This window comes from Eptesicus fuscus, chromosome 3 (assembly GCF_027574615.1).
Source record: "Eptesicus fuscus isolate TK198812 chromosome 3, DD_ASM_mEF_20220401, whole genome shotgun sequence".
Taxonomy (NCBI): domain Eukaryota; kingdom Metazoa; phylum Chordata; class Mammalia; order Chiroptera; family Vespertilionidae; genus Eptesicus; species Eptesicus fuscus.
This window is the reverse complement of record NC_072475.1, coordinates 111225-180796: the sequence shown is the minus strand read 5'-3', so window position 1 is coordinate 180796 and position 69572 is coordinate 111225. Positions and strand designations below refer to the sequence as shown.

Below are 69572 nucleotides of genomic sequence, written 5' to 3'. Positions count from 1 at the left end.
ACTTAAACCATACCTATTTTAGCTCTCGTAAAGCTTTTTTAAAAGGCTTAAGAGTCAGTGGTGGGAGTTGCTTTGTTTTTAATTTAGTGAACATACAATGATACTCTGACCTGGTGTGTGGAGACGGACGTGCTGGCGGCTGCAGGTGAAGAGCGTATGCACTTTGAGGTCGTTCCTCAAACAGTGACCACGTGACCAGGGACCAGGGTGCCTGGTTGTCCCCTGTGACCACACCGTCCGTCTGTGCAGTCGAGTTACTGGCCCCTGGGAGATCGGAGTTGACTGGTGAAGAAATGGGAATGAATGGCTGTGTTGCTTTAAATATCAGGTGCCTTAACTTGCTGTTAAACTCAACCCCCTCCATCAGGTGCAGCATCCTGCTGCTAAAATGATCGTGATGGCCTCGCACATGCAAGAGCAAGAGGTTGGAGACGGCACGAACTTGGTGCTGGTGTTTGCCGGCGCCCTGCTGGAGCTGGCCGAGGAGCTCCTGAGGATCGGCCTTTCGGTCTCCGAGGCAAGCGTTCGTTTTAGTGTCCTAGTTCGTGTGTGTGTGCTCACGCATGCACACCCCCACTGCTTCAAAGAGCCATCCTCAGTCCCAGCGAGCGTGAGCCTTCCCTCTGCCAGTGCTGTGGACCTGTTCTGCAGGCCCCACCTCGTCCTCACCAGAGCCTGTCTGTGAGGCTGATACAACGCCCCCATTCCATTTCAGGAGAAGGGAGTGAGGCCTCAGGCACATCTTGCTCGAGACCTTGTAGCTAATCCGTAGCAGTTAGGATTCAGATGTGGCCTCTCGCCCACAGCTGTCCTAACTCAGGCGTCCTCAAACTACGGCCCGTGGGCCACATGCGGGTGTTTTTGCCGTTTTGTTTTTTTACTTCAAAATAAGATATGTGCAGTGTGCATAGGAATTTGTTCATAGTTTTTTTTAAACTATAGTCCGGCCCTCCAACGGTCTGAGGGACAGTGAACTGGCCCATGTTTAAAAAGTTTGAGGACCCCTGTCCTAACTCGTAGGCTCTGCCATGAATGTCGTTCTGGACGTGTGCTTTGTTATTTTATATTGAAAGTGTACATGTTAATTGGGTCGCCATAATAATAATTTTTTGCATTTCACATGTAAGGTCATAGAAGGTTATGAAATAGCCTGCAGGAAAGCCCACGAGATCCTTCCTAGTTTGGTTTGTTGTTCTGCAAAAAATCTCCGAGATGTTGATGAAGTGGCGTCTCTGCTCCACACGTCCATCATGAGTAAGCAGTATGGAAACGAAGCCTTTCTGGCCAAGCTCATTGCCCAGGCCTGTGGTGAGTACAGATCCGGATCACCTGTCTGACGGGACGGAGGTGCTTCCCCTGCTGTCCCACGTGCAGCTCCTGATGCGTCCTCTCTCAACAGTGTCTATCTTTCCCGAGTCGGGCCATTTCAACGTTGATAACATCAGAGTTTGTAAGATTCTGGTAAGTTTAGAAAATGCGTTTGACATTACCTAGATACTTGTTTTGGGGTCGGGGAGGATATTGTGTTAATCGACACCTAAGCCTTGCCTTTGGTTTTGGCACTTAACAATTTATTTATCTTAATCCTCACCCGAGGATATTTTCCCATTGATTTTTAGAGAGAGTGGAAGGGAGAGGGAAAGACAGAGAGAAACATTGATGTGAGAGAAACTCGTCAATTGGTTGCCTCCTGCACACACCCTGACCAGGGCCTAGGCTGGGGAGGAGCCTACAACCAAGGTACATGCCCTTTACTGGAATCGAACCCAGGACCCCAAGCTTAGGCAGTTTTGAGTGGGGTGGAAGTTGTCCTTTGCTCTGCAATAATAACTTTAATGTTAGCATTGAAACAAGCATGTGTTTTTTATAAAAATGTCTGCTTGCTATATTAAAACCAGAATTAGTGGTTTTGCGCGTTGCCATATGACTGTTGATGTAGCAGCAGTTTTGCCTACACAAGCACACGTGCCCGCTATGTGTGTGAATGTGCACATGCTGTTTTCTGACTCCCTCCATGCACTCCCCTCCCTATTAAGTGGTGAGCTTGGGAGATTTGAAACGATGCTTGTTCTCTATTCTGCCCCAGGACTGGGGGTGGGGGTGGACGATGGGTGGGTGGGTGGGTGAGTGACGGATGGATGGTGGATGATGGGTGGGTGGGAGGGAAGGTAAGGTGGGTGGGTGGAGGATGGATGGATGGATGAGAACAGTTTTCTGTCTTTGGCTCCTCACACTGTACTGAAGACCTCTCCCCTCCCCCATATCAGTGGCTCCTTCCCACCCATCCCCAGGAGTCAGCCTGCTCTCTGTGTCACTAGTCGAAGAGGGTATTTTTGGTAACCGCAGAATCAGCACAGCCCAGATGCTGCAGGTGAGCTCATTGATGGCTTTGGTGTCACTCCTCAGGGCTCAGGCGTCTGTTCCTCTTCGGTCCTGCATGGCATGGTTTTCAAGAAGGAAGTGGAAGGGGACGTGACCTCTGTCAAAGACGCGAAGATAGCCGTGTACTCGTGTCCTTTCGACGGCATGATAACCGAGACCAAGGTACCAGCACCGGGAGAGCTGGGGCTGCCCTCAGGCGCCTCAGGATTCTGTGTTCTGGGCGGTTTGCTCTTAACCAGTGATGATTGTGTGATCATCGGAAACCACAGATCATGTCTGGTGTTTAAAGCCGGGTTTATATTTGAAAATCTAATTCCAACGCCGAGTATTAAGCTGAGTCTTCACGCAGTGGTGTGGTTTCTGTTGTGATAGAGATGGCCCCTGACCTCAGTAGAAGTCACACACTCAGCAGCAGGGTGCCCACCAGCGAGTCCCGGTGCTGTGTGCTGTTCGTTCGTGCTTTAAGGTGACAGTGGGCTTCTGTGGCTCCTAAAAAACATGCTGATGTCATTCAAAGTGGACAGGTTTGTTTTTCTTAACCACGTGTGTGTCGGGTTTGAAGGTTCTGGTCACTGCTGACTCCATCCTAGATTGTGGAAATCCGAGATGTTGATAAGCTCAGAAGTGTGGCAGGTTTGGGTGGGCGTGGCCATCGGTCCACTCTTTATAAACATCTGCTTGGTGCCCTGAAGCCTGGCGTCGCTGTGCACGGGCAGGTGACGGTGGGTGTGGCAGAAGAACCGTTGTTACCTCGGTAACTAGTTGGTCCAAGTCCGATGCCAGGACCCCTGCCCGACAACACACCTGGCGTGAGGGGTTTCCGGCCTTTCTGCCAAGGAGCCCGTCAGAGCAGACGTCCGTTTGGAACGGGAGTCGGGAACAGGCTGGTGTCTGTTGTAAAGATCCCGTATTCTGCTTCATAATACGTTCACCTGTATTTTCATGTGCTTCCCAGTCTTGCTTTCTTCAGTAGACTGCTCTCGTGACTTTGGACATCCAAGCAGTGAAATGGTTTTAAGAGAGTTCCTGCTTGTGTTGCTAGGGAACAGTGCTGATCAAGACTGCTGAGGAGCTGATGAACTTCAGTAAGGGGGAAGAAAACCTGATGGACGCCCAGGTCAGAGCCATCGCTGACACCGGGGCCAATGTCATCGTCACGGGCGGCAAGGTGGCAGACATGGCTCTCCATTACGCAAACAAGTACAACGTCATGCTGGTGAGGTGAGGCCCTTCCTCTGTCCACCTCTGTTAACGGGCTTTGGGTGGTGAGACACAAACACGTTCAGCACCCCGACAGCTGTCCAGAAAGGGAAGCGTGAGGCGTTGGGTCCAAGAGCAAAAGAACTACCTTAATCTTGGGCGTCGTTTGACGAGAGGGAGGGGAGGCGTTCCGGCAGAGGCCTGGTACAGTCACCAGAGGGGGGCCAGGGCATGAGGCGCTGGACAGGCCCTCTCCCTTCCCCCGTTCTCGCACGTGATCTAATGAGCAGGTAAACCCCTGCTCTCTTCCCTGTAAATGTGGCTGCCGCAGGAAAGCAGGCGTTTTCTACGTACCCTCGTGCTTTACAGCTGACCCCTCAACGTTGATGGGGACTTGAAGCTCCCCGTTCTAGAATAATGCGTGACCCCCCACACACACACACACCTGGGCCCACCATGCAGTCCAAACCTTTTCTGAGCTTGAACCTTCGGGTCAGAAATGTGTGGCATGGGGACCAGTGTACAGTTTCCTGCTTAATCTCTGCATTTTTTTCTAGCTGCTGGAATCAAGGCTCCTATTAAGGCCTTTGTTTTTGGGTTTTGTTTTTAAGGCTGAACTCAAAGTGGGACCTCCGGCGGCTGTGTAAGACCGTCGGTGCTACGGCTCTGCCTAGGCTGGTATGCATTTTGGACACATTAACCAACGGCCGAGCCTATTGGTTACTGTTGTTACAACGGTCGCTTTCTTACAGACGCCTCCTGTGGCTGAAGAAATGGGGCGTTGTGACAGTGTTTCCCTCTCAGAAGTGGGGGACACCCAGGTGGTGGTCTTCAAGCATGGTAGGTGGAGAGGGCGCAGGTGTCTGCAGCATGGGTGTTCGTGCCCTGGACTCGTCCCCACACGTCTGCCCTTGGTCCACAGAAAAGGAGGACGGGGCCATCTCCACCATCGTGCTCCGAGGCTCCACAGACAACCTGATGGACGACGTGGAGAGGGCGGTGGACGACGCTGTGAACACTTTCAAAGTTCTCACCAGGGTCAGTAACGCGGTGTCGGGAGGTGGCGCTCACTGCAGGGCTCGGGCGCAGACTCCTGAGCGTTGGGAGACCTTCCCGTGGGCGGCTGGTGGGAAGAGAGCCTGTTCTACCTGAGATCCGGGAGCTGTTCCTGAAGGGATGGGCGTGGTGGGTTCCATCGCAGGCCCAGCTCTCGGTGCTCGGTCTGCAAAGGTGCACCTGCTCCCATTCGTGCTTTCTCCCTCGTCACGTGCCCGACGCCCAGAGCTCTGCATCTGGGTAACAGCTGTGCTTAGAGTGAGACGCAGGTCCTGACCAGCGAGTCGTGGTGGAGCACAGGAACCCGAGCACAGAAAACAAAACTCCTGCTCACTGACTGTTTTCCTACGTGTCACAGGATAAACGTCTCGTGCCTGGAGGTGGAGCAACAGAAATCGAGTTAGCCAAGCAGATCACGTCCTACGGAGAGGTACCGCTCTCGGGGGCAGTGGCTTTCCTCCTGTGACGTGAACAAGTCCATTGACGAGCTTGTTTCTGCTGCAGACGTGTCCTGGGCTGGAACAGTACGCCATCAAGAAGTTCGCAGAGGCGTTTGAAGCTATTCCCCGGGCACTGTCAGAGAACTCAGGGGTTAAAGCCAACGAAGTCATCTCCAAACTCTATGCAGTACATCAGGAAGGAAATAAAAATGTTGGATTAGATATTGAGGTATTTGGAAAAAACACTGAATTTTATTTTGAGAATGCAAAACCTAAAAGTACAAATTCTGTGTAAAAAGAAAAGGAATGAGAATTTAGTGTTCCTGTTTTATTAATAACCTTTTGTAGGGTGTGTAGGGTAGCACTTTTATCCTTTAAACATTTCCACATACAAGAATCTAAAATGAGAACTGCTTCGTCGACAGGCTGAGGTCCCTGCCGTGAAGGACATGCTGGAGGCTGGCGTCCTGGACACGTACCTGGGGAAGTACTGGGCCATCAAACTGGCGACCAACGCCGCCGTCACTGTGCTCAGAGTGGACCAGGTGAGGGGAGGGAGGGTTTGATCTTTAGGAAAACTAGTATTCATGGAGCTCAATAGTGTGTTTTCATGGAACTAGGCCGAGCACAGTTCTCCTTCTGCTCAAAGGAGTGGCCTCATCTTCGCCTGACGGGTGTAGGAAGGCCAGGACCAGCATCTTTGTTCTTTATTTTTTCCCCTCAAATGTGTTTTTATTGATTTTAGAGAGAGGAAGGGAGAGAGCAATAGAAACATCAATGATGAGAGAAAATCTATCGGTTGCCTCCTGAACCTACTGGGGATTGAGCCCTCAATCCGAGCATGTGCCCCGCCCGGGAATCGAACTGTGACCTCCTGATTCATAGATCAAGACTCAACCACTGAGCCTTGCTGGCCGGGCCGGTATCTTTATTCTTAAACTGGAACGGGTCAGACCAATTGGATTGCTAGTCCTAGTTTTCAGGCCCTTTGTAAAGAGCATGGAGAGGAAGTTGAGGGCAGAGGGCAGACCCTGCAGGTCACCAGCTTGTAGGGAATCCATGAGGCGGTAGGAACTGGTGCTTCACTTTTCTGCTGTGACATTACGTGTAGAGGGAGGACCAGCAGATTGTAAAGGTGTTAACAATCATAGTATTTCTCCGCTTTTAAAAAAAAATGGTAACGACTACTGGGTTCAGAGACAAACCCGAATTCATAATTTTTCAAGGCGTTTGCTAGTAAACTTAATGAAATTCATTTTTCTACAAAATTCTAGAAGTGATTCTAAGCAGTGAAATATCTGTAAGTACTTAATAGAACCTTGTAATTTGTGGGAGCACAGCATAAGTCCATTAAGTGACAGTTATGCCAAGTTAATCATGGGAGAAGCAAGTGAGGTGGAAACTAGCAACCTGAACACAGGGACCAGTTGGTGATGTTGACAGAAATACAGATTGCAGCTCGGGACAAGAAAGCCCCTTTCCCCTCACAAGAGGACCAGAAACGCAGCTGGGTCTTTGTGTAGTAGATTTATCAGTTGGGTGTTTTTATATTGATGTATTGGGTAGTTTTCATTGAAAATATGTATTTTCTAGTTTTAAAGTAAATATAGCAGAAGCCTAAGGAAATGCTTATTCTCAAAGTTAGCATGTGGCTAAGAATTAAAACTATCCAAAGTAGAAGGGACAGGCGATGGGAGCGGATATTCTAACAGAGGAAGTTCCTCATCTCCAGACCCTTGGTGACTGTCAGTTATGCCAGCGAGACAGCAGCTGCAGCCGCTGAGTGCCTCGGGCACAAAGGTGCTTCTGGGTCTTGGGTTTAAATGGGAGCCTGGCCTTCGTTAGTTCATTGTTGTCTGCCTGGTCTGCACTTGGGAAAACAGGTACCCATTCACCAGTTTGTGTTGCTGCCGTGAATTTGTACCTAATTTTGCGCAGCATATATTCTGGGACGGCACTTGGAAATCCAGTTTTAAGTGTTGGATAATGTAGGAGGGATGGGTTGATCTTTGTCAAATAACAGTCCACAAATCAGTATCACCTAAAACTTGTTAAAAATTCAAATTTTGGGGCCCACCCCTAGCTCACTGAATCAGAAACTCTGGAAGGAGGCCCAGCAATGTGTTTTAAAGAAGCCGTGCAGGTGTTTATGAGGCCCAGAGAGTTTGAGAACTGGTCTAGGTACTTTTAAAAAAATCAAGCTACACTTAGATTCTGAAATTATAATGAATGCCTTTAGTTCAGTCTGAACTTAACTTCAGTTTTTAAAGGGGTATTCCAAGAATTTAAGATTCATAGTTCTTACGGAAGCTTCTGAAAAGAGGTGTGGAACCCATCAGGGGTGAGGGTGGTATTGTGCTTTAAACAGAAGCCAAACCCAGAAACATAATTATTTGGGAAGTAATAACTGTTTCTAGTTTTGAGATTCAGAAATTATGAATTAGAGAGTTCTATTCTGAGGAAACCCAACTAATTTAATTTTAGACTCCCAAATTAATTTCAGCCCTAAACTATCACCTCTCTTCTCCCTTTTTTCCAAACAAATCCTCCTATGTAACAAAAGGGTAATATGCAAATCGACAGAACGGCGACCGGTCACTAGGATGCACACTGACCACCAGGGGGCAGACGCTCAATGCAGGAGCTGCCCCCCCGGTGGTCAGTGCACTCCCACAGGGGGAGCACAGTGTCCCACCTCTGCGCTAAGGATGTCCGACTGCAGCTTAGGCCCGCTCCCTGTCGGACATCCCCTGAGGGCTCCCCGACTGAGAAAGGGCGCAGGCTGGGCAGAGGGACCCCCCACTCTGCACGAATGTTGTGCCCGGGGCCTCTAGTCCTTTAATGATGCTAGATGGCAGTACCTGGGGAATGCTGGGCTGCACATTGTAGACGAGGCAGAGGCTTCTGGTGTGTGCTTTCCAGTCACCAGGGAACTGGGCAGGTGAACTTCTGTTTACCACACCCCTCCACCGCTGGAATGGTTCTCAGGTGCACGACTAGCAGTTTCAGTGTTGAACTTAGTGTATGTGTTTACGTATCAACCACTTCAGATTCTCATGGCAAAACTGGCAGGTGGACCTAAAGTTCCTAAACCTCAAGGAAATTGTGATAAAGATAGTGGCAAGACAACACTCGTGTATAAATAGCAACGGGTGCGTGTTGTTTCACGCCGGTGGTGCATGCCAGTCTCTCGCTGCTCCATGGGTGTTGACCTGCAGGTCTTGGAGGGACTGAATGCCTTTCCTAACAGATGTGGGTTTTGTTGCGGTTAATGTTGAGGAAAGCAGGGACCTCCCTGCTGAGCGCTGACAAAGGTGTGCTGTGGGGGTGAATTTCATGTGCACTGGAAACCCATGGCTTATCGCTAGATGATTGCGTACTCTTCAGCCAGGCCAATAGAAACGTGGTCTTGTTTCTTTCTCCTAAAGGTTAGAGAGTTCCTAAGTATATTCTTGTTGTTTTGTGTTGCAGATCATCATGGCCAAACCAGCCGGTGGGCCCAAGCCTCCCACTGGGAAGAAAGACTGGGATGATGACCAGAATGACTGAGGGGGTAATTTTGCTGTGGGTAGTTGTAGTGAATAGGAATTGCCTGGCGCTTTTCCTAAGTTAAAGTGTTGTGTTTGTGTCCTTGGCTGGACAATGCAGTAAAGGCGTTGTTACTACCAAAGCCTCATTTCTGTTGAACACCGTCTCCCTGGACCTAAGACTTGGCTCGACCTGGTTCATGAAACTGGCTGTGGGAGTGATCAGGGCCTGTTTCCAGTGTGTGCCTGGCCTGCTGCCCGGTGGTGCACGCGTTGTATTGAACATGGCCGTGCTCCCGTGCTCAGACATGGTCTGCGCTGCTCTCACGGGCTTGGCCTTGTGAAGAGGTGTGACAGACCAGGTGGCCCAAGACTGAAATACTCACTGGTCTTTACTGGAAGCCTGTTGCCTCCTGGACTAGATTTTTCAGTGTTTTCATCATAACTCTGGAAACCCTAAGACTCACAGTAACTTGTTTCATTAGCAACAAAGGGTTGAAATCCTTATATTCTAGCCACAAAGTGCAGAGATGCTGTGCTACAGCTGAGCATGCCCCTCCTGACCCGCACAAATTAACGAAGTTTGCTTTCATAAGATCAGTAAAAGTTAACTGATGTTTATGAGACGTGTCACGTATGTGTTGGAAAACTTTCAAATTTTATATTGTTTTTGGTGGCTCACGGGGTCCCAGCTAAGCTCTATAGTCCAGGGTTCCTGTCACCAAAGAAATTCCTAGAGAAACTCCCAGGACTGTTGACAGGCTTGGTAAAGGGAATGGACCGGGCAGACGGTTTGCAGGCTCCCTCAGGATGCTGGCGTTGAGGGGACCTGGTGCCTTGGGCCAGTTAATTGCAGTTAGCCTGCATGCAGCCGTGCCCACCGTGGCATCAGTGTTAAAGACACGCTTCTGCCTGTCACACACCACTGCCAATATCAAATACCTATGTTCAGAAAGTTAACACACAAGAGTGAAGTTCCTTAGCCAGTCAGATGTTACCTGGTGGGGTCAGTCAACACCATTTACAATCTTTTTTGTAAGTAAGAAAACAAGTGTTGGGGTAAGTCAGTTTATTGATGTGCTGTAACCACCAGACACATTAACCAGAGGACTTGATTCCGAATCCGTCCAGAACCTGGAAGCAGGAAGGAACACCATGACGACAGATGACAGGACAAAACCGTGGTCAATCTGCAGGTGTTCCTTCGATATTTCAGCACGAGATTTCTCCTGGTGTGGACGTAATTTACCGTGAACATGATTTAGTCAGTCGTCACTTGTTTATTATTACAGCTGCTATAAAAACTTAAATTCTCTCATAAAACAGGAGGTACGCTTGTGAGCTCAGAACTTTAGCTGTAGGCACAGCTTGCACGTGGCTGTCGCTGATGTGAAACCACTGCCCTTTGGTTGATTCCATTTCAAAATCTGCCAAGGAGATGGAAGAATCAGTGTAAATGGAACGATTCCAGTTCACTTTCTGGTATGCCACGTTACCAGAACTGAACAGGCTCACCTTGGGGGACGTTCCCGCGGAGAACAAGGTCAGACAGGCGACTGTTTGCCGTTCTCGCCTTGGCGTAGGCAGTGTAATGCCCGGACCTCATGGTACCGCTGTGCTCCACGACTCCATACAGAGAGTACAGCACCCTGGTGCTTTCTTCAGCAACATTCTGTAGAACCGAACAGGACTCAAATGTTAGTTCTTATCCCATTTACACAGGAAATGTGGGCAAGATGGTGTACCCTACACAGAGGTCACCCATGAGGTTTAATTTGACTTTCTCTGCCCACTGAGCCAAGCCCACTCTTCCTACAAAGTAGCCACGGCCCTTTCCCAGAGGCATCGCTTCCTGCCCGAGTTCCTTCAGGAGAGTTGGGATCAAATAATCCCAAAGGCCTCAACCACTCTCACCCTTGGTCCTGCTAAAAGCTACCTGTCACTTCAAAACATCCAACCCCCACCCTGGCTTCACTGAGGGGCTGGCTCTGCCTCTGGAGCCTCAGTCCCTGTCCAGAGCAGAGGTGGCCCCTCAGACCTGCCCGTTACAGGCTGGATGGACGTGGACAAGTGTCTCCAGCTGGGGCCACCGTCAACTCCTCGACCAGCACCTGCCCTCCAGTGGTGCTGTGTGTACACCCTGCTCTAATCAGTACCTCTGTTCACTTAATGCTGCTTCACCCCAAATCCAGCTACCCTCCTTGGGGACTGTTCAGACCCTCAATACTGTCCCTGCTGCTCTAGTTTATCCTCGTCTCTCGGAGCTGTTCAAGGTTCTGACTGGAAGTCTGATCTCGTTGCACAGCTCTTCCAGCCTCGCTTAACCCGGACCCTCCAGTCCCATTTTCTCCTGCCTCCTTTGGTCTCGTTCCCAAATAAAACCTGTCTTCAAAGTGTAACAACAGCAGCATTGGGACGACCTGAGAGCTTAGAAATGCAGGTGCTCAGACCCCGTGTGGCTAGTGATTCCCTGGTGGTTCCGATGCCCATGAGCCTTAGAGAACTGAGACCATGAGCACCACAACCTTCCACACCCAGTTCACAAACCCACCCACACAGCTGCTGTTGCTAGGAAACCATTGTACATGTGGGCGGTAAGTTCATGAATTCCTCCCTCATCAGGTCCTCGGTGTGACTGCACAACCCTGTCACTTGTCCTTGGATGTCCTTCACAGAAACTGGCCTCACCTCCCACGGCAGGAAACAGGCACAGCCTCACCTACACTGCACAGGGCCTGTTCTCTTTTGTATCTTCAACTTCTACATTTTCCTCTTGACCTCCAAACCTACCTAAGTCTCCCAGACTTAAAAAAAAAGAAAAAAAAATGTTCAAGGATCTGCCATTTTTCCTTTTCAACCAAGCCTCTTGACGGACCTGCCTGCTTTATCCCCAGTATCTCCTGTCTCAATCCTTGGAAGTTACCAGCACGTGAAAAATTGGCCATGATCTTGCTACTGTTTAGTCCGTACTACTTTCCAGTCTTGTTCTCTGATACTCTGATGTCAAGGACATGTGGCCTCCCCTTGAAACCTGAACAAAGGGCACTGGCATTTTAGGCAAAAGCTGGATTCCTAATGCCCTGTACTCAAAACTACAGCAAAAGTGGCAGTGGCCTACGAACACACTAATTGCAATTCACTGCCAGCTCAGAAACCCCCTGCGGGCACAGTTTAGATGGGGAAGAGGAATTCCTGTCATTCAAGTTACGTGGATAAAGTAAGACTGGATGTACTTAGACTGGCGTGTTCAAACTGGACACAGACCTCCTACCTGGAGATCGACAGCCAAGGCTCTGGTCACCTCCCAGCTTGAAGCTCCACCTAGCACTGATGGCCCAATCCTTCCCAAACAAGAGCCCTTCATCAACTTTCTCCTCTCGCCCTTCGTGGGTTTCCCACATCAATGTATGGCATTCCCTCTGCCCACACACCCAGTCCTTCAGCCAGGCCCGGGGATCTACGCTCCGCCCCTTCCTGGGTCACCCTCGGCATTTATGGAAAGGCCTCTGTCTTATCTTGCAGGCCAATGGACCACAAATCTGGTTAATTTTTCTCCTGTGCTAGTTTAAGCCCAGCATCCACAGATAGAACTCAACAGCCTTCCAACTAGTTCCCCTGCCTCTAGTTGTTTCCTCCTCAAAGCCCAGCCTCCAGGCTTCAGCCAGAACCCACATAATTCACAGATCTTCAGTGGCCCGCTTCTGTGGCTCCACACTGCTCGCCTAATAAAGCCAGGTTCCTAGCTCAGCTCCCCACACTCCCCAGACCTCGCCCTGTGAGCTCCAGAACTGCTTGCACCCCCCATGCCACCTCACATGGCCACTCCACTCACCGCACCAGTCCCATGCCAGTGCTGGCTGAGACACGTCCACTCAACAGAACCTCCCTGGAACCACTCTGCTCCGTGTGCACCAATCTTACCACTGAGCCTCATTGAAAGACTGACTGCCCGTTAATGTCTGCTCACTGTTAGTTTTGTGCCCTCAGTTCCCCAGACAACATCTGCCACAATAATGGGAGTTGAAAAAATGTTGAGCTGTAATAAAGCTGACGTTCAAAACAATTCATCACAGATCTTGAAAGTCTGAAGGCACAGAAGCCAAAGGTCCATCCGCTCCGAAATGCTCAACTTCACACGTGGTGAGCTGCTGCTCTATTTGTGGAAGTAAGATGATTTCCCTTTAAAGGATTTTCACAAAAAGAACACTTTACCTACCTTACATTTAGCAGTACAAAAAGGAGCCAAATCTAAGATCTCCGGAAATTTTATGTGCTTGTTAATTTTACGTAGGTTAAAACCAGCCTGAAAAAGAGGAACGGGTTTAGGTTCTTGTCCTGCACAGCTGTGCATGCTACGGACACGGCAGCCCCGCCGCCCGACTTCAGTCTCTCACTGACTCGGAGCTGATGGGTGTGGCTCCGTGCACCCCACCCACACGAAGGAGAGCTGCTCCTGTGAGGAAACGTTTCTGCTTCGGCAACGAGGAGAGCCACATTAGACCTGAGGTTCTGATGCTGAAAAGTGAGCAGAATGCTCTTCTGAGAGGCACTCGGCCTCCACGGGGGCCAGCTCTAAGGGGAGCACGTAACTAAGGTTGGAGCAATGCTAACATCACTAAGAAGAGCAATGTGAACTCTAGTAAACAGAAGAACTATGCCTAAACCCTCCTCCTCCTCGACTTGCACCTTAATCAAAACTTTTGTCTTACAAACACATATATATTTACTTTCATATTTCTTTGACGTTAGAATTAAGAAGTAACAAAACCAAAGAAAAAGTATTACGTTTAGACATAAAGCAGGTGTTACATGTTTAAAATTCATTTCAGGCAACAAACGGGTACCTGCTGAAATCGCTTCAAATGAAGGGTGAGAACAGGAGGAGCGAGAGAAATTAACATCTGCTTTTTGGCATTGGTGTAAACATGTTTCTTTTCACCTAAAAAAGGAAAAAAATACAGCAGTGTGAACATTTTAGAACTCCAAGGCATTCAGTCTGTGATGAAAAAGCCAGAATTGTACACTTTCTGGAAAGGACCAGGTAAATATTTTAGGCTTTATGGACTAAGGACCTATTCAAGGATTTTATATATCAGATGAAAACTTCCACAAATTTTTACTGATGGAATTCAAAATGTAATAAAGTACGATAGAGTCTACTGAAGAAAATAATGCAATTACTTTTGGGGAGAGAACATTTAATTAACTGGGGTTCAAAGTTAAGTGTCTTCTACCATGAAATAACTTTCAAATATTTATGTATGAAAAGCATTTCCCCAGAGACCATACAAAAACAGGCGCAGGCCACAATGGACCTGTGGACTCGTTTGTCAACACCTGCTCTAAACAGAATGGTGGAATCAACAGTTTATTCTGTGTTGACATGTAAATACATGAAAAACTAGACTTGAAAATTAGTTTCAACGATTCTATCTAGCAAGCGTCCTTAAGCATCCACAGTCCCTGTCCCACTCCCCCAAGCCCCTCCTCATCCCTCTGAGGGAGACTAAGAAAGCCTTGCTCCCAGGACCTCGTGCTGGGCATGTCCCTTTAGTACCTGAGGAATATGAAAGTGTGGCTTCCTGGGAGCAAGGAGGTGAGGGCCATCCCAATACTGGTGGGAAACTGAGGAAGCAAGGCAGCCGCCACGACCCGGCAGGGTCCTGCTGTGACCATGCCCGGGGGACGGTGTACCCACAGGGCACGTGTCCCAGGGCACACTGTTGGGAAGCCCTACAATCCAGGTGGGGTTATCCGACCTCCCATTCGAATATTTAGACGGAGGGGAGTTTTCTGGTCCACCCAAGTCCTGACACCATTACTGCAGCAGTGCCCTTCCGACGGCAGAGCATGCCCCACACCGAGTGCTTTCTGTGAGGGGCCAGTACCTTTCAGGTTTGCCTTTGGTGCCCCACACTGTCTCCGGGTGCACACGTCACACAGCAGCTTGTTGGCATCTCGGAGCTTCTCGTTCTGGGTGAACTGGTACAAGCAGTGCTGGATGGAGCACTCGTCAGCACTGAATGCGTCCCTGTTCGCAAGGGTACAGAAAGCAGTTTCTGGGTCTTGGCCCACACACTCGTACAGCGTGGTCCCGGGAGCAGGGCTGCCGTTCAGAATCTCCAGATGGATGTCATCAGGGTGAAGAGCAGCATCCAAGTGCAGGTTCCGGAAACCCCTAGAAATGTCCACTTCCCCACCCCCCCCCACATCCAGGCAGGCACCGTTCAAACTCCCGGGACAGTCAGTGGGAGATGATGACAAAACCTCCAGGTCATTATCCACGCTGACACTTTTCACATCTGCGTCCTCTGTGAATTTTTGATTGTCGGTTACATTTTCTATCATTTTCTCTTGGCCATTCAAGTCGTTCGGATTAACACAATATTCTTTACTTATGACTTCCTCTTGGGAGATACGGTCGGACTTAATATCCGCTTCTCCCTGAACGGACATTCCAGCCTCACACTCTTTATCTTCAAGATGGTCGAAGGCACAGACATCATCGTTCAAATGAAGAACTTTTCCTTGAATTTTTTGTTGCCTTCGCTGGTTCTATGTAAAAAGCATAAAACATTTTTTTTTAAATTGAGAGAAGGAACGTACATGTACCACATCAGGTTCTCTTGCTTATTCATCAAAAACAAAGTTGATAAGAATTTATTCCCAAAACTGATCCTAAGAGTTCCTTTACTATCAGGGATCAAATAAGTTGGTTTTTTAAAAAATATATTTTATTGATTTTTTTTACAGAGAGGAAGGGAGAGGGAGAGAGAGTTACAAGCATCGATGAAAGAGAAACATCGATCAGCTGCCTCCTGCACACACCCCTACTGGGGATGTGCCCACAACCAAGGTACATGCCCTTGACTGGAATCGAACCCGGGACCCTTTAGTCCGCAGGCCGAGGCTCCATCCACTGAGCCAAACCAGTCAGGGCGAGTTTTGAAGAAAATGTCTTTGATTGAAAGTAGGAATAAACTATCAATCAGCAAACAACCGTCACACTAGGGCAGTGGTTGGCAAACTGTGGCTCACGAGCCACATGCGACTCTTTGGCCCCTTGAGTGGGGCTCTTCCACAAAATACCCATGGCCTGGGCGAGTCTATTTTGAGGAATTGGCATTAGAAGAAGTTTAAGTTTAAAACTTAAATCAGAATCTCCAGATGTTTGTCGTTGTACTGTTGATATCTGGCTCTGTTGACTAATGAGTTTGCTGACCACTGCACTAGGGCAAATAAAAATGTGCAGGATGTTGTTCTAAGAGGAGTGCTCTGGACAGAGGAGTAAACTGTTATACCCTGTAGTGACTTTACACAAAGCATGTCAAACTCACGGCCCAGCCAATGTAACGATATGTAAGAAGCGTTTTAATAAAAATTTCGTAACTTAATTTTTACAATGTCCTATTATACATAATTATTAATAACGAACTACAACGTTCGATAATGACTGATGACTATAATCGTGTTGCATTCATTTCCCTTACGCACAGACACACCATTTCTCTCCACCAATACTAGCAGCGAATATTTTAGCAGCTGATGGCCACATCATTGGTCTTGGACTGACTTGTTTGGTGTGTGCAACAGGAAATATTTCGCTTTCGGAGAACAAGAAAAATAGGTTTATTTGCGTTACATTTATTGGGCAGTTATTCAGTGTCTCGTAAGTTAATGTTCAATTAAAATATTAATTTTTATTAAAATGTTCTATTATTTTATGGTAACGATAACTTATTTCAGCCCTTTGTATTCAGCATGTCTCTAGTGAAATAAACCTACATTTCTATGACAACTGAAGCTTTTGTTATTTTGCAGCCACATAAACTTAAACCTTGTTTGGCCCGTGTGAGCCTTTGAGTTTGACATGCTTGCTTTAATGTTGCTTTTTTTTTTTTTAAATATATTTTATTGATTTTTTACAGAGAGGAAAGGAGAGGGACAGAGAGCTAGAAACATCGATGAGAGAGAAACATCGACCAGTTGCCTCTTGCACACCCCCTACCGGGGATGTGCCCGCAACCAATGTACATGCCCTTGACCGGAATCGAACCTGGGACCTTTCAGTCCGCAGACCGACGCTCTATCTACTGAGCCAAACCGGCTTCGGCTGACATGCTTGCTTTACACACACAACTCAGGCCGGTTTCCCTGAGGAGACAGGGATACTGTGGACAGAGACAGAGGGAAACATTTAGGAAACAAATGTTCCCAAGTCAGGGAAGAAGCAAGGAAGCCTTGTGTACATGGGACTGTCCATTTGCAGCCCATTTCCATGCTGAGGGGCAAAGTCATTTCATCAAGAGTCCTGCCTGAAGATGGGTCACCATCTGGCTGTAACTAAGAGGACAGGCCGTGAGGCTAACGTGAACAGAGGGGCGGAAGGGAGCACAGGACACAAACGGTCTCCCAGGTGCTTCAGTAAAAACAGAACCACCTGAAAGAAGGATGCGACACACATGATGTACTGTAGAACTGTACCCCTGAGACCTATATAATTTCAATAACCAAAGTCACCTCAATAAGTTCAATTAGAAAAAAATAAAAATGGGGAAAGAACATAAGTGAATACTTTAAATGAAACACAAATGACTCTTTAACATAAAAATGTGCTGAACTTCACTTATATTAAAATAAGTGGAAAAAAATAGCCCTGGCTGGTTTGGCTCAGAGGATAGAGCTTCGGCCTGCAGCCTGAAGGGTCCCGGGTTCGACTCCAGTCAAGGGCACATGCCCAGGTTTTGGGCTTGATCCCAGTGGGGGGTGGGGGAAGTGGGAGGCAGTGGATCAGTGATTCTCATCATTGATGTTTCAGTCTCTCTCCCTCTCCCTTCCTCTCTAAAATCAATAAAGATATATATATATATATATATATATTTAAAGTGGAAAATAAGCTGCACTAGGTTACTATATGCCACCATCAGACGGGCAGAAATCTAGATGTCTGAGAACACAGTGCCGTGAGGACCAGGAGAAAAAGCAAGTCTCAGATGTTGCTGGTGGGAATATAATTGTTACAGCCTGCCTGGCTGGTGTGGCTTGGGCTGAGCATCGACCTATGAACCAGGAGGTCAGCGTTTAATTCTCGGTCAGGGCACATGCCCGGGTTGCGGGCTCGATCCCCAGTGTGGGGCGTGGAGGAGGCAGCTGATCAATAATTCTCTCTCATCATTGATGTTTCTCTCTCTCCTTCTCCCTTCCTCTTTCTTAAATCAATAAAAATATTTAAAAAACAAAAACAAATGTTTGAGTCCTAAAATGGAAAGATCACGAATCTAATAAAGTTGCCCTGGCCGGTTTGGCTTGGTGGATAGAGCGTCAGCCTGCGGACTGAAGGGTCCCAGGTTCGGTGCCGGTCAAGGGCATGTACCTTGGTTGCGGGCACAAGGATGTTTGAGGCAGCTGATGGATGTTTCTCTCTCATAGATGTTTCTAGCTGTCTATCCCTCTCCCTTCCTCTCTGTAAAAAAATCAATAAAATATATATATTTTTAAAAAAGAATCTAATAAAGTAGAAACAAACAAAAAACAAAGTCCATAACCGTGTGCATAATTTCTAAAAGGAGATAAAAACATACTTGTATTTGATCATATTTTCCAAAAGAAACTCCAGAGAACACATGAGCTTATGAAGTGGTTATGAGTATCATGAAAGGACAGGGTCAAGAGGACTTGTACACATGAATGTACTTTTAAAGTTTGGATGTCAATGAATAAATAACTCAAAAATGTTAAAAATGAACTAAAACTTTTTTTAAGTTGTCCCTTTTGGTGGCATATACTGGAAGAGATTTCCAGCAGAGAACACTCAGGGAACTCCTCGGACTCCCGAGTGAAAGAGCTGCTATAAGACGAGGCCTATCCACCACGTCACACTCACACGCAGTCGCGCAAACGGGAAACTAGAGGAGTGTGGCCTTCTCCCTAATGACTCACCTTGGCCTGCTTTTTGGCTTGCTTCTTTGCTTTTTTCTGCAAGTGCTTGCTTATTCCCGTCGGAATATCATTTCTCTCTTTCATGTAAGTGTCGTTATCTTTTTCTTCCTCACTGTCTTTATCTTCATTCTCCATTGTCTTTTTCAGATTTTTATCATTTATACTTTTCTTACCACTCTTAAAATATGGAAAAAATGGGCCAAAAATAAAATTTTTCATTTGATGAAGAGACTTCATGCTACATAAATATTTTTCTACTCCTACTTTACAGTAATTGATTTCCCACAATGTTTGAAAATATACCCAGGACAAAATTGTTCATCTCAAATACTAAACAGCACTCTTCACACCTGACAAAACAAGCAAACCCACAGGAAGAAAAGTAAGTGCACGTGGAGGGGCAACGGCAGGCACGCAGCACACGGCGTTCGGCACGGGCCGCAGCCCGATGGAGCCTGTCCACCTCCAAGTGCACTTCCTGTCCCGTCATCTCCTCGTCCCAATGTAGGTGTTTCTTTTTATTCATTTTTCTCTTTGTGTGGAAATGACAGTTTTGGGGAAAGAAAATAAATTTGTAAGACTTTAATCACTAAGTAACAGTGATTAAAAGGAACCCTGATTCATATTTAGTTGAATAATGATTTATCCAAAATTCATAACGTTTTCTTTTTTCCTACTACTAGAAACCAAATTCATATGGCTTAAAACTGAGATAGTCTCTACTAACACCTGAGAACTTAGGACTGTAAGGGGTTTTAATATGAAGAAAATACATCTTTACATATAAACTAATCAATTTAACTATAAAGAATTCCAACCACAGTCTCCTCTTTTTTTGTAAAAAAAGTATTTACCCTATTCTTCATTCAACTATTTAAGAAAAATTCTCTTGCATGTGGAAATATGTCTGCTCCTCATTCCTTTGGGAGCAGAAATACCTCCATAACATGCTACATGAAAGGAGTTCTCAGGGCTGCCAACCTTACAGGACAGGTTGAGCAGTAGTATATTTCTCCTACATAAAAGACCAAAAAAAAAAGAAAGAAAGAAAAATTCTCCACAGGCTAGTGATGTACACACGGAGAAGGTGACAAGGCTCCCCCATAAAATCCACACAGGAAAACGATCTACTTAAATAAGATGAACTCAGCAGTCTTACCTGATCATCTAAAACTGGTAGAGACAAGTCAAGGAAAGACTCATGAACCAAGGAGACCTTAACCAACCAAAAAAGAAAACGTAAAAGGAAGGAAAAGGTTCACTGTAAACATCATATAGTAGGATGGGTGGCGGGGCCTAATCTTTGAAAAGCACAGCACTGAGAACTGTGGGTTCGGGAAGCAGAACACATGAATAACTTCCGAGATCAAGAGGCCGGTGCCAGCGGCGAACGGCGCCTGGCGGCCCGAGGACGGCTGTGGCGCAGCCTCTTTGAAAGCACAGCTGGCAGGCGGGGTCTTGGCAGTGAGTCCCCAGCACGACCGCCACTCACCGTTCTGCACTCGTCACACATGATTGTGCTCGTGAGCTCCCCACCGAAGATGCGGTCCACAAAACTCGGCACTGATTTTCTCTTCTCATAATCTGCACGGGGGAAATGTGTCATTACACTTACAAAATCAACTGAAGAAGCTACAACTTCTTAACCTCTCTAGCCCTAAAATTTTACTTCTTAATTTCCTATCTCAGACTTGTCTTTCTCTAGTCACAAAATAGCCATGATTTTATTTATGCTATAATCAACAGCACATACTGCACTTTTGAGCACAACAAACTTCACACTGTCACATCTCGGGAGAAAGAAAAAGTTCTCATCCAGGACCTAGTTAGTGAAAAACAACTGTGCAGGGCAGGGGGACGTTCTGTTTATCTGTCTCCACAGAGAAGCGAGCAGACAAGCGAGCTGGACGACACTCGCTCCCTTCCACACTCGGCAGCAGGCTGGGCGACAATGCGCGTGACCTGCTTTGTGGCGGCTCACTGAGCTCCACTTACAACCAGAGCAAAACAAACAAAGAAGAACCTTCAGGAAAATGTGCCAGACAAAATCCTCCTTTTATCTTCCTATGCTCCAGAAATAATCTTGATAAGTTTAGTGTAAAGGGACATAATCTTACTACCTGGCCACCCCTTTTTCTAAATAGATGAAATGTACATACTTTGTTCAAAGAGCAGATGTCAATTTATACAGACACACACGTTGTGACGGATAGTGACAGCAGGAGAGTCCTTCTGTCACCAGCCAGGCCCTTAGGGGCACCACAGAGGCAAAGAGTTGCTATCTGTTGATTCTAAATTGTGGTTTGCAATACAGTAGCCACTGGTCCTGTGAGCATTTAAATCAAATTAATTCAAATTAAGTGAAAATGAAGATGTGGCTCCTCAGTTGCACCAACCCCATTTCCAGGGCTCAGCGCCCAGCGGGGGCGACTGTGGCGCCTGGAGGCAGGAGTCCCGGCCTCACAGAGCCCCAAGACAGGCCGATGCCAGGCCGCTAACGGCCACACAACAGTCAGAGCGAGGCTGGCTGGCTCCACGGTAACAATCCAGCTCCTGCCCACTCACACAGACAAGTGTACTTCACTGATCACTGCTAACTAGAAGTTTAATCTTCTCAAAATCAAATTGTGATGTCATCTTAGCTCTATCTTTGTAAATGTCACTATAACATTGCATAAAAAGAATACGTCAGAAGTTTAATTTTTGTAAAATATCCATCTTTGAAGTACTGAACAATTTTAAAGGTCAATGGTGATAAAGAGAAAGTATGTTAATAACTGGATGCAAAGTACATGTGCAGGCATCTGCACCTAAGGGACAGAGGAACTCAACTACAGTGGTTTAGTTCAAAAAGTCAAACATTACCTTTAACTTTATTTTTTAGTTCTTCATCCAATTTTTCAGTAGAATTACCAAATGCTTTAAGAATTCCTTTACTCACTCTCTAAAAGTAATAAAATGAATATATGCATACTATTAAATTTAAAATTTTATAATTATTTTCCTTAGAAAATATGTGATCAAGTCAAGAAAGTGATCAAGAATTAGCTCTCCAAACTTACTGAATAAAAATTAATATTTCTAAAATCACATTTTCAAAATTAATTCAAGGAGCTAAAAAGAATTATACTTACAAGGAGCTAAAAAGAATTATACTTATAAAACCACTAACCCATGGAAAAGGCACTGTCTTATTTCAAAATTTTAACCTACTCAAACCAAAGCTTTCCGAACAGGCCCATCTCCTTTGCAGAGACCACTGAGCTTCGTCCTAGAGGCAGGACGGTTTGAGGAGAGCCACAGAGACAGACTCCAGCCGGAAAGCCCGCCCATCACTAGGGACCTTGAGGCTTCCTACAGTCCAGCTCCAGAATCTAGGAGCGAGGGGATGGTAGAATGGCTGTGAAGACTAAGCTATTCATATAAAATACTAAGCACAGTGCTTGTCATAAAATAAGAGCAAGATAAATATTAGTTGATATCACTACATTATTACTAATTATATTCACATCCCCAAGTACATTACTTTCCATCCTGGCAAGTAACAAAAACTTTAAAATGAGACAAATGTCCCGACTCATACAAAGTGAGATAATATATAGTAAATCTTCACGTCGTCAGTAGGTTCTGTGACTTTAAGCAAAACGACATATAACAAAACCAATGTTACCACCCACTAATTGACATCAAGAGTTAAGCCCTAAGGCTCATCAACGTGATAGCAACACAACAAGGACAACAACACGACATTACTCATTACTCGAGGCCACTGTGCTTCCCAGACTCGGAAGGCTGTGCAGAGTCCCACTCAGAATCAGAGTGAGGCGCTGCGTGGGAACGAGCTCGTGGGTGCGGCCCGGACCACAGAACCCCGAAGGACACAATGCTGGAACGTCACGCAACACAGAGCATCGTGAGGAGGAGCCTCATCTCTAGTGCTCGTCATCACTCTAGTGACAGCCAGACTGAAAAGGCTGGCGCAGAAAGAGTCTTCCCAATCCAATGGCCTCAGTAACTACTTTCACTGCTTTAATGCCCTTAAGATACCAAACGACAGGAGAATTAGTGAGAGGAGGTTATAAAACATGCTGACTTGGTGTTCTTCTGCTCTCATCCCATCCAGTAAGTACCGCAGCAGCTCCTGGCTGTCCTGCTGCTGATAGCCTTTGAAGCGCACTGCTCTACAGAAAAGAGGAAAACAGAGAAAGAGAAAAGTGATGATGAGTCCACTACAAGGGGAAACGCTTTTCACAAAGTCTTAGGATCACATCCCAAGTCTTTTTTTTTTTTCAATATATTTTATTGATTTTTTTTTTTACAGAGAGGAAGGGAGAGGGATAGTTAGAAACATCGATGAGAGAGAAACATCAATCAGCTGCCTCCTGCACACCCCCTACTGGGGATGTGCCCACAACCAAGGTACATGCCCTTGCTGGAATCGAACCTGGGACCCTTCAGTCCACAGGCCGACGCTCTATCCACTGAGCCACACAGGTCAGGGCACATCCCAAGTCTTGATGTGCTCTGGTTTCTTAAAATTTCTGTGTAGTCCAACACCACCCGTGGCAGATGCCACTGTCACATAAAGCACATGTTCTTTAATCCAAATGCAATAGCCGATGCTCTCATGTGTGCACTGGTTGGTTCTCGTGCTACGAATTTTCATAGAATCTCTCAGCATCTGACTCAGGCACTGAAGGCACCCTCCGCGCAGATACTCACTTCTTACAGACCTGGGAGAAGAGCTCCTTAGGCGTCACGACTCCCTTTGAGGTCTCCTGCATCTCACTGAGAAACTGGCTCATGGCCAAAGTAAGAGGGCCTGGAGGCTCAAGGTGAATTTCCAAGGGCTCCTGAAGACGGGAACAAAAAACACTCTCGTCATTCCAATTTAGGAATCATTTATTTTAGTGAAATGTAACTAGTTAACCTATACTGCCAATATGCCTGATTGAGCTGTCTATTCAAAAGTTCAAAATACACATCAACAGATGTAGAAAGGTTCTGTCACAGACTATTTTATGAAGAATTCAGTTCTACTGGTTTAGTTTTAGATGATCAGGGACTTAGAATACTTAAGAAGCAAAAGACTTAATGCAAAAGCTAAGGTGGAATTCATGTGGCTACACTTTTGTATGCCCGGGGCCTCACAAACATCCCCAACATTCCCAAGAAGGAAGCCACACACAAGAGCACAGCAGGACGCAGCAAAGAAGCAGCAAAGAAATAGGGAGGGTGTGGGGGGGGCTCCTTATACTTTGTTAGTCTGAAAGTCATTAACTTGGTAGCCTAAAACACAACAAACAAAAATTATGAAAATGAGCATCAATGCTTTAAAGTAACTTAAAATATGGATATTCACAGAGGAAAATTCATGATTATAAAGAAAATTTTAAAGTACATACTGTTAGTGCCAAGTCAGGTGGTTCAATTTTTACAATGGTTCCAGACATTTTTACTTCTTTCAGTAGTTCTCTAAGCACTGGTGTTTGTGACAAATTCTGCAATGTAGGATGGAAAAGGAAAGTTATCTCAAGACAAATTAACCCATTTGATCCAAACACAAAGTCACTCCCAACATTGCAATCTTGACTCTCTATCCAGGAAACAAGCAATGGATGCTCTTCTCCCCACTCTCCATGCTCATCAGCACTTCCATTCCGGGCACAAGCAGCCCCTGGGAAGGCATTCTCCACCACCCGCCTCCACCACGGTTCTCTCAGCCCATGCACCCACTGTTCTGTCCAAGGTTAGCCCGTGCCCCCGCCCCCCTACCAAGGGCAAGTCCTGAGGGCAGGGGTCATGTTTGTTTTGAACCCTTCAGCAGTGTTTTATTGACATGCAAAGTAAGCACTTCCTTGAGTTTTCTTTGAAAACATGTGAATAAATTACTTAAGGCGAAAAAACTCAATACTGGAAGTAACAAACAGGGAGATACTAGATTTTTACAAGAGAAAAATTAACGCTGGCACCTGCATAACTGCATTGAAGAAACACGTGTTCCCCAAATTACTGAGTCCTTTCACAGATATTTGAGAAGTGAAATTCATGGAAGTTTCTTTAGCCATGTTTTCCTTTTTCTCTCTCTCTTGTTCATTTTTACTCTCCTTTTCTAATTTTTTATTTTCAAGTTCAATGTTACCATTATCTTTTGCTGCTTTAGGGAAAAAAAAGAAAGAAAGAATGACTTAGCAAAATGTGTAATATAGCCATATCAAATGCAAAGTTACACTGAGGACGGAGTACTAGAGTTTGTGAATTTTACCCACTATTATTACTTGCCACCTGCTTGATTTTAAATGTTTTCTAATAAATATAAGTAAACTACCATCGAGAGAGAAAAACCAGTAAATAAAAAATACTCAAAACTGAGATGAGCATTAGTCTGGCAAATAAAACCATATAGGATATGCTTTTTAGCAAAAACTCCTTTGTTAATGCACAAAGTTTTCTACAAAAGAGCATATCTTACCTTGTGCAGCTGGAATACAGAGCAATCAAGTAAAGAATGTAGACATGAAATAAACTTTGTAATGATTTCAAAAACGCACCCTGAAGTTAGGAACAAACAAATGTGGCTCTGCCAAAGATACTTCTGTGATTGTAAAAACCTGCACAAACTTAAAGCTAAGGATGCATAGCACCCAATTAATTTAATTATGTGTGAAAAATACCTGAAAAGTATCTGGCCTTGTGAAGGACTTACGTACTTTACTTTTATATCATCCAAAGAAGAGTAACTTCAGTCTAAAGCAGGTCGACTTTGTCCTAGCTGGTTTGGCTCAGTGGAAGAGCGTTAGCCTGTGGGCTGAAGGGTCTCAGATTCGATTCCAGTCAAGGGCAACATGCCTGGGTTTTGGGCTCAATCCCCAGAAGGGGGATCAATGATTCTCTCTCATCACTGATGTATCTATCTCTCTATCCCTCTCCCTTCCTCTCTGAAATCAATAAATATATATATGTAATTTAAGTCTTAAAATAAAATAAAGCAGGTTGGCCTTAAGCCCCTATGCAGAGAGGACGTGACTGCTCATCAGTGAGACCAGACTCCTCATCACTGGGACTAGGTTATTTCTGATTCCCTTCTAATTCCAACACTTTAGAATTATCTATATTTTCAGTTTTACATCCTTAAACCAAAAATAGTCTCATAGTTTAAAGTCAATCATAATTAATATTACTCAACTATATGCAATACTGGGTAGTCCAGTAAATTATTCAAATATCAAAAGCTATGTAAGTCAACATTACAGTATCTATTAAGGAACAAATGATTTTTTTTACCTGATTCTGGAGCTGTAATACGGGCTTGTTTCCTCACATAATCAACCACCTGACCCAATCGGTTTGAACTACAATACTGGACCTCATCATCACATAGGTAACACCTGTGTCCCAAAGACCACAGAGAAAAAAGTGACAAACTAACAACCAAAAAGGGCACAAATTATGATTCCTGGAATCCAAAGTGTATAACCATCAAATTATTTTATTAGAGAAAATAAAAATAAAACTTGTATGTTTTCTTAAAGAAGCCTGTCCATATTAACTCTGGTTTACTATTAATAACATTAGCCCAAATTATGGCTACATATAAATACTGTGAAAAATACCCCAAACAAACATACTAGTAGTACTCGAAATGGCTACTTATAACATTAAAGTCAAAAGTTTTCTCTATGCATAGTTCAAAGAACAAGCCTACATCATCAAAATTAACAAATTTTATAATCTATCTATAATAATAAAAGCATAATGTGCAAATCAACCGAACAGCTGAACAGCCGAACAGCGGAACGACCAAACAGTGGAATGACCGTCCAGATGACCTTCCGGACAAAGCCAGGGCAGCGAGGGCTGAGGCAGCCGAGGCAACGGAGGCCTACTCTTGCACGAATTTCGTGCATCAGGCCTCTAGTTGTCAGATAATGTTCGTGAACATTGCTGTGTAAGTGGTTTTTAAAGATGTGAAAATTGTCATGTAAATTCACTGCCAAAGTTTTATTATACCCTGTTAGTCTGGAATTTGTTCTTGGTGTCCCAATTGTTAAGCTAAAAGCAACCGACCATACGCTTTACAGTATCACAAGCAAGAGAAAAGGATGAGGGCTCCTAGTCTCCTACATGCTACAAGTTTTATGCTAGTGCAGTGGTCGGCAAACTCATTAGTCCACAGAGCCAAATATCAACAGTACAACGATTGAAATTTCTTTTGAGAGCCAAATTTTTTAAACTTAAACTTCTTCTAATGCCATTTCTTCAAAATAGACCTGCCCAGGCTGTGGTATTTTGTGGAAGAGCCACACTCAAGGAGCCAAAGAGCCGCATGTGGCTCGCGAGCCGCAGTTTGCCGACCACGGTGCTAGTGCAATACTAAGCAGACGCTTCTCATAACATCAGTCTCCAGCCTTCTGCAAGTGGTGAGTTTAAACAAACACACAAATGTTAACTTTCTTGCTCCTTTAACATTTCAAATACCTCCCTTCTCCAATGATTTCCAGCCAGGAAGCTGAAACTCACCATACACTCCAGTTGTCCAAGCTGAGCACCAGACAGTGGGGCTCGGACCTTGGCGTCAGGTAGTGCTTCAGAGCGTGCTGCTCCTGGGAGTTCCTGCCGCATCCCTAGGGAACCAGCATCGCCAGCGTTAAGGCCACAGAAGTTCACCCAAAGAGGAGGGAATTCATACTCTATAGTGAACAAGAAGTGGCTCGAGAAATTCTGCCTTGCTCACAATTTTGAAAACACAATGTAGACTCTAAAGAGTCTCAATGTTGTGAAAACCGAGGCGTGGAGAAAACCACGCAGTAGGAGTGCTCCTTCCCTGAAGCCTGCCCTTCCAGTCCCCACAGTCGTTCACTGGGTCTAGTTCGGACTCTGTATCGGCTTCCTAAATAGTATTTTCCTAACTTCAACCTCTTTGTTCACATACATATTTTTTCAGTTTAATGTTCATAAAACAAAGCTCTGTTTACATGCTTAATTCAAAAATTATAAATTGTTCTTAAACTCCTACTCAACAAACCTGATACCCTCTGACCGAACCAGCTCTCCAGGCTTAGGTCCATCCTCCTCCTGTCCACGTACGTCTACCAGCTGACACACTCGGCATCTTCCCAACCAACAGCATCTTGTTCCCGTGATTCCCTTCACGGAATCCCTTACCGCCACTGCCTCTGCTCAAATCCCACCCAGTCTTCCGGATCCCGCCCCAAGGCCACCTCCCTCAGAATTATTATGCTTGTCCTCCCAGAGGAAAACATTATGTTCTTCCAGTGAATACTCTCCTACCAAATATGGTGTAAATTCCTGGTGGCATTCCTTACTTTCTACCTTATATTAAAGTTGCTAATGTTTATGTCCATCCTCCCCTGAACTGTAAATCCTGAAGGCACAAAAAATGAGTTAGTCTTTCTATTATCAAAATTATCTAGAAAAAGGAAAGTCAATTAATTGAACAAGTAAATGAGATTTTTTTTATAGTTCCAAACTCAAACTAACTTTTTCTTTTGCTTCTTTATTGTTTTTTCCTCTCACTGACCCCCTCCACCCCACACCCTCCAGGCCTACCACACTGTCCTCTATGCCCATGGGCTATGCACATATGCAAGTAAATGAGAGGTTTTTAGGCACAAGATCTAAAGTCTTATTCGTAAAAGAACATGCATTTCCTGCCTGTAGCTGGTTGGGTCCCAGCTAAGAAATGCCCCTGGACCGTGCGTCTGCCTGCACCAGGCCAGCTCCCATGGACGGCACTACAGTGATGGGTCCTGTTTTCAGGGCAGCTAAAATACACTTTGGAGGGGGACTATCTGTCCGTGGCTTCTAATCCTGTAACTATGATATAAAGCACTACTGATAGTTCATCCCACTCAACATTTAATTCTAAAATGAATTAAATTTGACATTAATTTTGAGACTTAGTATCACCATTGCAAATCAACTGAAACATAAGAATGAAAGAATTGTCTTAAGACAGCAGCTGAGAATCACAGTGCAAAAGATCACTACAGTGGGACAAAAGTAATAGTTAATATTGACTAGGAATTTAAAGGGTAGCAAAATAAATAAAATGTAGAATAAATTTAAAGTCGCAAAATATATTCCTGCTCACCAGATGCATTTAAGAGGTTTCAATGAAAACCTTTCAAGTACAAATAAGTAAATGTGTTCTTTGCTAACAATCTTTACACACTGTCTGACACGATGAGGCGGCACCATTTACCTCTCCAAAAGGCTGACAGAGAGAACGCTGCCCGGACGCAGAGGATTGCTAACAATCTTTACACACTGTCTGACACGATGAGGCGGCACCATTCACCTCTCCAAAAGGCTGACAGAGAGAACGCTGCCCGGATGCAGAGGATTGCTAACCATCTTTACACACTGTCTGACCACAATGAGGCGGCACCATTCACCTCTCAGAAAGGCTGACAGAGAGAACGCTGCCCGGACGCAGAGGAAGTGCGCCGCTAACACTGTGGCAGGGACACGAAGTGACACGGCTGCACTGGGGACAGGTAAGTACCACAAGGGCCCAGCCACTGGCTCCCGAGCACACTTCCCAGAGAAATTAATTCTTAAATCCACATAAATACTGGTACACGGCGTTCACAGCAGCTTTACTCATAAATGCCAAAAATGGGACCAGCCAGACATGCTGCAAAAGGTGAGCAGTTAAGCAAGCAGCAATACAATTAAACCACCCACCACCACTAGCAATAAGAGAACAAACAGACTTACGGTACACAACCTGGATGAATCTTTGGTGATTATGTAAGTGAACAACCAATCCCAAAATGTTGTATACTATATGGTCCCATTTACATAACATTTTTTATTTTTATTTTTTAATGTTTTTATTGATTTTTTACTGAGAGAGGAAGAGACAGGGAGATAGAAACATCGATGAGAGAGAAACATCATTGATCAGCTGCCTCCTGCATGCCCCCAACCGGGGATCGAGCCCACAACCCAGGCATGTGCCCTGACCGGGAATCAAACCAGTGAGCTCTTGGTTCATGGGTTGAAGCTCAACCACTAAGCCACGCCAGCCAGGCTGTATAGCATTTTTTTTTAAATACTGACAACAGAGTAACTTTTATTTTATTTACTTATTATTTTGTAGTTGTTGTTGTTAATCCTTACCCGAGGATATTTTTCCATTGGTTTTTGGGGAGAGTGGGAGAGAGAGTGGAAGACAGAAATATCGATGTAAAAGAAACACATCGATTGGTTGCCTCCTGCATGAGCCCTGACCACGGCCGGGCCAAGGAGGAGCCTACAACCAAAGTACATGCCCTTGACCAAAATCGAACTCAGGACCCTTTGGTCCACAGGCCGACGCTCTAGCCACTGAGCCAAACCGGCCAGGGCTGTATAGCAATTCTTTAAAAGACAAAATTTTAGAAATGGAGAACAGGCTAGTAGTTGCCTGAGGCTGAGGGGAGGGACAGGAGGAGTGAAGAGTGTGGTTATAAAAGGACAAAGAAGAAATCCAGGTGATATTGGAGTCATTCAGCGATTTTTTTAAACATTTAAATATATATTTCGATTGATTTCAAAGAGGAAGAGAGGGAGAGAGAGAAACATCAAGGATGAGAATCATTGATCGGCTGCCTTCTGCACGCCCCTACTTGGGATCAAACCCGAAACCTAGGCATGTGCCCTGTGACCTCCTGGTTCATAGGTTATCGCTCAACCACTCAGCAACACCGGCCAGGCCCATTCAGCATCTTAACTGTTGTGCTTGATATAGAGGTCTCTCTCTCTCTCTCACACACACACACACACACACACACACACTCTCTCTCTCTCTCTCTCTCTCTCTCTCTCTCTCCAAAAAAAGAACTCAGAAGATCTGATTACGATTGATGGATCATATCAACGTTAACTTACAGACAGTCCTCGGGTTATGTCGGACACGATGTACGTCGTTTACGTTGCCATCTCCAATTTATTTATATTAAAAAAAATTTCCGTCATTTCGACGTATGTACATACATATGTGCTTTATGTTTTTTATTATTTATTTACCACAAGTAAAGATCAGGAATCGTTATCTTTCTTTCAAAGTTTTTTTTACTGTTTCACTTCATTACTGCTGTGTATGTGCCCCATGTGAGTGACATAGGTGCTTATGTAGGTGGGTTCTGACTGACAGCGAAAATCGCGTTACGTCACGCCGTAGGAACAGATCTCCGACGTAACCTGAGGACCTACTGTACTGGTTATAATACTGTATTAGTTTTGCTAAAATGTTACCACTGGAGAAACTGGGCAAAGTGTGCAGAGATATCTCTATTATTTCTCACACTGCATTGAGTCTATAATTATCTCAGTAAAATTTCAATTGCAAAACAAAGGACTCTGCCTCATCTTCAAGCTTTATGGCAGAACTGGCTCGCAGCCCTGTTCCCTAACCAACACAGGTGACCATGAGACCGACCTCTAGTGCGTGCATACCTGGGAGCTGTTCTGCCACCCAGATACCCCCACCCACAAGTCCAAGGCACTCCCTTCTCCCAGCTGCCTGCTGACAGCTCACAGCTCGGTCTGTCCATCCTCAGGAATTACCCTGAGAAAGGAAGCTGGCTTGGCTAAGGGTGGTCCCCCACCCCACCTGTCCCAACACCAAGGGCAGCCCACATCCAAGGACTAGTTTTGCACAGGTACCAAGACCACGGCTCATCCTGAGACTAGCTGAGGCCCTGAAGGTCTGCCTCTTTGCTCCCCCTCAGCCTAATCCTGCCTCCCTCACAGTTTTCCTGGTGAAGATACACTGCAAACACACCCCCGGAAACCACCTAAATCTCACAAACCTCAGTCCAGGCACCTGCTCCCTAGGGAACATGGCCTATGCGAGCTGGCATCCTACTCACCATCCTGTACTTAGGTAACACCTTCTAAAACAAGCTCAGTTTGTAAAATCCCACAATGATCAACATCTAAGCATACCTGATGGCCGCATTTAAGACACAGCCAAACTGAAGGGTTTTCTTCTGCTTCTTCTTCAGATTTATCTTTCACTTTATTGTCTGTCTTACAATCTTGGCAAATATTCCATTCCACATTCACTAAAGCCTTTTTCAGAAGACCTTGTTCCAATCCTTTTCTAATGTGTCTGCACACAGGTTCTATTAAAACAAATAACACGAGTGATGAGATAAAATACAACTTTCTTCAGAGAATCCCAAAGCTTACCTTTCATTTGAACTTCAAATATGAATTTATCCTAGGTACAAATTGTTAGATAATCTGAAAAATAACATTTTGTTTGGTATCTGAATATTAGTTGATTATGTGAGAAATCTGGAATTTTGCTATTTTTTGTAGTCCTACATACATTCACTTCGATGCATTTAACTATTTCCTTTAACTGAGGCCTTTTATCATATTTATTATCCTCTTTATTTTAAACGTTTGCAGAGAGGTGCTTGCTCAGTCAGCAGGCCCCGTGCTGAGGCAGGTGCCAGGGAACCGAAAGAACCAAGCTCAGCTCTTCTCACTGAGGAGCTCACACTCTGGCAGGAGAGGCAGGAAAACAAATACATGCACAGGAATCCCAAAGTACGTTACAGTAGCACAAGGAGAGGAGACGGCAGCCACTGAAAGTTTCACAACTGTAGATAGCAGAAGAGAACTATGAACTCATGGTCTTTTTTATCAATGGACTAATCATGCCATTAAAATGCTGAAAACTGTTAAACGACATATAGGATGTGTCATTTATAATAAAAGGCTAATATGCAAATAGACCGAATGGCAGAACAACTGGAACAATCGAACAACTGGTCACTATGACGTGCGCTGACCACCAGGGGGCACGCACGGAACATGGCAGGAGTCGGTTGCGGTGGGATGGTGGAGGTGACCAGGGGCGCCAGACCAAGATGGGGCGCTGGTGGTTACTGAAAATTCTTTGCTCCCGCACCACGGTCCTGCCCAGCGCTCGCCTCTGCTGCGGACGCTGGCCCCGCTCGCACCCACTGCCAGAGCCCAGCGCTGGTCCCAATTGCTCCGCGCCGTCAACGGGTGCTAGCAGGGCGCCGTCAGCGTATGGGAGCGGCGGCCGCAGGAGTGGGGCTGCAGGCAGACGGGACTGGGGTGGGGGGGAAGGTACCACGGCAGGAGAGGCCGGGCGGGGACGCAGAGGATGGGCCAGGACCTACTCCTGTGCCTACTGCAGCCTCATAGCCCACAGTTCCTTTCAAGGTGCACGAATTTGTGCACTGTGCCCCTAGTGTATTAGATAAAAACATTAAGTTGAAATGCAAATTACAGCCCTAGCTGGTGTGGCTCAGTGAATAGAGTGTCAACTGTGGACTGAAGGGTCCCAGGTTGGATTCCTGGTCAGGGCATATGCCCGGGTTGCGGGCTCAATCCCCAATCTGAAATCAATTTCTCTCTGAAATCAATTAAAAAAAAAAGAAATGCAAATTACAGAACAATAATGTACACTTTGATCCCTTTTTAAAAATTTTTTAAAATATATTTTTTATTGATTTCAGAGAGGAAGTGAGAGGGAAAGAGAAAGAAACATCAATGATGAGAGAGAATAATTGATCAGCTGCCTCCTGCTCACCCCCTACTAGGGATCAAGCCCACAACCTGGGCATGTGCCCTTGACCTGAATCGAACCTGGGACCCTTCAGTCTGCAGGCTGCCGCTCTATCCACTGAGTGAGGGTGATCCCATTTTCACACGTTAAAAAATGGCCATTTAGACATAAACATCACTTTGAAGGTTCAATTGGTGGAATATACCTAAAGGTTCAGAAGTATCATCAACTGGAACAGTTTTTCCCTTTATCCGTTTCTTTCCCATGTTGGCACTTCATGGATTACTTCCTGACACAAAACAACAATCTAGAAAACAAGATAAAGTTAACTTGATTAAAAAAAGGTCATTTGTACTTTTTCTGAGACAGTAATAGAACTCAGCCATAGATAACAGTTTACATGTTTATCACACACTATAATAATAAGGTAATATGCTAATTAGACCGGACATCTTCTGGACGTCCTTCCTGACGAAGCTGTGGCAGGACAGGGGAAGCCAGCCAGGGTCCGATGCCTGTGGGCAGCTGGAGGGAAGCCAGCCCGGTCCCGGGTGCCAGAGGGAGGCTGGTGCCAGCAGCTGGGGGGAAGGAAGGCCTACTCTTGCATGAATTTCGTACATCAGGCCTCTAGTCACTTATAAAGACCATTCACATATATCATGTAGTTTTCAATAAAAACTCTGAAGTAGAGAGAATAAACAGTACTACACTGGTTTCCTAGCTTATGAAACGGATTCTTAGTCAGGTTAAGAGGTCTTCAAAAGCCCTGGCTGGTTTGGCTCAGTGGATGGAGCGACGGCCTGAGGACTGAAGGGTCCCAGGTTCAATTCTGGTCAAGGGCACATGACTGGGTTGTGGGCCCGATCCCCATTAGGGGGCGTGCAGGCGACAGATTCTCTCTCATCACTGATGTTCCTCTCTCTCTCCCTCTCCTTTCCTCTCTAAAATTAATAAAATACATTATTTTTAAAAAGAGGTTTTCTTTTTTAATATATTTTATTGATTTTTTTACAGAGAGGAAGGGAGAGGAATAGAGAGTTAGAAACATTGATGAGAAACATCAATCAGCTGCCTCCTGCACACTCCCCACTGGAGATGTGCCTGCAACCAAGACACATGCCCTTGACCAGAATCGAACCTGGGACCCTTCAGTCCCCAAGCCGACGCTCTATCCACTGAGCCAAACCGGTTAGGGCAAAAAAGAGGTTTTCAATAAATGTGAAGGTTAGGAGAGAACCCAGGTCTTCTTACTCAGACCTGAAGTCTCAGCACATGGCATCATTTGGATTCAACTTCTCACTAAGCATACGTGGAATGCGTGGCACGCAGACAATGTCCTTCCCTTCTAAGTTGCCTTTCTTTTTTAAAAGAAAAATATATTTTTATTGATTTCAGAGACGAAGGGAGAGGGAGAGAGAGCTAGAAACATCAATGATGAGATCATTGATCAGCTGCCTCCTGCATGTCCCACAGAGGGAATAGAGCCTGTACCCTGACAGGGAACTGAATTGTGACTTCCTGGTCCATAGGTTGATGCTCAACCACTGAGCCATGCTGGCCAGGCTAAGTTTCCTTTCTTAGCTCTGAGGTCTATGCAAGTTAAATCAATAATTTCTCTAAGAAAAATTAAAAATAATTCTGAAAACAAACTATTAAAGTGAGTTAGAAAGTTTGCAAAATAATTACCAGGCCAAAAAGAAAACAATGATAGATTGTTCTGTGTTTTCCACACCAGGATTTCCTATATGAATACTACCCTATATGGGTATTATACAATAATTTATTATAATCGCATTGTCAGATATTTATGTTATAAAGTCAGTTTGGAATACCATGACACATCAGGTCTGTACCTCCTTAGGCAACAATGCAAAATTAGTAAATGTGAAAAATACTGAAAGTACACACAGGTTTACAAATTTTAAATAATAGTAATGATTTTGAAAAGTTGTACTTAACATACATTACAATAGCTTAGTGTCAAAATCACTGAATATCTGACCTGGCATGCTTACTAAAATTCTGATTACATTAGTGTATTACATATGTTTTGAAAACACTTCCCAATTAATTCTGCTACTTAGCTGTCACCATGTCTTGTCTTAGAGTCTTACAAGTACTCCTCTTTTAGCTCTTAATGGGTTAGTGTAATTAAAGGTAATTCAAAAGGCCTGTATGAAAAATTAGTACCACATCAAGTAATTGTTAACCTTTACAAAGATAATCTAAAATGTAACAAGTTTACAAAGTAAATAAGTAAACAAAAGAATACAAAATATATAGGTATATATAATACAAGGTATATTTTATGTATGTTTTCTTGCCCTAAAGATAACATTTAACATAACTTATCTAGAATTGTAGAGTTTAGGGGGGGGGGAATACCACTCAAGTTCTTGCCTCCAGTCAAACTCCCTCTAACCTGTGCTGCATTCTGGCACCAGAAACATCTTCCCATGATGCCATTTCCATCACATCACTCCTGACTGAAAGCATTTAACAGGCTCCAGTCCACATTCCCCAGCCTGCACTCAGGGTCCTTCACAAGTTGTCCCCAATGCTCTGCAATCCTGACCCTCATTACTTCTCAAAAAAATAACAGTGAAGTTTAATCATAATCCCTTTCATGATCACCATCTCATTGGCATTTCACAACAACTCTGTACACGGAGCATTTCACCAAAGGAGGAAACTCAACAAGATGATGAAGGACCACAGGGCGTCAGAGATGTAACCAAGGGCAGACCGTTCTCTCCCACCCAGTCAATCCTTGGTGCTCTCCCCTCCAAACACCTGACTCTGACCCCGAGCTGGGGCATCTTCAATCTGGACAGGTGCAATTTCTCCACCTGGGATCTAAAGGTCCGGGAAAAGGAGCGGTTTTAGGCATTACCTCTGAATTACCTAAAACAGCGTTAGCAGGTCCTCAAGAAACACTTCCTGCATGGAAATACCTGACGGACTAAGGATGATCACATGGTGCATAGGTACGTACAAGAGAACGAAGCAACCACGTGGAGAATGGTGGCGTCTGCCGCGTGAAGGCAGCGCTGTCAGAACTGCTTTGAGGGAAACTTGAAGGATGAGCTGTGACTGGACAGTGGTGGTGACTTCAATGCTGCGGAAACAGCCCCAGTAAAGTTTTGACAACTGTACAGGGCATCTAGTGAGTCATGGGAAGAGAGTACCGCGGGCACCGTCAGCTGTAAAACATCAAAAATCTACTAAGCCCGGCCGGTGTGGCTCAGGGGTTGAGCGCCGACCTATGAACCAGGAGGTCAGGGTTCAATTCCCGGCGAAGGCACAGGCCCAGGTTGCGGGCTGGATCGCCAGTGTAGGGTGTGCAGGAGGCAGCCGATCCATGATTCCCTCTCATCAAGGATGCTTCTCTCTCTCCCACTTCCTTCTTCTCTGAAATCAATAAAAATATATTTCTTAAAAAAGCATGGAAGCGTCTGGACTGCTGTCAGCAGGTCTGGACTGTGGCGCCGAGTTTGGGGTCCGACCCTGGAGCACAGGTCGCCGAGGTGACGGCCCGCTTCCCCCGCGCCCCAGCCCTCTCCTCGCAACGGCCGCCATCCTCGGGAACCGCGGGCCCCCGGGGCGAGGGGGGCGCCAGCACCCACAACTCATTGGGCAGCTCCTGGAAGTGACAGGACGAGGCCAGCGAGGCCGCGGCGCCAGGCGAGGCCGGGACCCGCGCTCCGAGCGAGGCGGCGGCGCAGAGAGCGAGGCCGGCAGGAGACTCGCGTCCCGGGCGCAGGAGGCCGCGCGGCCAGGCCACGACTCACCCGCGGCGACGACGCCCATCCCTGCACTCCTCGCGGGCCCCGCGCGGCCGGCTCCGTCCTCCTCCCCGTGGCGAATAAGAGGCGACGGAGCGGAAGCCGGAGCGGCCCGAAAGCAGCCACTTCCGGTGCGCGGCTCTGCGGTGCGCATGCGCGCGCCTGGAGCCGGAAGTTCAGTGGCCGCGTCCCGAAAGTCTGGTCCTGAGTGAGTTCCCCCGCGGGGCGTGGCTGTGGGGTGTTCACCTGCTGGTTAGCGGGAGCGGCGGTGGCCGGAGGCGCGGGGCCCCTCGCGGCTCCTCAGGCCAACGCGGGGCGTCGGAAGCCCTCCTGAGCTTCGGCGGGCCCCCTGGTTCTGCGCAGTACCCTCTGAGCCCCGGCGCGGCCCGTGTGGACAACCTGCGGTTCCGTCCGTTGGTTCCGGACCCATGGGCGCCGAGCCCCGGTGGGGAATTAAACAGGTGGGCGCCCCCGGCCCGGTCTGACCCAGAAACACCGAGGCGAGGAGGACGCGAGGGCCCACAGAAATGCGGGCCGGGGACTGAGCGGCGCCTCCCGCACGGCGAGCCCAGGGCATCCTTTCCAGCCGCGGGCCCTGCCGGCAGGTGGCCCCTCACCCGCGCGGCAGCACACGGCAGCAGTGTGGCCTCTGCGCGACCGAGCCAGACCCCGCGTGGGCCTTCCGTAGGAGTCAGGATGGGAAGTTCTGGCCCGTGTGAGCCCCGCAGGCACTGCCCGCGTCTCCTCTCCAGCCCTGACTCCTGAAGCCCTGCTGCCTGCTCCCGCCACCGGTCCGCATCCTCCTGCCTCTGGCCCGAGGGTGCTGGGCCCTTGGCCGGGAACTCGGCCCAGACCTCCCCGCTGGCTCCTGTCCCCTTTCAGCCTTTTCATCCTAACAGCTGTCTGCTGACCGCGTTCTGGCTCTTCCCACGAGAGGGCATCTCCGCGGCGGCAGAGATGTCTTTGTCCTGTTGTTCATTGTTGTCACTTAGTGCCAAGGACCGCGCTGGACACAGTAGGTGCTCAAGAAACACTTGTTGAGTGAGGAGCCCCTCGCGGTCCTAGCAGGCGCTTGTAGGGACTTACTCTAGTGCCAAGCATTGTTTTGTGCCGTTTCCACACCCTCATTCGGTCCTCACAGCAGCCCTGTCATCCCCGCTTTGGAGATTGGGAGGCTGAGGCACGAGAAACCAAGCCACTGGCCTAAAGTCAAGGTCATGGGTGGCAGGTGGCACTGGGGCAGACTGGCAAGAGTGCACACTTAAACAGCTAGTCAAGGACCTGAGTGCGTGACCTCCTTTCCTCTAATAACACCAATAAGCTGTTTCCTGGAGTCCTCAGCTCCAAAACAGACTAGGAAGGGTATTTTTGGAATTCTAATAAGTCCAGGAATTTTAAACGTTATTTGAAAAGGACTCGATGAAGATGGACTGTAGCCTTGGTATTTAACTAAGTTGGGGCGGCTAGATGACCAGCCAGGAATAACGCATCTGTATGGAGAAGCGCTAATGTCATTAGGTCTGGAGAAAAGTGTTCCAGGGTCAGATAGGTTTGGGGTACAACACATACTAAACCCTCCTCTTAGAAATTCATGGTGCGCTGTCAGGTCCAGCCTGACGATTGAACTGGGCTGAGGTAGGGAGGTGGGATTTGAGAAGAGAAAGAAAGACAGGACAGCGGGATTCGGGAGGTCCACAGCTCTCGAGAAGCTCTGGCAACTTTTATTAGTAATACAGTGCTTTTTATACATAAGACACTAAGCAGGGAATCACTCACAAGGAAAACATTCTTTGTTTCTCTAAAATCACTACTGGAGGGATAAGTTGAAGGACAGGTTTCTTGTTACAATAAATCTCACTAGTTGGATACATATTTCTTGGTAAGACATGAAAGTAGCTCTTATCCTACTGATAGCAGTCATATAAACAAACCCTGGGAAAGCTCTGTAGGCAGGGGCTGCTCTCATTATACTGATTAGTTGCCATCCAAACAGGCCTGGGAAATCTGTGCGGGTAGGTGCCAGCCTTGCTAGCCCCTACAGGTGCAAGGACCGTGTCAGCTTACAGCCCGTTCCCCACAGTGCGCCTTAGCCGGTTTGGCTCAGTGGATAGAGCGTCGGCCTGCGGACTGAAGGGTCCCAGGTTCGATTCCGGCCAAGGGCACATGCCTGGGTTGTGGGCTCGACCCCCGATAGGGGGCTTGCAGAATGCAGCCGATCAATGATTCTCTCTCATCATTGATGTTTCTATCTCTCTCCCTCTCCCTTCCTCTCTGAAATCAATAAGAAATATATTTAAAAAAGAAAAAAAGAAAAGAAATTCATGGTGCATATTGTGATCTAACAATAAAGGCTGAGAAGCCACATACAAAAAAAAAAAGTGCCCTTATAATTTATTGTCCAAATGCAATCACTTGTGTCTAAGATAAACACTAGATCAGTCAAGACAATAGGACGACCCTGGGGCACCCTAAAGAAACTGGTTGAACTCTGTGTCATTCTGCACCTCAAGAACTTATTTAAGCAGAAAATGCTTTTGTGTAAAATTTCCCCAGCGTGGCACTGGCACCTGGACTTCAGTTGGAACCACACTGGCATTAGGAATGATGTAGTGTTGTCATCGACTCATACTCACGGGTGCAGAGAGCGTGCTTCATGTTTTCCAGATTTGCGTCCAGTTCATCCTAATGAACTCAACACCCCTCACAATTCAGACATCCCCATAATCTGTGGTCTGTTTTTGACAGGATCCATTGCAGCTAATGTCCTAAAGGACTTGACAATGGATCATCCAAGGCAGCCTGTGGGGAGTGGATCCACTCAACATGCGGGCATTTCCTGCTTCTGAGTCTGAAACTAACAGCCAGATGGTGAATCCGGTCAGTTCACTCCATGGGGAGCTGTCGGGGGATCAGCCACCTTGCCTTCCCCTGTGGAACTCTAGGGACTCCTTCCTCTCAGATTACAACACTGTTGCCCAATCACCAGTTACAATAACTTTTTTCTAAGGGGGGGTGAAGGGGGATGACAGGACTGCTGGTGCTCTCTTGCTTGTCTCCATATACATGTATTAGACGCCACATACAGTCAATGAGATGACGGTGCTGAGCGCAAGTTGATGGAGACATTAGAACCAGACTCCGGTAGGAGGACCAAAGGGTCTGGAAGGAAATCACACACACTCAACTATGAAGCTGTGAAGAGATTGTTCATAAAGGGTCTGTTTACAGAGGAGTGGCCAAGTTTAAAGGAACATGACTAGGCCTGAAAGGTCTGCTGGAGATGAGGAACAGGGCTGCCTGCAGAAGGGGTGGTCTTTAGCCCGTCACAGCCATTGTCAGAATCCCACCAAAGCAGAGAACCACAGAGAAGTACCATGGACTCTCTCCTCCCAGCCTCCCACTTCTGCCAGCCCATTGGCTGAACCCGACCACAAGAAAGGCACAGGAGTCAGGTGCTGAGAGAGGAAAGAAGGGCTGAAATGGGTGAGGGCACAAAGTCGGTAGCACCAGGGAAAATAGTCCAAATCATGAGCCTCTGGATGAGGCCGTGGTCATTGGGGTTTGAAGCAGGGACAGGTTCAGGGCTATGTGATTGTTCTGTGCTCTCCTGCCTCACAGACCTCTCTTCTCTCCCCATTATGCCTCCCACTCGGCTTGTCTAAGTCTTACCCTTCTTTCAAGGCTCGGCTCAGCTCAGCTCAGCTCCTGTGGCCTTTGCCCAAAGTTTCCTGGTGGCCCATTTCATTGATTGTGCCCTCATCTTACTCCCCATGCCTGTAGTAATATTTATACTGATCATTTAACACTAAGTCCTTTTATCTTCATTGTTCTAGATCTTATTAATGTCCCGATCCTCAAACTAAATAGAAGGCTCTCCCTCGCTAGTTTGGCTCAGTGGATAGAGCCTCGGCCTATGGACTGAAGGGTCCTGGGTTTGATTCCAGTCAAGGGCACATGCCCAGGTTTTGGCTCCATCCCCAGTAGGGGGCGAGCAAGAAGCAGCCAATCAATGATTATCATCATTGATGTTTCTATCTCTCTCTACCTCTTCCTTCTCTCTGAAATCAATAAAAATATATTAAATAAGTAAATAAATAAATAGAAAGCTCCAGGAAGGAAGGATGGGTGAAGCTCTACATATAGTAGCTGCTTGATAAAACTTTACCAAAGAGGAGAAAGAATTCCCAGAGGATACCGCTAACATAAATAATGGTGTTTGACTTCACTGAGTAAATTCTCTTTGAGAAGGTAAGCCATATTTTCCTCTTGAGCAATGGAACTGAGCTTTTTAAATAAGTGTAACCTTTCTTTTTTTCTGTGAAATTTAAAAGTGCTGCAGGCTAATCACGAAACTTCAAATGATATTGAAGCGTCCGAATTGGAAAGTAAAAGTCTTTTCCTTCTTCCTTGTACCCACGTTTAGTCAATTATTAATAATTGCTTCATTCGTCTTAGAATGTCTTGATTTCCCTTTCATTCCTGAGGATGTTTTCAATGGATGTAATACTGTGGGATAATCTTTCTTTACTTTCAGCACTTGGAAAATGTTATGACTCTTCCTTCTGGCCTCTATAGTTTCTGATGAGAAATGCTTTCTTAACATGAATTATTTTTCCTCATTTATCTCTTGCTGTTTTCAAGGTTTTCTTCTTTGTCTTTAGTTTTCAGACGTTTGACTATGATGTGTCTTGATATGGTTTTCTGTGTGTTCATCTTGCTTGAGATATGTTCAGCTTCTTGAATTCCTTTATGCCTTTTGACATATTTGGAAAATTTTCAGCCATTATTTCTTCAAGTACTTTTTCAGCTCTGCCTTCTCTCCTTCTGGAACTCGGATGACATGAATGTTGTTAGGTTTTTTGTTATAGTCCCGTATGTCCCTCAAACTCTGTTTGAATGCCACACACATACACACACAAGACAATGTATTAATAATTATTTTTAAAAAGGAGGGAACTATGTAAAAAATTCAAACTTTTGTATGACAACTTTCTGGAAGGCAACTTGGTTTTTAAATGTTGAACTTGTTGTTCCAACAAGCCATCTCTGCAAACTTACCCTTGAATATGTAGTCACCAAATTATATATACTAGTGTGTATATATGTATATATATGTGTGTGTGTGTGTATGTGTGTATATATATGTATATATATATGACTCATTAAACTGTATATATGAAACGAACTTCTATTACAGAATTGTTCATAATAGCAACAATGTGGGAGCAACCCAAATGTCCAAGGTAAAGAATGCAATAAATTATGTCTACCTGATTCAGTTTGACAACCCCTAGAGAGAATGAGCTAGATTGCCATGTACTGACAGTGACTAGATCTCCAAAGTAAGAGGGGTAAAAGGAGTAGGAAGTGGGTGGGGGGAGATGTATGTGTCATCCCTTTGGAACATTTTAATTATGTTTACATATCTCACTCTACATATATTTACACACTAGAGGCCCGATGCATGAAAATTCATGCACTGGACGGGGGGGTCCCTCAGCCTGGCCTGCCCCCTCTCACAGTCCCAGAGCCCTCAGGGGTGGGAGGTGACCCAGCGATCAGGGGAAGGCGATGCCCTGTCACACCTCTGCTGCTGCCACTGCCTGCGCCTCAAGCAGGCCCTGGGCACCGCCATATTTGAGGGTGTGACAGTCAATTAGTATATTCCCTCTTTATTGGCTGTGGGTGCTGCCATCTTTGATGGTGGGGCAGTCAATTAGCATATTCCCTCCTTATTGGCTGTGGGTGCCGCCATCTTTGTGACAGTGTGAGGGTCAATTAGCATATTCCCTCTTTATTAGGATTATATTAACATATATTTTTCATTTATGTTTATGTATAATGCTTAAAAATTTTTTGGATGTGAAACACCAAATACTCTTTGCCTTGGATCGGGGACTTAGGTAGGTAGGGGAAGAGACTACCAGCAGGAAACTATATCTTAATTTTTTTCTCTACTATTTGAATTTTCCAACCTTGTACTTTTTTAATGTTGACAGGGATTACTTGAGCTGTGGAATAATTAGCAGCCTTTATTTTCCCTTTTCCCAGTCTCCTGCTTTTATTATTTTATTTTATTTTATTTTTTACAGAGAGGAAGGGAGAGGGATAGAGAGCTAGAAACATCGATGAGAGAGAAACATAGATCAGTTGCCTCCTGCACACCCCCTATTGGGGATGTGCCCGCAACCAAGGTACATGCCCTTGATCAGAATCGAAGCTGGGACCCTTCAGTCCGCAGGCCGACGCTCCATCCACTGAGCCAAACCGGTCAGGGCTAGTCTCCTGCTTTTAAAACTAATATACCTAATATTAAGATAAAACCATCATAGAATTAGCTCTACTTACTCTGTTCATTCTAGGTTTCCAAGGTGACCTGTCTTAGCCTCTTTCCTGGCTCTGTCATTGATGTGGGTTTTGATTACATTATTCAGTTACTTTTATAAAGTAGATCAAGATGCCAGATCAACTATCTCAATGCGTGGGAATCGGTGTGTGGTTATTATTAGAGTTTATTGTTCTCACTGGATTGTTCCATATTAACATATTACATCTATTACATACATATTACAAGACATTACAAAGTAGAATAATGGGGAACGATACTCTGATCAAATTTCACATTTTCTGAAGAAATCAAATACTTTTTATTTATTATTATTATTTTTTTTTCAAATACTTTTTAAATAAGTAACCTTAATCTATTGAATTAAGGGTACTAATCTAATAAGTACCCTTAATCCTGAGATTGTATGTGTTAATTGTCTCTTATTCTTAACTCCTTAGAAACTTACAGATATCCAAAATGGTTGAGATTGAACAGGCTGAGGCCCAGCTCTCTGAGTTAGACCTGCTGGCCAGCATGTTCCCTGGCGAGAATGAGCTCATAGTGAATGACCAGCTCGCTGTAGCAGAACTGAAAGATTGCATTGAAAAGAGGACGATGGAGGGCCGATCTTCAAAAGTTTACTTTACTATCAACATGAACCTGGACGTGTCTTCGGACACAGTGGTAAGTCAGCTTTGCTTTTGGGAGCATTGAAACGCGTCAAGACGTAACGCTGAGGGCATTTTCCTTCTCTCTCGATCAGGTGGTGTTTTCTCTGGCCTGTATTCTTCCTTTTGAATACCCTGCAGTTCTGCCTGAAATCACTGTCAGGTGTGTTACAGGAACTGGCTAGCTTTTAAGGTCAAAATTAATCGGAGAATAATAGCAATTCTTGATTTTGTTTTGTGTTCCAAGAAAATTGATTTAATGTTTTATCCCATATAAACCAGGTCAGTATTATTAAGTAGATCCCAGCAGACTCAGCTGAACACAGATCTGACCACATACCTGCAGAGGAATTGCCTCGGAGACGTCTGTATACTGAATGCCACCGACTGGGTTAGAGAACACGCCTCTGGCTATGTCAGCAGAGACCCCACCCCTCCCCCCATTCCAGGAAGTACAGTCCAGCCCGTCCATGTCATTCTCACGAGACTCTGGATCTATAGCCATCACATCTACAACAAATGCAAACGGAAGGACATTCTGCAGTGGGCGAAGGAGCTTGCCCTGTCGGGGTTTAGCATGCCTGGGAAGCCAGGCGTGGTCTGTGTGGAAGGCCCCCATGGTGCTTGCGAAGAATTCTGGTCAAGGTGGGTGCACTCTCACAAACTCTGTGCTGTGCCAATAATCGCAGTTCTCAACTAGATCCTAGAGATGTAAAATAAGCATTTCCCTGGGTGGTGTCTTATGGGAATTCAGTCTCAAGTCAGTGGACAAAGTAGAACTCACACGTGGTCACATCACTTCCCTCATCGGACACAGTGCACATGGGAGGGTTCTGTAAAGAGATGTTGAATCAAGGCCCTCCATTCCCGTGGATCTGATTCTTCCTCATCATAAGCTGTGTATTCCCTGTGAAGCTTGGGAATTTCTAATCCTCTCACTTCTCTACTGGTACCCTAAATGAGTTTCTGAGGGCTCCCTTTTGGGAGTTTGAGAATCAGCACTTTCTGTATCAGTGATAATGCAACAAATAACTTTGGGGACAGGATTATGACCAGAATCACATTTGATTAAAATAAATCCCTGAGATAAAATAGATTTCTTCCTTTCTAGGAAAATAATGTTTTCAGTGTTCTAGAATGCACAACACAGTTTCAAATTTTCTTCTTTGAAAATTTCTTTTCAGACTCAAAAAATTAAACTGGAAGAGAATTTTGATTCGCCATCGAGAAGACATTCCTTTGGATGGTACAAATGATGAAATGGAAAGATGGAGAAAATTTTCAGTTTTTGAAGAAAAAGTGTTCAGTGTTAGTGGAGCCAGAGGAAACCACATGGACTTTGGTCAGCTGTATCAGTTTCTGAATGCCAGTGGATGTGGGGATGTTTTCCAGATGTTCTTTGGCGTGGAAGGACAGTAGCTGAGCAGAGGAGTCATTGAAAGTATTTTGTCACTGTTGGCCATTTGGTTTTTTACCCCCTCTTTCTTGAGAGATTAAGTAATTTTCCTTTAGTCCATTCTAGAATATTAGGGATAAAAAAGAAAAAGTAGCATAGCTGAAGTGCATCTGTTAAAAATATGTCCTGATTGAATGCAGAACTGAGTCTTAGTTTATAATCTTAAAATTATTGACAGAAATACCTTGGCATATCTACCCATTTTGAAAGATAAATTAATTTGACTTGAGTTAGATAGTATTGGTAGTCCAACTTGCCACCCAGTCTCTAACCCCTGCCCTTTACCTGCTTCCATGAGCTCTCCCAGCCTCTCTTGAAGCTCAGGTGGCCTGGGGATAGGGCTTTGGCTATGGGTTGCCTGGTAAAACTTTTGCTTTCCTGGTAAACATGATTGACACAGCGAGAGCACCTCTTCCCCCTCTTTTTGCTGCAACACCAAGGCCGATGGTTGGAGCTGCAGTAGCCCCTCAAGCTTGAGGGCAGGAAGGCCAAGAGAACCACAGAGATGCCAGCTCCTGTGGTGAGCTGCTGACCCAGCACCAGCCCCTGCCTCGCTGTAGACAGCTTATCTGTCTATATAAAAGGCTAATACGCAAAGTGCCCCCTCGGGAGTTCGACCGGGAGTTGGATCACTCGCTATGATGTTCACTGACCACCAGGGGGAGGCATGGAATGAAAGAAGGCCCCGGCTAGCCCTGATCACCGGCCAGGCCTAGGGACCCTAGACCCTACACGGGCCTCTACTTATGAAATAAAAACCATCTTATTTATATTTCTGTGCCACTTACCAGCAGTGGAAAGCTGTTTTGCCAAATAAATATTTTTAAAGCTTTAGTTTTTATTCTATCCCAACCATTTGATACACAAACACGTGAAGTATTTCTTAAATAGAGTTTGCAGCTCATATATATTTTTGTGTACTTAATGTCCTGTTCCTGAGTTCACCTCACAGAAGGGTAAGGCATGAACTGAGCTCAATCTCTTTTAAAAAATGTTTTTATTGATTTCAGAGAAAGGAAAGGAAGGGAGAGAGAAATAGAAACATTAGTAATGAGAGAGAATCATTTGTTGGCTGCCTCCTGCACGCCCCACACTGGGGATCAAGCCAGAAACCCAGGCATGTGCCCTGACCGGAATTGAACCATGACCTCCTGGATCATAGGTCGATGCTCAACCACTGAGCTACACCAGCCAGGCTGTACATTATTTTAATAAAAAATACACTGCTATGTACAAATATACAGGTCTCAAGTGTAACAAAAAGCACATAGAATATAATAAAATATTACTAGTTTTCTTCCTCGGCACAAACCTGTCAAATTTAGACATTGGACTGTTGACAGAGTGACAGAGAATACAGATGTTCCAACCTCATGATTAGTAAATTCCTTTGAAAATGGGTGACAGTACTAGTCAGCAAAAAAGAAAACAGCAAGTTAGATGGTCTTACCTACATTAATGTAAGAGACAATAAAAGCTGTAAGAAACTAGTTAAATGTTAGAGCAATATGGCTTCCTTAGACTTTAAAAATGAATATTTAATATAAAGATCCTTAAATGTAAAACTATTCAATATGTATATTCATTCCACAATAACAATTTTTCTATGTATTATTCCAATAATATGTCTTGAACTGGAATCATCTATGAAGAAAGTGTTATCCTTAAAAGAAACTGTTAATGCCAAATCAAATTATGATTAAAAGTTAAAAATCTATAGAAAACAGTGTGAGCAGAAAACATTGGCTACATGTCCACTTTTATTTATAAAAGTAATTCCTATATAAACAATAGTATCATTTTTAAGTATGTTTTTATTGATTTTAAAAAATATATTTTATTTATTTTTTGCAGAGAGGAAGGGAGAGGGATAGAGAGCTAGAAACATCGATGAGAGAGAAACATCGACCAGCTGCCTCCTGCACAACCCCCACCGGGGATGTGCCCGCAACCAATGTACATGCCCTTAACCGGAATCGAACCTGGGACCCTTCAGTCTGCAGACCGACGCTCTATCCACTGAGCCAAACCAGTTTCGGCTTTATTGATTTTTAGAGAGATAGGAAGGGAGAGTGATAGAGAGAGAAACATCATTGATTGGATCGGCTTCCTCTAGCACTCCCCAACCAGAGATTCAGGGCAAAACACCGGCATGTGCCTTTACCAGGAATTGAACTGGTTCCTAGGTCAACATTCAACCACTGAGCCACACCGGCTGGGCAACAATAGTATTAGTTTTTAATTCTTTTCTTTTTTTACACATATATTTTTTAATTGATTTCAGAGAGGAAGGGGGGAGGGGGGGAGAGAGTTAGAAACATCAGTGAGAGAGAATCATTGATCAGCTGCTTCCTGCAAGCCCCCTACTGGGGATTGAGCTTGAAACCCGGCATGTGACCTTGACTAGAAATCAACCTGGGATCCTTCAGTCCAAGCTCTATCCACTGAGCCAAACCAGCTAGGGCAATAGTATTTTTAAGCAAAACAAAATTCAAAAATTGTAACAATCCCACAAATCCAGATCCATTGAACTTGAAAAGTGGAAGCCAATCTTATCATCTGCATATTAATTTGATAAAATGCATTAAAAACTTACTACTTTCAGTATTTATATAAAAACAGCTGTTACAGAGATTTATCTGTTTAAGAAATCTGTTTCAGGTTATCGGGGAATCCAACAGTTTCTGTAAAACTGCAAGGCAGCTGGGAGTTAAGGACAGGTGCTGGTAGTTAACCGCCCTCCCTCCCCCCCCCCCCCACACACACATTGATTACACAACCTAGGATAAACTGAGCCCATAGAAACTGTCAGGGGCACCACAAGCCTCCCACTGAAGCACAATCTGGCAAACCTGATGCCATCTGGTTCAGAAAACAAACTTCACTACTTATTTAATAATAAATAAATATGCCTGGGTTGGGCTCAGTCCCCGGTGTGGGACGTGCAGGGGGGCAATCAATGATTCTCTCTCTCCCTCTCCCTCTCAGAAAGCAATAAGAATATATTAAAAAATTAATGTGGGCCGAAACCGGTTTGGCTCAGTGGATAGAGCGTCGGCCTGCGGACTGAAAGGTCCTAGGTTCAATTCCGGTCAAGGGCATGTACCTTGGTTGCGGGCACCTCCCCGGTGGCGGGGGGGGGGGGGGGGTGCAGGAGGCAGCTGATCGATGTTTCTCTGTCATCGATGTTTCTAACTCTCTATCCCTCTCCCTTCCTCTCTGTAAAAAATCAATAAAATATATTTTAAAATAAATGAATTAATGTGGGAGATTGGTTAAAAGGGATTTTAAAAGCCAAAAGAGGTAACAGAGGTCAGCACTGAAGCAGCAGCTACAATCCCTGTGATACAATTGTAATTAGCCAGTTATTAATAGCAGGAAAGGAGAAAGGGAAGGCAGATGTTACAGGCATGTCATTTGGGCAGCTTCACCAGGAAGCTGCAATGTCACACTGCCCAGGGAGCACCTGCCCATTCCTGGAAAACACTGGGGGGAGGGATCCAACAAAGGGAAAACAGACACAAGCCCAATAAAGTTGTTGTGACCTAGGGAAGGTACTTGTTTGCCAATCACACCTGGAGACAGAGATGGTTGGCCAGAGTGAGCATGGCCACTGCAAGCGTGTGGACATTGGGAAATGTATAATCCCCTAAACAGGCACTCTTCAGACTTGTTGCTCCACACCATTGGTTTGTGGGGCTCTCTTGTTTGGCTCTTGCCCATGTTTCCTCTATAGCCATGTGGATTAATGGACTGCACCTCGCCTGATGTGGGTTTGGACCCGGCTCCAACATGGAAAAGAAACTCTGGACACTGGCTCTGGTTCAGACCTAGTGAAGCCCAACCTGCCCTTTTTCTATGACCGGACTAAGGGAAATGGGACTTTGGAAACCCAGAGGTGTAATTCTGTGAAAATAAAGTTTTCTACTATACCTCATCCTCTCGTGGGGATGCTTATTCTAGAAGTACCCAAGAACCCCACTTCCACGAGCAACTGGGGGAGATGAACCCCTCTCATTTACTGTAACAGAGCAAGAGAAGGAAGGAAGGGGGGCGATCAGAGTAGTTTGGAGGAGGCCCTGACAGGGCTTAGTTCAAGACCCTGAAGATAGGGTGGTGCCTGGCTGCGTCTGGCTCCCAAGGGCGCAATGAGGCGGGTCCAATAGTTTACAGGGCAGGAATCTGACCCAAGAGGCTGACCCAGTGGAGCTGTCCCTGATGCGTTCTGGTCCAGTCTCCCAGTGCCTGCTGAGGAGCCAGTCAAATAAAGAAGAGTTTGCCGAGCTCAGTGTCATGCCCTTGAGTACAAAAGGGGGAATGTGGACATGAGGCCATAACCAGCAACAGGTGCTTTTTCTCATTATTTTCAGATGCAAAATCATGAACTACGAGATCTGTACATTTCAAATATAACATACTGCCACAGTCACCCCCTTTTCTAAAACTGCACTTTACAGTTATACGAAAAGGTGGGAATTTAGAGGGAATATTGCCTAGAGCAGTGGTCAACAGAGCCAAATATCAACAGTACAACGATTGAAATTTCTTTTGAGAGCCGAAAACCGACTTCTGCGCATGGGCCACGAAGTTTCAATCACACTGTCCGTGTGCGCCCGCATGTGGTATTTTGTGGAAGAGCCACACTCAAGGGGCCAAAGAGCCGCATGTGGCTCGCGAGCCGCAGTTTGCCGGCCACTGGCCTAGAGCACTACTTCTCCAATTTAACATGGCCTGGGAATCTTGTTTAAAATGCAGGATCTGTTTTAATAGCCTGCGTTTCTAACAAACACTCAGGTGATGCTGATGATTGCATTTCAAAAGGTCTCACACTGCCCTCGCCAGTCGTCCCACTGCAACCCGTGTGGGAAAACACCTGCCACGCTCCCCTCCACCGGAACCAATCTCGCCTCCCGCCGCCGGGGAAGGGGAGATTCAGCGCTGTGGTCCCAGGCTCGGCTTCCTATTGGACAGGGGTGACGTCACTCAGAGAGGGGCTCTCATTGTGAGGTGATGCGGGAAGGCAGTCGAGGCCGCGGCGGGAGGCGGGGGGCGGGAGCAGAAGTGGGGCGGCAGGAAGACCGGGGTGGGTGGCGGAAGGGGAGGGCCGGGAAGTTGTTCTGTGACCGCTTCCGGAGGCAGGGCCGGAAGTTGTGGCCCGGCTGTGTCAACCCGGGGGCTGCGGCCGAGTGTGGCGGAGATCGCGACCATGGGCGGGAAGAACAAGCAGCGGACCAAAGGGAACCTGCGGGTGAGAGCGGGGCGGCCGGCCGAGCGGGGCGGCGCAGCGGGGCGGCGAGGTGCGTGGGAGCGCGACCTCCCGCGTGTGTCCCCGCCGGCGGGGCCGGCGAGCTGGCGGCGGAGGGAGAGGAGGGGTTCCACGCCGAGCTGCCTCCGCTCACACTTTCTGGAGCGAATGCGTCGGTGGCAGCGGGACGGGGAGGGCACCTGCGGGGCGAGCGGGGGCCGTGGACTCGGGTGGGTTGGAGGCTGCCAGGCGGAGCCTGAGGGCCGGCGTCCAGGACAGGCTCTCGCCCTCCCGCCTCCTCCCCATCCCTTCGGCAGCCGCACGGAGCCCGGACCTTTTTATTTTTAAAATGTCCTCAATGTTTTGTTTTTTTTAAATATTCCAAATATAAGGAAAAGAGTACTAGGGGGTAATATGCAAGGTTAGTATAACGACAACCGATGTATTCGTCAGCTAGACTCACCAGGTGTCAATAACTGGTCATATTTGCTTCCTCGGTCTAAGTACGTGTGTTTTGTTGGACCATATGAGAAGCACTTCATGTGAATTATAAGAATAATGCCATTCTACATAACCGCGAACAATTATAACACAGGAAAATGTAACTTCGGTATAATACTGTTAGCTAATAGAATACAGCATTGTATTCAGATTTCTGTAGTCATCTCAATGTTCTCTCTCTCTCTCTCTCTCTCTGTCTGTCTCAAATCAGTAAAAACATATTTTAAAGAATTTAAGAAATAAAAAACAGCCAAGATCCAGCTAGAGACCACTCATTCCCTTTTGTTATTTAGATCTTGACAGTTTCCCAGCTTTTTCCCATGGTGGGAGGGGTGTTCTTTTATGACATGGACAGTTTGGAAGTGTCTGGGCCAATTGTTTTGCTTAACTTAGAATTGTCTTCTTGTTCCTTATGATTCGATTCAGGTTAAACCATTTTGTCAGGAATGCTTCCTAGATGAAGCTCTTTCTCCCTGTGTCATTGCCTCTTTTTCTCATCACTGGTGATATTTGTTTCTTCACTTGATGAAGAGAGCCTTTTCCATTGATTATATCTATATCTATATCTATATCTATATCTATATATCTATATCTATATCTATCTATATCTATTTATATCTGTCTATATTTATAAAAGCCCAGCGACCGTTAATGGCAGAACCAGAAGGACTGGTCGCTATGATCCGCACTGACCACCAAGGGCAGACGCTCAACGCAGGAGTTGCTCCCTGGTGGTCAGTGTGCTCCCGCAGTGGGGGCGCCGTGGGGCAGTGGGGGCGCCGTGGGGCAGTGGGAGCAGTGGGAGCGCCACTCAGCCAGGAGCTGGGCTCAGGGCTGGTGAGCGCAGTTGGCAGTGGCGGGAGCCTCTCCTGCCTCCCCAGTAGCACTAAGGAGTGGCGAGCCAAGCGGTAAGGAGCGAGCAGGCGGGCGGTTAGGAGCGAGGGGTCCCGGATTGTGAGAGGGCTATCTGATCAGGTCTAAACCAGCAGTTGGACATCCCTTGAGGGGTCCCAGATTGCGAAAGGACGCAGGCCGGGCTGAGTGACCGCGCCACGCCGCCCCCCCCCCCCCCCCCCCCCCCGCCATGCATGGATTTCGTGCATTGGGCTTCTAGTTAAAAATATATTAAGTGGTAGTTTGAGACTGGGAATACCTTGTTCTCTCCCACAGACTTTCATCTATAATAGTTTTAGCATTCTTTGTTAGTAATTGCTGGAATCAGTTATTGCTATGGTGGTCTGAAAACTTAATCTTGACAACAACCCAAATAACGAGTTACCTACAGTTATCTCATTTGAAAATGATGGTACTGAGGCTTAAGAAATGAATTTACCTAAGTTCATGTAACCAGGAGTTGTGGAATTGGGATTTGAGTGGAGTCATTGATCCAGCAGAAGACCTTGAATCCTGAATGCCAAGTATTCAAAAGTGATAGACAAATGTCCCCTTCTCTGGTTAATCCTCACCTGAGGATATTTTCCCCGTTGATTTTTAGAGAGTGGAAAGAGGCGGGTGGGGGGGGGGGGGGGGAGACAAAGAGAGAAACATGGATGTGATTGGTTGCCTCCTGCATGCGCCCTACCAGGGCTGGGGATCGAGCCTGCAACCCAGGTACATGCCATTCACTGGAATTGAATCCGAGATCCTTTAGTCTGCGGACCAGTGCTCTACCCATTGGGGAAACTGTCTAGGGCCCATTTTCTTGATGATAGACACCAATAAGTATATAAATAATGGCAATGTATTAGAGAATTATGATAGCGGTATGAGTAGAAAGGAAGTGGGGAATAGAAAAGAATGGGGATTGACCTGAGGGAGGCAAATGTTGAAAACCTGAGTGTGTTTTGAAGGAGGAGTAGGAGTTTATCAGACAATTAAAATGGAGAGGTTTTCAGGTGGAGAGAAAAGATTATGCAAAGACATGAGTGTGATTTGTGAAAGGGCATAGTATATTCAGGGACCCTTACGTTCATTTTGGGACTGGAACATACATTGTGGCAGCTCAGTTCAGGCAAAGGGAGGAAAGGGGCCGAACCTTCCTGAACCGGTTGAGACCAGCCGGGGAAAGATATGTTCTGAGTTTGGTGTTTAAACCGTAGACACAAGCTCACCACTTCAAATACCTTGTTCTCTCCCACAAACTTTCATCTCCTAGTTTTAGTATTCTTTAATAATAATTGCTAGAATCAGTTATTGCTAGAGTGGTCTAAAAACTGGAAGACAGGCACAAAAGAGTGAACTAGGTGTATGAGAAAATTAACTGCCAGAAAGAAAATCAGGTTCTTGTTTTTGAGCTGTGGGTATAAACATCTGACATACAATAGAGTAAGTAAAAGGAAACAGTAACTGTATTTTAAACTCAAAGTAGACATTGAGTAAAAGATACAATCAGAATATTGAACTAATTTGTTACTTTTAAATTGGAAACTAGAAATGGGATACCTTTTCTCCCACGCCCAGTTATCACTGTCCAGCCCTGATAATTCAGGTCAGTTCAGAATTCAGCCTTGACTCCTTTAGCTTTTAGCAATAATTAGTTTTTTATACTACTTCATTCTGTTTTATCATAAAGCTGTTTACAAATGGTGTTATAGATAAGATTCTGATGTCCTAAGGTCATCATATTTAGTTTTCAGAATTGTATTTTAGTTCACTAACTTTCTTTGTAGCTTTTTGTTCATGTGTCAATATTGAGAAAGACAAATTGAATAACGTTCATTTTAATAGGTTTTAAAGTAGAGTACCTTTGTTGCAATTAGTCTTAAATGCTGCTGTTTTGAAAAAAATGTAATTCAGGCCATCATATCCATTTCTGGTCACTCATTTTAGTTTAGAAAGTAACCCAGATTATTCCTTGACAAATAAGTTCTCCATACACAATTTTGTTAGGTACGGGCAAACTGAATCACACATTTGATAGCCCTTTTTGAACATTTTTATAGAGAAATAAGAAGCAGATAAGTTTAGAGAGATTGTAATGTCATCCTGGGCTTTGAACTGAGGCATTTTCCTATTTGATGACACCCTGTGAATTTCTTTCAATAGTTCAAATATTTTCTTTCTGTCACAGCTAATCCCTTAACTTTTAGTGCTAAGAGACTACCCCTTTGTGTCATTCAAGCAGACCACTGATTATGGTTCAAAACAAAATAATGTATCTTATGATAATCGTATTGATTTTTATGTCCATAACAATGTAATTTGTAACCATTTTGAGTTAATTTTACATTATTACACAGTATTCAAGTGTATATACATATTATTTATACAAATATTGGAAGTAAAACATTTGATAAAACAATACTTGGGCTTACCATTTGTGATGCATTCTCTGATTTTAGATATTTTAATCTATGTCTTTAAAATGATGTCATGACTCATTAACTTGATATCATGTACCCACCTTAAAGAACATTTTTCTGATGTGTAGGAAACCAGGAATTAGCTCCTAAAACATTGTGGACCAGTAATTTTATTACTAGCATTACCCAGTGGCCAGATAAGTTTCTATTGGACGAGTATAAAAAACATTTTACATAAATGCCCATTGCATTTTGAAGTTATTTATTAAATGTTCTTCCAAGCTAATATCTTTTTAAAGTATGATACTTTGTAAAGCACTGTCTAATATGAAAACACGAGAATTCTCGTGATCCGTCCGCGATGCGCTGAGATCGTTACTGAGACCCTCTTGGTGACAGAAACATTCACCCTTGGGGAACATTGCACTGAAATCTTAGGCTAAAAAGAAGAAGTTCTCAAGTAAAAGCTTGTTCTCCCATGGGAATTACCAAGGATGACTCAAGAACTCAAAGTTAAATTTTGAACTCTTCCTGGACTCTGACATCTTTTTCTCTCCTTATCAGCCTTCGAACAGTGGCCGAGCTGCAGAACTTCTAGCCAAAGAACAGGGAACCGTGCCTGGATTCATTGGTTTTGGAACATTTCCGAGTGACCTGGGCTACGTTCCTGCCGTTCAGGGAGCTGAGGAAATAGACAACCTGGTAGATTCTGATTTCCGAATGGTGCTGCGGAAACTTTCTAAGAAAGATGTCACCACGAAATTAAAAGTAAGATTTCTTGTTTCCATGAAAATGAAGACAATCCTTTTATTAAGATATCATTGGTATGTTTCATGTAGAGAGCGATGAATCATCGCTAGTAAATTCTTTCACAGTTGCACTTCTTTTTGACACACAGACTTAAGCGTAGTTTGCACTTACCTTCTAGGTTATAAATTAGTGTGCTGCTCTGCACTTTTTGGAGCCACTTTGGATTTCTCGCTGTATTCTTTTTGTCCCATTAGAGAATGTAATTTAATCCTGTGTATTTATCTTTTTTAAAACAACTTAAAATTTTCTACCATACTAGCTTGTAAAGGAACTCTTCAAATTAGTCCTATATATAAGCACAAATAGAAACAATGTATTCTCCCGTTAAATAAAACAGATGAAGCTTCTAGAACAGAATAAATGTAATAAAAAGCCAATATTATGGCTATTGATCCTTAATAATGCTAATAATTTACTTTAGGCTATGCAAGAATTTGGAACTTTGTGTACAGAGAGAGACACAGAAATTGTAAAAGGAGTTCTTCCATACTGGCCAAGAATTTTTTGCAAAATTTCACTTGTAAGTATCCAGACTTTACTGGCTTATTTCTGTTGTATTTTTATTAAATTGACTTTTAGAGAGAGGAAGGCCTTGAAGGGAAGAAGGGAGGTCCAGAAGGAGGGAGGAAGAGAGAGAAAGAGATAGATCAATTTATTGTTCTATTTATTTATGTATTTACTAGAGAACCAGTGCATGAATTTGTGCACAGGTGGGGTCCCTCGGCCTGTTCTGGCAATTGGGGCGATCGGGGCCGGCTAGCTGGGGGGAGGGACTGCAGGAGGTTGTCTGACTGCGGGATGTTGGCTCTGGGAGCGCAGTGACCACCTGGCTGGCTAGGGGGAAGACTGCGGGAGGTTGGCCGGCCACGAAAGGTTGGATGTGGGAGCGCACTGACCACCAGGGGCCAGCTCCTGCATTGAGCGTCTGCCCCCTGGTGGTCAGTGCATACCATAGGACTGGTCATTTGGTTGACTGGTCATAATGGTCACTTAGGTTTTATACATATAGATAGATTGGTTGATTCATACATGTGCCCTGACTGGGGATTGAACCCACAACTTTGGTCTTTCAGGACAACACTCTAACCAACTGAACTATCCAGCCAGGGCTGTTGTGTATATATATTTATTTTTTAATATATTTTATTGATTTTTCACAGAGAGGAAGAGAGAGGGATAGAGAGTCAGAAACATCGAAGAGAGAGAAACATCGATCAGCTGCCTCCTGCACACCTCCTACTGGGGATGTGCCCGCAACCAAGGTACATGCTCTTGACCGGAATCGAACCTGGGACCCTTGAGTCCGCAGGCCGACGCTCTATCCACTGAGCCAAACCGGTCTCGGCTGTTGTATATTTTTTTAATCTAAATTATAGAGACTGTCAGGTTTATAGGACATTTTTGGTAAGGATTATGAAATGTTACACAGATTGGATCATAATCACACATTGTATGATGTGTATAGGGAGTCTTTGTTTTCAAAAGTTAGGTCAAAATTACCCAAATGCTTTCCAGTCACAATAAATTTGGGTAGTTTAATTTCTGTGTATATTTGATGCAGAAGAATGAGAATCAATTGCTTCATTGTTTAAGGCAGGGGTGGGGAATGTCCGACCCACGGGTCGTATAAGGCCCGCAAAATCATTTGGTCTGGCCCTGCCAAGGCATTAGTGGTGACTTAATTAAATGTTTGACCAAATATAGCAGGCTAATTTTTAAGTTGATAATTTTGTATGGCCCTCCAATGATGTCATAAATATCCAAATGGCCCTTGTCAGGAAAAAGGTTCCCCACTCTTGGGTTAAGGCCTAGCCTTGACTCAGTCTTGAATATAGTTCTTATCTCATTGGGAGAAGGGAAATAAATTACTTCACATAGTTACTATTGTTTAGCTCTGTATATAGTTGAATTCTTATTAAGGGGTCATCATAGCATGTACAGAATTATGTATATTTGTTTTAATGAGCTAGAGCTATTTTAAACCATGGTATATTTTCAATAGGACAATGTATATAGTTGAATTCTTATTAAGGGGTCATCATAGCATGTACAGAATTATGTATATTTGTTTTAATGAGCTAGAGCTATTTTAAACCATGGTATATTTTCAATAGGACAATGTATATAGTTGAATTCTTATTAAGGGGTCATCATAGCATGTACAGAATTATGTATATTTGTTTTAATGAGCTAGAGCTATTTTAAACCATGGTATATTTTCAATAGGACAATGTATATAGTTGAATTCTTATTAAGGGGTCATCATAGCATGTACAGAATTATGTATATTTGTTTTAATGAGCTAGAGCTATTTTAAACCATGGTATATTTTCAATAGGACAATGTATATAGTTGAATTCTTATTAAGGGGTCATCATAGCATGTACAGAATTATGTATATTTGTTTTAATGAGCTAGAGCTATTTTAAACCATGGTATATTTTCAATAGGACCATGACCGACGGGTTCGAGAAGCCACACAGCAAGCTTTTGAAAAACTTATCCTCAAAGTTAAGAAACACTTGGCTCCTTATTTAAAAAGTTTAATGGGCTATTGGCTCATAGCTCAGTGTGACACGTACGCACCAGCCGCGTCCGCAGCAAAAGATGCCTTCGAAGCAGCCTTCCCTCCCAGCAAACAGCCTGAAGCCATAGCATTCTGTAAGGATGAGATCACAAGTGTAAGTTCTTGCCACTCTTCTCTGTTTTTTCCTTAAGTATTTAAGGGGTAGCAGGCATATTTCAGTGACAGCTCTCTTACCTGGCTTTATGAGGGAGTAAGTGTGTGGAGTCTTTCCAACAGAAAATTATCGTTAAAAAAATGTGTGTGTGTGTGTGTGTGTGTGTGTGTATGTGTGTGTGTGTATATATGTGTATATATTCACACACACGTGTAAGTTCTTATTAATTATTTTTTTTAGAGACAGGAAGAAGGAGGTATAGGAGACAGAAACATTGATGAGAGAGAAACATCAATCACTGCCTCCTGCATGCTCCCTGCTGGGGATCCAGCCTGAAACACCCGTGCATGTATCCTGCCCAGAATCAAAATGGGAACCTCTTGGTTCAACCACTGGGCCACAGCGGCCGGGCCAGAAGATTGTCTTTTTAAAATAGTGTTCAACGCAACTATTCATGTTGCATTTTAAATTATTAACACTAGAGGCCTGGTGCATGAAATTTGTGCAGGGATAGGGTCCTTAGGCCTGGCTGGCATTCAGGGCCGATCGGGGCCTCCTTCCCCAGCTGCCAGCCGGGGCCTTCCTTTGTTTCATGTGGGCAGTGCACATCATAGCAAGCGATCAGACTCTGGGTCTCCCGGTCAAATTCCTGAGGGGAAACTTTGCATATTAGCCTTTTATATAGATAGATAAAAGCCTAAGCAACCCTTACAACCAGTCAACGGGTTCAAGAAGCCATGTTCAGTCCAAGTGCGGCTCCAAGGACAATATTAAACATGTCCCTGGAGGCAGCAACGTAAGTACCAGCCTGTGCCACGGGGCGCCCCTCCCTCAGCATCTCGTCAGCCCTGGGTGGGCGCCTGGCTGCTCTGCAGCTGCGTCAGAGGCCTGGCCAGGCAGGGGCCGCTCCTGGGGGCCTGCCCTGCCGGGAGCCTGGGGCGATGCAGGTCCTCCCGGGCCATCCTGCGCTCCCACAGCGCTCCCACAGCGCTCCCACAGCCAGTTGCTGTGACACACACTGACCACCAGGAGGCAGATGTTCAACGCAGGAGCTGCCCCCAGTGGTCAGTACACTCCCACAGCCAACCTCCGCGGCAGACCAACCTCCCGCAGTCCCTCCCCCTGGCTGACTGGCCCGATTGACCCCTATTGGAACTGGGCGAGATGGCCCTGATCAGCCCGATCGCCGGCTAGGCTGAGGGACCCCACCCATGTACGAATTCGTGCCTCTAGTATAATATAAAAAAGAGTGCATCTAAAAATTCAATCTAAACTTACTTTCCCCCATATTTCCATATTAACACATGTTTATAGATCTACTTCACTCTTTTTTTCTGGCTCTCTGATATTCTTTTGTATGGATATATGGCAGTCCAGGTAACTTAAAATATGCATGTGTAGTTTTACTCCAATATTTTTAATATAACAAACACTGCTTTAATGGACATTCATGAGTAGACTCTTCCTACCTGTGGGAGTAATAATTGTCAGCATTTTGAGTCATCATTTGTTGGGTCAAAAGATATGAACATGTAAAATTTCTATAAATATTGACAAATTACCCTTCAAATTGCCATACACATCTAGACTCCTGTTAACATATCTGAAAGTTTCTTAAACTCCTGGCCCACACTTTACCAACTTGTGTCAACCATAACTTCTGTGGCTTTCAGTTTGTCTGCATCTAGTACTGTTTTCCTTCGTCCCTCCTTTTTGCTATTCCTGAGATATGGACTGGAAAAACAGATGACCTACCATCTCAATATTACATGAAATAGACGTAGATGGACTGTGAGTGAGAGGGAGTTGAGCATCTAAAAAATGTGTACTTCCGTTCCTTCCCCATGCAGTGCTCCTGGGTCTTCCGAGCCCGTGTCCCTCCCTCCCTCCCTCCCTCCCTCCCTCCCTCCCTCCCTCCCTCCCTCCCTCCCTCCCTCCCTCCTCCTGTCGGCCGGTCAGCCTTCCTGTGGTTTCCCCTCCTCGCTACAGTCGTGGACTCCAGGGCTCTTCGTGGCTGGTCCTTCCCCGACAGCTCTCCCACAGGCACGCATCTGCAGCCTCCTTCCCCAGGAGGGTCTCGGTCCTTCCAGGCTCCATTTCTCAGGTGTGCCAAGCTTGCCTTTCTCAGGGAGGATTTTTACCTTCAATCATCTTCTCAAAGGGAGTTCTCTAACCCAACCACAGGGCAAGAGTCACTTGTTTATGTAAATATCCAGTGGTGACTGTTATGAAAGTGAAGTGTCATGAGTCTGGACACTACGAGTTTTAGAAAACGCGCCCTCGCTGGTGTGGCTCAGTGGATAGAGCATCGTTCTGTGGACTGAAGGGTCCCGGGTTTGATTCCGGTCAAGGGTACATGCATTCCCAGTGGGCTTGATTCCCAGTGAGAGGCGTGCAAGAGGCAGTCAGTCAATGATTCTCTCTCATCATTTTTTTTTAAAATAGAGTTTTATCGATTTCAGAGAGGAAGGGAGAGGGAGAAAGAGATAGAAACATCAATGATGAGAGAGAATTATTGATCGGCTGCCTCCTGCATGCCCCACACTGGGGATTGAGCCCACAACATGGGTATGTGCCCTGACCAGGAATCGAACCTGGGACCCTTCAGTCCGCAGACGGATGCTCTATCCACTGAGCCAAAATGGCGAAGGCTTTCTCTCATCATTGATGTTTTTATCTCCCTCTTCCTTTCCCTTCTCTCTGAATTCACTGATAATATATAAAATAAAAATAAATTTTAAAAATGTTGAAGAATAAGAGTTTTAGAAAATGGATTTTGAGGTAACTGATTCGGCTGTTCATGGTTGTGTGTGTGTGTGTGCTGGCTTTTTGTGGAACCTGTAGATGATTTCCTCCATGTTACCTTCCCTTCAGCTTCTGTCACAGTTCATTGCAGGTACGAGGTTTGAACTTTTCCAAAGACAAAGCCAACTTATTAGAGGGGAGTTAGACAAATGAAAATCAAAATGCCAGACTTAGATGGTACATGGTGTGCATTCTAGTTCCCCAGTTCAGGTCTCGGAGATATTGTCTGCAGATCGTGTATTGTGCTGCCTGTAAGAGGGAGGGCCTGGGGATACCATTTGTTCAGGGCCCCTCTCCCGTCAGCGAGGTGTGTGACCCCAGGCGACTTGCTGTCCTTCCTTTCAGTCTGTCACTGTGGGAATTGTCCTCCATTGAGAATTGTGAGGACGGAGGGAGGTGCGGCAGGAAGTGTGCTCCTGAGCGCTGTCTGGCATGTGGGAACGCTCAGCAAATGTCAGCGCTGTTAGTGCTGGTGAAGCTGACACCGGAGCCGGGTCCTCGCTTGTGCTGGGCCCAGAAGGAGGCAGACGGAAGCTAGACTTGCCTGTGACGGAGCAGAGCACAGCTGTGTTCTTCTCTGAGCAGGGAGGCGCTCAGAGGGGGAAGGGGAGCTGGGCTGATTCTCCTACGTACTGACAGGGAGTCCACACGCTGCACCGCTCTGGGCACGCCGGACAGAGAAGCCAGGGCAGGAGTGTCTCGGGGATGCTTCCTCCTGATGGAAATGGCAGTTGTTTGGAGAAGTAACCCCAGCAGCAGCCAGCTTGGGGATGATAGGGAAAGAAAATAAGTGCAATTCAAACCTTTTAGCTTTGCTGCTTAATGTAGCTTCTCTGTGGGGCAGGGGTAACCTGTTGAGGTCGGGTGAGGTTTATGCTCTCCCTGTCACCTTCAATTCAATGCAATCTCAAGGCTCGGGTTGTCCCCCTGCAGGTGCTGCAGGACCACCTGCTAAAGGAAACACCTGACTCCCTCAGTGACCCACAGTAAGTTGTACCGGGTAACTCGCGTTGACTTGTCTCACTCCTAGGTTATAAGGTGACGTGTAAAGGGGGTGCTGCATGCAGAGATGAAAACGTGCTGGAGTGCTGTGGGCAGGTGCTGTCTTAGCGCTGCTCCCTGCGGTCCGTCCTGCTGGGTGAGGGGAATGATCTGGGAGCCACATCTCTTGCTTATAAAGAGATGCTTTTAGGTTTTCCCCACATTCACTTCTTTTTAAAAACATACTGATTTTATTAAAGTATATCTTATTTATTTCAGAGAGAAAGGGAGAGGGAGAGAGAGAGAGAAACATCAATGATGAGAGAGAATCATTGATCGGCTGCCTTCTGCACACACCCCACTAGAGAATCAAGCCTACAGTCTGGGCATGTACCCCTGACGGGAATCGAACCTGGGGCCCTTCAGTCCGCAAGCTGAACTGAGCCAAACTGACTAGGGTGAAAAAAATATATATTACCGATTTTAGAGAGAGGAAGGGAGAGGGATGGAGAGAGAGAATCATTGATTATCTGCCTCCTGCACGCTCCCTACTGGGGATCTAGTCCAAAACCCAGGCATGTGCCCTGGCTGGGAATCGAACCAAGACCCCCTGGGTCATGGCCCGATGTTCAACCACTGAGCTACACTGGCCAGCCCACGTTCACCTTTTGACAGTCATAGCAGGAACCATTCTGTGGTCTGGCTGAAAATAGTTGAAGAACTATGAATAGTTTTACTGAAATAGTAGTAAAATGTTCCCTTTACTTTCCTTACGTTGTAAACACACTATTAAGAGTCTGTTGGGAAAGGAATCTCAGACACAGTGACACCCGTTCCCGGGGCTCATCCCGTTACCTGCTGCCGAGAGCGGTGGACGCGCACGTCCCAGCCGCGGCTCTCATCACTGTCACCTGCTGTTATGTGAAAACGACTGGAATTCTGTGGATGTTTGTATTTTGAGGAGGGGTTGGCATAGGAAGAATAGAATATAGAAATAAAGCAGCTTTGGTAGGCATTTAAAATAGAAGTGCCAAGTATGTAGTTTGGCTTTTACTCAATCCTTAAACCTATTTATTTTCTTTTTACAATAAGAACTGTTCCAGAGGAAGAGAGAGAAGCTAAATTCTATCGGGTTATAACTTGTTCCTTATTGGCATTAAAGAAATTGCTTTGCCTCTTACCTGATAATGAACTTGATTCTCTGGAGGAGAAATTTAAGTCTCTTCTATCACAGAATAAATTTTGGAAGTATGGAAAACACAATATACCTCAGGTATCTTAATCTTTTTTACTTAAGACATTTCTCTGATTTATTTTTTCCCTCAGATCTTGCTAGTTTATGTTCATGCTTTATGTGTATTGTTTATGTTTGAAACTCTACAAATGCATCTCTGTGGTGGCACTGAGTCACCTCTCTTGCCAGATGTTACTGTATTTTCGCTTTGTTATTTCCTATTTGGGCTACAGCGTCAGAGTGAATTGTCGTCCTCACTCCTGGCACCTTAACATTGTGGGTGTACAAGGCCTTCTCATGGCACGTGTTTATTCTTCCCTTTCCTTTCTGTCTCCATCCTCCACCTCCACCCGCTGACCCGACTAAATGTGCTCAAGTGGCATTGTGTTACATTCCATTCCGTTTACTGCTTTTTACTTGGTACTTTAAAAAAGTACTAGAATACTTTAAACTCATCATGTTCCTCTATGTGGACGTGGCCCATGGCTTCTAACTGCTGCGTAGTGTTCAGAAGGGGCCTCCACTCCATTCACCTGCCCATCCCTCCGTGATAGACACCAATTCCTCTAGTTCCTCACCCTCACAGTTCTTCATTCCTGTATCCTCGGATCTGTGAGAGTTTATTTTTCCGGAAACCTCATTTGCTGAGTCGAGAGTAAATGCATACCGACTAACTTTCTGAAGTCGGGCTGGAGTGCTCACTTGAACGGCTGTTAAGCTCGACTGGACCATCAGTGCATGGAGAGTCCTGCACAGTCTAGAAGCCATGCAGCTTCCTAGTTGTTACCAGAGTAATAGCAGTTCAAGTGACCTCTAACTTGAGTTACTCTGCTAAGTGCCCTTTAGCATCTCTTCATACGCTATATGGTGCTGTGTGTGTGGTTCTAATCTGCTTGTTGACATCTTTTCCTGCTCGGGACGTGCTGTTTTCATCCTCTTGGTGTCTCTTATGCTCTCATTGGTGTTTTTCTTTTTGTCTTTTCAAGCTACTTGGATAATTTTGGTTTCTAATGATAGTGGCTCAACGTATCTTGTTTTTATCTGGCTTTGTGTAACGTTGTGCTGCTAGTCTGTCTGTAGGAATACTCCACGGCCCCAGTGAAGGGTTCTGCACTTAGCTCTGTTTTACTTCAGCCAAAGAAACGGGAAGTTGAATTCTTTTCTGCCTTCACTTTTGGCCTGCTGATTCCTAGTGGCTTCTCATTCATTTGATACTCTTAAAAATATTCTTGGACGTATTTTTCTAGTTGTTTTAGTTTTATTAATGGGAGGGTTATGAGTAACCTATCTGTCCTTAACCATGAATAAAAGCCTATCCTAGTTTTATTTTGCTTGAATTTAATTCAACTTCTGTGTTTTCTTTTAGATCCGCTCAGCTTACTTTGAGTTAGTTTCTGCTTTGTGCCAGCGTATTCCACAGTTGATGAAAAAGGAAGCATCAAAAGTGAGCTCGTCTGTTCTGCTTAGCATTGATGACAGTGACCCCATTGTCTGCCCTGCTCTCTGGGAAGCTGTACTTTATACACTTACAACTATCGAGGTACGTACGAGAAGTACGTTTAGTACACCTGGGAACACTTGTCTTGGAGAGAGCTTACTAGGTTATAATATCTGAAAGTTATTGGAAAAAAGCTTCTTGGAAATAAAATATTTAATCCAAAACTTGTGTAAATCATAAACTGATTATAAAATGGCAAAGAGTTTTTATTTACTTTCAGTTTAGCCAGTATCACTCATTCTTATGTGGCTCATTGAAGCAAGCATATCTGAATCTTATCTTGAAGACTAAATATTGCTGTTATTTTGAGAATGCAGCTTTTATAGAAATATTTTAATTGTAAGTAATTATTTCTGATGAATTTTTTTCTGGAAGCATGTGGGATACATGATACTATATGTAATAAATTTCTTATAATTTCAGAGTTTTAGTTTATAATGGCAGTGGGAGATACTAGCTTTTTTAGGTAGAATACTTGATTTTTATTTTTGAGACCTATGTGTCTTCTCTGTTAATTGGGAAAAGTATGTTTATAATCTTTATTATTATAATCTTTCTTTGGTTAGGACTGTTGGCTTCATGTAAATGCAAAAAAAAGTGTTTTTCCCAAACTGTCAGCTGTGGTTCGTGAAGGTGGTCGGGGTCTGGCCACTGTCATATATCCTTATCTTCTGCCTTTCATCAGCAAACTCCCTCAGTCCATCACAGACCCAAGGCTGGACTTCTTCAGAAACTTCCTCACCTCTCTAGTTGCAGGGTAAGGAATTTAAAGTCTTGATCTTTAAAAATATTTTTTGTTGTTATCGGAGAGGAAGAGAGAGGATGAAAGAGAGAGAAACATCAGTGATGAGAGAGAATCATTGATCGGCTGCCTCCTGCATGCCCCCATACTGGTGATCAAGCCTGCAACCCGGGCATGTGCCCTAATTCTGAATCAAACTGTGACCTCCTGGTTCATAGATTGAAGCTCAGCCATTGAGCCACACCGGCCGGGCCAGTCTTGATCTTTAAAGTGAAGGAGATTTCTGTTATTTTCACGGATGGGTAGAAGACATATACATTAGTGTCTTATTTAAATTTTCCCAAAATTGCTTTACTGTTCAATTAAACACTTTTCAAGTTTTTAGAGAATTAAATTGAAAACTTTCTTGGGTACTTGAGACTTTTTTCACAGTTCTTCAAGTTTACATTCTAATCAGGCTGTATTTGTTCTTAGTTTTCAGTTTAAGAATTTTATTTGTAAAAATTCCTCTTCTTTGGGTATGATGCCTTTTCCATGGCTTTATTTTGGTGTTTCTGCATTGCTTATATTCTTTTTTATAAAAGAGTAAGCCTCAGGTATTTGTTATTTCAGGCTGTCAACAGAGAGAATCAAAGCCAGCTTCTCAGAGTGCTCAGCAGTGATGTCTGCTTTTTTTGAATGCCTGCGTTTTATAATGCAACAAAGCTTAGGCGAGGAGGAGATGGAGGAGATGCTCGTCAATGACCAGGTATGCGTAGTGTGTAAACCACCTGTGCCTCACACTGACCATGAAGAGTCCAGCTCATTGTGTCTTGTTGCCATTTCTGTTGATTAGCCTTCCTCCTCAGGGTGTCACAGCTGCTAGTAGAATAGTCTCATACTGTCGTGCCTGGGGACTGGTCTCCAGATGTACAAACCCTGCCTGTTTTAAGAGTTGAAATGCAAAATGGAATTTAGAAGATGATATTTGTGACCTTTTGTATTAAGTTTATATAATGCAAGCAGTTATCTTATTTTAAAACTAGAGGCCCGGTGCATGAAATTCGTGCATGGAGTGGGGGGTTGTCCCTCAGCCCAGCCTGCACCCTCTCCAATCTGGGACCCCTTGAGGGATGTCCAACTGCCCGTTTAGGCCCGATCCCGGGACTGCTGGCTCCCAACCGCTCGCCTGCCTGCCTGCCTGCCTGATTGCCCCTAACCACTCCCCTGCCAGCATGATTGATGCCTAACTGCTCCCCTGACGGCCCGATTGCCCCTAACCGCCCTCCCCTGCTGGCCTGGTCGCCCCTAACTGCCTTCCCTTGCCAGCCTGGTCCCCTCCCAACTGCCCTCCCCTGCAGGCCTGGTCCCCCCTCAACTGCCCTTCTCTGCAGGCCTGGTCCCCCCTAACTGCCCTCCCCTGCAGGCCATCTTGTGTCCACATGGGGGCAGCCATCTTGTGTGTTGGAGTGATGGTCAATTTGCATATTACCTCTTTATTGTATAGGATATTTACATACGTGTATCCTATTTAAAATATATAAATTTTTATTGATTTCAGAGAGGAAGGGAGAGGGGTTGAGAGAGAGAAACATCAATGATGAGAGAATCATTGATTGGCTGCCTCCTGCACGCCCCCTCTTGGGTATTGAGCCTGAAACCTGGGCATGTGCCCTGACCGGGAATTGAACTGTGACCTCTTGGTTCCTGAGTTGATGCTCAGCCTCTGAGCCACGCCCGGCCGGGCCTTGTATCCTTTTGTGAACAGCTATGCTTGGCTTTTAGAACCAGGGATGCAAGCAGGTTTTTGAATATGGCTCTCCCGGTGGAAAATTAATTGATGTAATATAAGCCCAGATCCTCCTTGCCTTCTCAGATAGTTAACTTTTCTTATTTTTGTAATTTAATAAAAAGAGTTCTGATTTCTGTAGGTCTTCTCTGTCTTTCATAATGGCTTAGAAAATAAGAAAACTTGAATAACTTCAGAAGATGAAGAGAAAACTATATTATCTGTTAATGACAGTAATCTTGGTTAATCATATAAAAACAAAGTAATGCAGGGGCAATAGCGTGAAATCATTATGCTCTTTCTATGATATGAAAATGATTTTCAAGTTAACTCTTTTCAGAGTTCGGGGGGAAATCCATGTTTTTCATTCATTAAATGTGAATGTTTATAATGTTTTACAAATACCTTAAATTTTATTTCTCCTGAAAACTGAACTTTTCTGTTTCACTTTGTTTTTCAGCTGATTCCTGTGATTGACACAGTTCTCAAAGACCCCAGATTGCAAGATGGGCAACTCTTTGACTATTTAGCAGAAACTTTAAGTTCTTGGGAAGCCAAAGCAGACATGGAGAAAAATGATAAAGCTGCTCAGAACTTGGAGAAAGTGCTGCTGAATTTCTGGGAAAGGCTCTCCGAGGTCTGTTACAAGAAGATCAATGTGCCAGAAGCTGATGTGAAGTGTGTTTCAGGTGTGTCGAGCCTCTTGCAGGTCCTTCAGAAGCCGAAGAGCTCACTGAAGTCAAATAACAAAAAAGTGGGTAAGGTCAGATTTGCTGATGAGGTGCCTGAAAGTAACAACGAGAATGAGAAGCGTGTCTCCTCAGAAGGGGAGCACGGTGAGGGCTGTGAATTAGTGGCTAAGCCTCCTCTCCCCCATCCTGGCTCAGACTTGATATCTCCGCGGCGGAAGAAACCACTGGAAGACTTAGTCTGCAGACTAGCAGAGATGAGTATTAATTATGTCAACGAACAGAAGTCAGAGCAACACCTAAGGTTTCTTTCCACTCTGCTCAGTTCCTTCTCTTCAACCCAAATATTCAAGATGCTGCTAGGTGATGAAAAGCCGAGTATCGCCAAATCCAAGCCTCTGGAAATAGCCAAACTTATACAGAGAAACCCGGCAGTGCAGTTCTTATACCAGAAAGTGGTCGGTTGGCTAAATGAAGACACGAGGAAGGAGGCCGGCTTTGTGGTGGACATTCTGTACAGCGCCCTCTGTTGCTGCAAAGATGAGAAGGAGAGGAAAGATGTCTTGGATGATCTCACTGAGGTATTACTGCTGTGTATCTTTTCAAAGGAATGGTGTACCCGCCCTGTGATCACAGATAAGTAAAGTGGGTCCTGCTGGGTGATGTGTGTGTTGTTTCTGAGGAAAGCAGTGTGTTGACTGTGACTTGGGAAGTGTGTGAGACACGAGCTTGGAAATAAAAGGGTGAGTGCTTTCACTCCATACGTTACAGTTGGACGAGCTAAAAAGGTTTTATTTTTCAGTGATTACATGGTTACTTAATGTACTTATGTATGTTTACTGTTCCTTCAGAGATTGTTCCTGACTCTTTTTCTTCTTTTAGGTGGATCTGAAATGGAATTCGGTTCTTCGGGTCATTGAAAAGGTATCACAGGGATGATTCCCTTTTTCGTTTTGTGTTTAAGAGCATAGAAACATTAACACCGCAGTCCCAGTCACACCCTCGAAGGTGGTCAGGTGTCTGCTGGAGGACTTCCTCATTCTTTAACTTCCTGTCACTGGGAAGACATTGTGCTTGCCTTCCTGCAGTGCTTTTCTGGTTAGGAATGTCAGGGATGGATGAGCAGGCTCTGGGAAATCCAGGGTTTCTTCTTAGCAGGTAACAAAGGCAGGGTTAAAAATTTATTTTTTAAACAAAGATTGCAATTTCTACTCTTACCCTAGTTACTTTTCCTTCTACATAAATGGACTGAGTGGCTCTAGCTTTGGCTAGAACATATCAGGAAATTGTTGGCCCAGCTTCCAGCCTTTGATGGCCACTGGACTAAATAAGAAATTGGTGCCGAAACTGGTTTGGCTCAGTGGATAGAGCGTCGGCCTGTGGACTGAAGGGTCCCAGGTTCGATTCCGGTCAAGGGCATGTACCTTGGTTGCGGGCACATCCCCAGTGGTGGGTGTGCAGGAGGCAGCTGATCGATGTTTCTCTCTCATTGATGTTTCTAACTCTCTATCCCTCTCCCTTCCTCTCTGTAAGGAATCAATAGAGTATATTAAAAAAAAAAAGAAAGAAAGAAAGAAAGAAAGAAAGAAAGATTGGTGATGAGAATAATGAAAATAAATCAAGGAACATAAACAATTTAGAAAGTTAAGAAAATAGCTTTGCTATTTCCTAATGAAGGTACAAATGTAACTTAACACATTTCTACCCCTAGAAATGTTAGGACTAGGTACCTAAATTTTTAAAGCATTTTTAGATTATTTTAAAGTTTTACACAGATAATTCTTTAATTTACAAGTGTTTTTCTATCTTTCTTTAAAAAAATTTGTATGTTTTTTTTTTAAAGAAGGGAGAGGGAGAGAGAGAGAAACATCAGTGATGAGAGAGAATCATTGATTGGCTGCCTCCTGGAGGCCCCACACTGAGGATCGAGCCTAAAACTCGGGCACGTGCCCTTGACCGGAATTGAACCTGGGAC

The 69572-nt window shown here is 45.1% G+C and overlaps 4 protein-coding genes and 1 non-coding gene across 20 annotated transcripts in view; 4 read left to right on the top strand and 1 right to left on the bottom strand.

Moving 5' to 3' along the window:
- CCT8 (chaperonin containing TCP1 subunit 8) overlaps positions 1-8783 on the top strand; it is a 12650-nt gene extending 3867 nt beyond the window's left edge. The window contains exons 4-15 of the mRNA XM_008160350.3: positions 368-517; positions 1128-1308; positions 1400-1461; positions 2407-2544; positions 3425-3603; positions 4194-4260; positions 4335-4422; positions 4505-4620; positions 4997-5068; positions 5143-5307; positions 5504-5623; positions 8550-8783. Coding sequence (XP_008158572.1) covers positions 368-517; positions 1128-1308; positions 1400-1461; positions 2407-2544; positions 3425-3603; positions 4194-4260; positions 4335-4422; positions 4505-4620; positions 4997-5068; positions 5143-5307; positions 5504-5623; positions 8550-8627 — 1416 coding nt within the window. The 3' untranslated portion in view covers positions 8628-8783. The remainder of the gene's footprint in view (positions 1-367; positions 518-1127; positions 1309-1399; positions 1462-2406; positions 2545-3424; positions 3604-4193; positions 4261-4334; positions 4423-4504; positions 4621-4996; positions 5069-5142; positions 5308-5503; positions 5624-8549) is intronic.
- Positions 8784-9659: 876 nt separating this feature from the next.
- Positions 9660-36982, bottom strand: USP16 (ubiquitin specific peptidase 16). Of its 11 annotated transcripts, none has more exons than XM_054713237.1 (19): positions 36896-36981; positions 36100-36307; positions 33310-33411; positions 31502-31680; positions 27065-27168; positions 25829-25932; positions 24517-24701; positions 23950-24045; positions 23267-23397; positions 22638-22725; positions 21410-21488; positions 20037-20128; positions 19704-19760; positions 18545-18721; positions 14494-15160; positions 13450-13544; positions 12822-12908; positions 10121-10277; positions 9660-10032 (listed from the first exon to the last, which is right to left on the bottom strand). In XM_054713237.1, the coding sequence occupies exons 3-19, from the start codon at positions 33368-33370 to the stop codon at positions 9911-9913; spliced, it is 2481 nt and encodes an 826-aa protein (XP_054569212.1). In that variant the 5' UTR covers positions 33371-33411; positions 36100-36307; positions 36896-36981; the 3' UTR covers positions 9660-9910. The 11 variants fall into 11 exon arrangements, with proteins under 11 accessions (XP_054569212.1, XP_008158571.2, XP_054569222.1 ...); XM_008160349.3 differs by having other exon boundaries at positions 24517-24698; XM_054713247.1 differs by having other exon boundaries at positions 36100-36222.
- LOC114229244 (small nucleolar RNA U109) lies at positions 19434-19567 on the top strand. The gene has a single exon (XR_003615328.2). It is a non-coding gene; the product is annotated as a small nucleolar RNA U109 (small nucleolar RNA).
- Positions 36983-37046: 64 nt separating the features above from the next.
- RWDD2B (RWD domain containing 2B) lies at positions 37047-46175 on the top strand. Of its 6 annotated transcripts, none has more exons than XM_054713194.1 (7): positions 37054-37097; positions 39635-39766; positions 42087-42132; positions 43676-43901; positions 43981-44048; positions 44168-44530; positions 45070-46175. In XM_054713194.1, exons 3-7 carry the CDS (start codon positions 42107-42109, stop codon positions 45302-45304), a joined length of 918 nt encoding a protein of 305 aa, XP_054569169.1. In that variant the 5' UTR covers positions 37054-37097; positions 39635-39766; positions 42087-42106; the 3' UTR covers positions 45305-46175. The 6 variants fall into 6 exon arrangements, with proteins under 6 accessions (XP_054569202.1, XP_054569169.1, XP_054569161.1 ...); XM_054713186.1 differs by lacking the exon at positions 37054-37097 and adding an exon at positions 37105-37350; XM_054713202.1 differs by lacking the exons at positions 37054-37097; positions 42087-42132 and adding an exon at positions 37105-37350.
- Positions 46176-50438: 4263 nt separating this feature from the next.
- Positions 50439-69572, top strand: part of LTN1 (listerin E3 ubiquitin protein ligase 1) — a 55824-nt gene continuing 36690 nt past the window's right edge. Inside the window, exons 1-11 of the mRNA XM_008160346.3 lie at positions 50439-50589; positions 54954-55157; positions 55621-55719; positions 57650-57880; positions 61619-61671; positions 62759-62939; positions 64267-64440; positions 64965-65155; positions 65753-65888; positions 67369-68178; positions 68480-68521. Coding sequence (XP_008158568.2) covers positions 50548-50589; positions 54954-55157; positions 55621-55719; positions 57650-57880; positions 61619-61671; positions 62759-62939; positions 64267-64440; positions 64965-65155; positions 65753-65888; positions 67369-68178; positions 68480-68521 — 2163 coding nt within the window. The 5' untranslated portion in view covers positions 50439-50547. The remainder of the gene's footprint in view (positions 50590-54953; positions 55158-55620; positions 55720-57649; positions 57881-61618; positions 61672-62758; positions 62940-64266; positions 64441-64964; positions 65156-65752; positions 65889-67368; positions 68179-68479; positions 68522-69572) is intronic.

What these genes read in the sequence shown, in the direction of transcription:
- USP16 (XM_054713237.1), bottom strand. Translation starts at nt 33,370, where the DNA reads ATGGGAAAGAAACGGATAAAGGGAAAAACTGTTCCAGTTGATGATACT. An exon ending in AAGCCAAAAAGCAGGCCAAG is followed by an intron (nt 15,161 to 18,544) that starts GTGAGTCATTAG and finishes CTTTTTACATAG; the next exon opens with AACCAGCGAAGGCAACAAAA. An exon ending in CCGCGGGAACGTCCCCCAAG is followed by an intron (nt 10,033 to 10,120) that starts GTGAGCCTGTTC and finishes TCTCCTTGGCAG; the next exon opens with ATTTTGAAATGGAATCAACC.
- RWDD2B (XM_054713194.1), top strand. Translation starts at nt 42,107, where the DNA reads ATGTGGGAGCAACCCAAATGTCCAAG. An exon ending in GAGCAACCCAAATGTCCAAG is followed by an intron (nt 42,133 to 43,675) that starts GTAAAGAATGCA and finishes TTAACTCCTTAG; the next exon opens with AAACTTACAGATATCCAAAA. An exon ending in ACGTGTCTTCGGACACAGTG is followed by an intron (nt 43,902 to 43,980) that starts GTAAGTCAGCTT and finishes TCTCTCGATCAG; the next exon opens with GTGGTGTTTTCTCTGGCCTG.